The sequence below is a fragment of the Solanum pennellii genome, chromosome 1, assembly GCF_001406875.1.
Source record: "Solanum pennellii chromosome 1, SPENNV200".
NCBI lineage: Eukaryota > Viridiplantae > Streptophyta > Magnoliopsida > Solanales > Solanaceae > Solanum > Solanum pennellii.
Genome location: NC_028637.1, coordinates 9,484,702 through 9,543,487, shown reverse-complemented (window position 1 = coordinate 9,543,487; position 58,786 = coordinate 9,484,702). Strand labels below are relative to the sequence as shown.

The 58,786-nt window shown below is 34.1% G+C and overlaps 1 pseudogene; it reads right to left on the bottom strand.

The window, feature by feature from the left end:
- Positions 1-7,706: 7,706 nt before the first annotated feature.
- Positions 7,707-9,202, bottom strand: LOC107032694 (annotated as a pseudogene).
- Positions 9,203-58,786: the final 49,584 nt, after the last annotated feature.

Sequence of the window (58,786 nt, the reverse complement as noted above, 5' to 3'; positions counted from 1 at the left end):
GACGGGCCGTCACAGGCTGCGTAACCCTGACTGGGTCGGATTTCTGTTAAATGTTTTAAGGGGCGTTTTGGACTATTCCTGCTTATAATTATAAAGTTAGTGGTTTAATGTTAATAATTCAATTACTTGGGGGTTAAAAGAGATAACCTTGAAACAAATAGTGGGGTATTTTATCATCTTTTATACTTAATTATATGCTAATTAGGGTAAAAGAAAGAGGGTTTTGAAATAAGAAAAATAGAAAGAACAGAGAGAGAAGGGAGAAACGAACGAGAGAAAGAGAAGAACGCAGAGGAAAGCAAAGGTTTTGGGAAGATAGCTTGTTTGATCGCGATTCTTCGGTGGAGGTAGGTTATGGTTTATGCTATTTCATAGTAAACTCTTAATAGCGAATGATATGTATTAGGTAGTAATGTAAAGTCTCCTATATTGCTTAATTGTGTGTATGTATGATATGATTACATAATTGTGATGAATTAGCATGATGAGGCTGTTGAACCTTAAACCTTAAAATCTTTCTGTTAATGATGATGCCTTGGTATAAAAGAAGGCTTGATGAACTAAAAGTTTGAGAGTAGTGGATCGGAGTGTCACGTTCCGACACCAGGGTAGTAATGGATCGGAGTGTCACGTTCCGACACAAGGGTAGTAATGGATCGGAGTGTCACGTTCCGACACCATGATAGTAATGGATCGGGTGTCACGTTTCGACACCAGGATAGTATATGGATCGGAGTGTCACGTTCCAACACCAGGATAGTAGATGGATCGGAGTGTCACGTTCCGACACCGGGATTAGTAAAGAGATTGAATCTTGAAATCTGTTAATATACTCAATCTAAAGAACCTGTTTCCCAAAAAGAGTATAATGTGGAGGCTTGAGTCCTCATAGATGTGTCTGGTGATGTTGTAAATGATTCTTATACTTGTTGCTATCACCTGTTAAGAATATTAGTTGATTTTATGTATTATCTGAAATATATTGCTTTCTATTTTGAGTTGGCCGATGATACCTACTCAGTACTTGTGCCTTGTACTGACCCCTACTTGTATTTGTTTTTCTTTGTTAATTGTGGAGTGCAGCAAACGTGCCATCGTCTTCAACTCAACCGCAACTCTAGCCAGTCTTCATCACTTCAGATCTCAGGGTGAGCTAATGCTTCTAGCTTGGACTGGATCTTCTTCTTCATGTCTTGATGCCTTGAAGTTCCGGCATGGACTAGCTTTTTATTTATTTTAGCTTCCTAGATATTCTTAGATTTAGTAAATTGAAGATAGATGTTCTTGTTGTGATGACTTCCAGTTTTTGGGAACAATAAGTATTGAGTTTTAGAAGTTATTTAATTGATTTTCATTAATGTGTTTTAAGTCTTCCGCATTACATTTTGTTATTTATGGTTGAAATGTTGGGGTTTAGATTGGTTGGTTCGCTCACATAGTAGGATAAGTGTGCGTGCCACTCGCGACCCGTTTTGGGTCGTGACATGTACACAACTCTTTAATTGCCCATAAGAAGAGAGGAAGAAGTAGTTCAAAATTTCGTTGTTTTAAAATAAGACGGAAGTCCAATGTTTATACACAACTAAGGGAAGTGCGAACAAATGATTATTGTGTCTTATCAAAAGGATACAACTCTTTGAAAATGTCAGAATCCTTCGGAAAGGTCACAATCTTTAATAAAAGTAACAATTTTTCATAAAAATAACAACTCTTCATAAAAGTCACAACTTTTCTAAAAGGTTACCACTCTTAGGAAAAGTTACAAACCTTCGAAAAGAATACACCCTTTCATAAAAAGGCAAAACTTTTCATAATAGGCACAACTATTCATGAAAGGGGAAGTGTAATTTTTGTAATAAAATGAATCAAAAGGGAATCCTGATTTGTTGGGGTGCCACGTAGGTGGGCTTAGGGTTCTCCTTTATATATATACTAGGAGTATTACTTGTGCTTCTCACGAGATTGATCTATTTTATGAAGACTACATATAATCATTTGTAATATTCATATTTTTGATACACACGCTACATTGTAAATATTATTTTTTTTAAGGCAAAGCGTTCTTTGAAATAATAAAAGTCTATATTTTTTTAATCTTCATTTTTGTCATATAAAAATATGATTCATAGAGAGATTTTTGTATAAGAAAGAAGAAAGAAGTCTTTGAAAATCTCCATGAATATAGTGTGTCAGAAATAATAAAATTTTTAAAACTCCAAGAGATTATAAAGAACAACATCATAGATTAAAGAAGAGACCAAAAAGCCTAAAACAACAACATTCCCGGGTAAAGTGGAACATTACTTTCATACAAAAACATAATTAACTAAATTCAAATGGAGGACCTTCGGCTCCTTTCTTATTAACCTCCATTAATATCTTTTTATTATAGTTTGTCATATCATGTATATGTTAAAAAATGACTCTAAAATAATATGTATCATAAATGGTTTTTCTCATTGTCTCATAATAGTCATTGCTATTGCTTAAGTTTTATGTCACCGACCTGAATTTATTTGGAATTGAACCACAGTTTTTGTCATTGTTATAGTATTGTGACATCTGGCAACTTGAAATATCTAAAAAAGTTAAAATAATCATTTTCGGAAAGAAAAAGGAAAAATCTAGAAAATTTGTGTAAGTTAAGAAAGTTAGATTTGGCCATTTTCAAATGGCATAACTTCTAGCTCATAATGTGTTATAGGTATTTATTGATTTGGTTGGAAATCCCTTGGAAAGTTATTTCTAAGTCCTCCTAGTTTGCGCGATTTTGATATTTTATGACTGAGGTTTGCCCTTCGGGAGTTGGGCTGTTGGATTGGGGAAAGTCCTAATCTGGATTTATGGTAGGGAAAACTAGTCTTTTCACCAATTAATTTCCTATTTCTTTTTAGAGGTTTATAGGGATAAAAATAAGTATTAGATCACTTCGGAAAAATCATATTTACTCTTAGGGCTTGGAGAATAGAGAAAAGAAGAAAGAAAGGGAGATAAGTCAAGAATTCGCCAAGAACGTCTAGCTTTATGAATGGAATTCATCGAGGGTGATCCCTATCAAGGTATATGAGGCTCTCATAACATTGGATCTCCCACGTGACAAATATATTATTTCTTTTTGGATTCATCATAAAAGCATTAAAATATTGATGAGCTTGATGCCTACTTGTTGATTTCATATGCTAATCTTGAACTACCTTAGTGGTGAAATTTTTGTGTTTGTTTCGTCGCATTATGGGGTCGTTTGGGTTAGGTTCTTAGGTACATTATTTGGGTGTCTGTATGTAAAAGTTATTTAGAAAAAAGAACCGAGTTTTGATAAATAAGGGAAGAAAAACGAAGTAGAAACATGGATGAGCGAAATTTGGACATGGGAGCGCATTTGGCGACCTATGCCCTGAATCGAATATTCAGTTGATCGTCGCGGAGATGACACAAAGTGTTCTCTCTCAAAAGACGTTCTCAGAACAAAAATTTAAAAGAACCTCCGCGTCGCGAACCTACCTCCAAATATTGTTTTCCAGATTTTTTCCATGTTTAGCTATCTAGAATCATTCCTAAACATTATGATATCTTTCCAAATAGAAAACTTAATCCTTGATTCCATAATTCAATTCAAGGATCATTTAAGAGTAAAGTTAAGAAAAAATAACAGTTAAATAAGAGGAGTCATTTAAAGTTGTCATAAGTCTTTTACAACCGTTTTAACATTATTTTAAGACTTATGTTTTGTGTTTAATAAAGAGTGAAGTTTAAAATTATTTCTTCAAACAAGTACATGGAGACTATATATTACCAAAGAGGTTTAAAAGAATTGCTTTCACATTTCAACAAGAATGGAAACTGAGATTTCCAAAGAGCATTCGGGCTAGTTTTTATAAAAGAGCAATAGCTTTCTAAACGTTGCAAGTAGGGAAACTGAGATTTCCAAGATAGCCTTGGGTTATGTTTTTTGAGCACTAATATCTAACCACAAAAGTCAGTATGTTTTAGAAACATAAAAGCCAGTAAATTATGGGAGTAGTAGTGACAATCGATATGGCGGAGAGTTCAGACAACTCAGAGCCCCCTAAACAATGTAGCCATCACGTGTAGAAAAGGGTCATACTTTTTAGATGAACCTTTTTCACAATAGACTAGTGGATGCATTTGACAGTTAAGGTCTTATACCTTTGGCCGGGTATAGGATGCACAAGCGACGTGAGGTAGATCGTTGTATCATCACTATAGCTCTTATGTGATGGTTGTCGATTAGAGAAACTCCCATATCAGTTATTGTACTTTAATTTACATCATTTCAATGTATTTTTGTATACATTTCAGAGTTTCTTGTATCTTTGCATACACACAAAGTTAAAGAATGTTTTTAAATAGTTTTTGTTTATATTGCACTTGTTTAAACCTTCATTATAATGAAAGGAGTTTGGTAAGTATTCATGAGTTGACAAGATTCAAGGTAAGTTTTCTTTCAAAATCACTTTCTAGCATATGTTCTATTAGCATTCAAACTCGCATACTCGTATATACAATGAACTGATGTCATTTGGCTGCATTGTATTATGATGCAGACGCAGGTAACGAGGATCAGCATCCAACGCACCATTGATCCAATTGAGAACTCCAGAGTCAGTTGGTGAGCCTCCTTGCACCGTTGATGTTGTGGGGTTTGTCCCAACATCAATCTCAGTCATTTTAGAGTCTTCATAGACATATAATAGTTCGGTAGTTTTTACGTTTTCATTCTTATGTTAAAGACTTCGGTTGCCATTTTGGCCAAGTTGAATGTTTAAATCTCTAAGACATTCCCAGTTAGTTTATTATTCAGTTTACATAAGTTCTTTTATCATTATAAGTTTCATTGTTGTCTTCTGCTGAGTTAAGTAAGTCAGACCAAGGTTTCGCTCGAGGCCAACAATGGTAAAAGAGTGTCAATCCTGCCCAGGGTGTAGGCTCAGGACGTGACAAGTATGCAGTTACAAATAATTAATGCAATTATGATCCAAGTAGTAGGTATTACCCAAATGGAACTGTTCATAATTGGATATTATAAACCATGACACATAACATATTAATATCTTACAACATAATTATGTGAGAACTTGAACTCACAAATATCCACCAATAATAATAAGGATGACCTTTATTTCTTAACAATATGGAAGAAAAAGACATGTTGCGTAACATAATTTTCAAAAATATTGTCGGGCGGGTTGCATTCGAATTTGCAGTTCACAAATTTAATTGAAAAAGTTTTAAAAAGTCACCAAAATAACAAAAAGAAATTGCAATATATACGTTAATCACTATGAATAACAATAAAAGATTAATCTTCATCAAATAGGAGGAAGAAAACTTTGAGGAATGAAACACAGTTCATAAGAAGGTTAATTCATGTATTTCATTTAGACTCCCCTATGGTGAAAAAAAACCTACAAATAATAGTGGTAGAAATAAAAGTTTTGTTTACTAAAGAACCAAATGTAATTAATTCAATCATTTCAACATTGTTATGAGTTATGGACATGAAAGGAACAAGAGCAGTTATGTCGCATTGATGTTAAAATTAATTTTCTTTATTTATATAAAAAATCCTATAAAAATGGCCAAAACAGAAGATCAATTTTCAATCTTCCTTGTTTGAATTTTTAACAAAGTTTAAAAAATGTCACCTATATAGATAAAAGAAATTGCTCTAGTTACATGAATCTGTATGACTTATAGTAAAGTTTAAGCTTCATGAAATGTGAGGAAAGAAAACTTTGAGGAATGAAACAAACTTAATAAGAAACTTAATTAATATATTTGAATTCAACTAGCCCATAGCTTAAAAAAACTACAAATAATAGTGACATTAAACCCCTATATTTTATGGACAACAAACCATAGTGTGAACAAATGCTTATTGTTGCAACTCCTTGAAATATTAAAACGGAAAGGTCAAAACCATTCATAAAAGTCGCGATTTTTCATAATAGTCATAAAGGTCCAAAATTAGGTGTCAACACTTTACTTAATATTTCTTTTTTGAGATCTTAATCTATGGTGATGGTTGAATGATTTTTTCTGGTATGTTGAATATTTAAGTTTTAGCTTAGATTGTACACATAACATTTCTTGTTTGAGATCTGAATATATGGTGATGGTTGAGTGATTTATTTGGTGATGATAAATTTTTCTCATAAAATAATATAAGTGATACATGATGCATATAGTCGAATTAAAAAAATTCAAAATACAATAATCCAAAACGACAAACCCTAAAATCAATGTAACCAACAAGTTGATAAACTGTGGATATATCTTGGTTGAGAAGAATATAGTGTATCCAATTAAATTAAAAGAACTAAATGGCTGACTAACATAGAAGTAAAGCATGAAGTATGAAATGAAATCATTAAAAGCTTTACAAGTAGGTATGCAATGATAGCAAAATAATTTACTTTCTTGTGGAGTTTCTCTAACTAATAACTATCATTAAGAGTTTCGCGATGATACAACGTCTTAACCATGTTGCCAGAACCAGCCTATACCTTCAAGGGATATAGGAGGAAACTTAAATTTTAGATCTGTCTTAAGGCCCTTTTGACGCTGGTGAAGAGTCACCCGAATTACAGTACGATCCTATCTACACTTGTGGCGCAAGTTATAGGGTTTAAGTTTTCCTAACTCTTATCTAAATCAGTGCTCAATACTATTACCAAAACATATGTATTAATGCTCATATAATAATACTCATTAGATTGAGTTATTACTAAAAAGTAAATCTTTAAAGGATTACTAATCTTTAGACTAAAAATTCTTCTGAAAAACTAAATATGATCTTCTTAAAATAGAATTATTTTTCTCCATGAAAAAACAATATATTTGGAACCATAGGTGATCTTCTCAATTGTCGCTTAAAATATACTTGGACATACATTAAATTTTGAAATCGTTGTATGAAAATAATTGCACAAAGGATTTCAAAAGTATCACCAAAAGGGTTTATGTGATAATAAAAGTAACAACACACTACTAGAAATTTGGTCTACTGTCACGGTTCACCTACCGTTGCAATAGACGTTACGACCGTAGCCATAGGTCTAAGGCTACAGTCACGTCAACCGCTACAACAGATCGTGTAGCAATAGTTCTGTTGCTACAGTTTTGTGCGACGGGTCATATAACCGTAGCCATACGTTGACCTATTGCCACGGTTCTCATTTTAATTAATTGTCAACGATTATGGCCGTATTAGTACGGTTTTGAACCGTCGTAATAGAGGTTTATGCATCAGTTTTGTTAAGGCGATGGCTACAGTTTTTCTTTCGATTCAACACACCTTTCACTCTATTGTGACGGTTGTTATAGGGTATTGCAACACTTTTAAACAATTGTAGGACAGTTTCTTAATGCCTATTGCAACGGTTATTACCTGCTATTTTCAACAACTCTAATGCAATATTAGTAAGCTATATATACCTTCTATATACTAAATCATTCACGAGAATAAATTTTATAACATAAAAATACACATAAATCATTAACGAGAATAAATGTTCATTACCAAAATTAGAATTCAAGATCCGTGATTCTAATATCAATAAAAGCAAAATATACAAATCTTTTTATAGCATTCAAAAAAGGTGAAACACATGCCATAGAATTTTCAATCTTCAAATATATATGATTTCTAGAACTTCAATAAAGTTTACATCAATACTTCAGCTCTATGTCAAGTCTTCACTACTGCTTTCATCTCCTTCTTCGATTTCATCACCTACATACAATCAGAAAAAATTATAAATAATTTAGCAAACCTCAAATCTTGGAAATTAACAAGTATACATGTAGTTACAACCATGCATTAGCTTTTACAATTGTTAAACCCCAAAACTTCGAAATCAAGTACATGTCAATAACATTCAACTGCTGCATTCAAACTTCTACAAGCAGCAACAAAAACAAGAGACCAGACTACGTGCAGTAACATGCATTAGCTACTACGTTGGCTCGACTAAACATAATCGTGAAGGTAGGATTCAACACTATCATGCTACAAGAAACCAGAAGCAGAAACAAGAGACCAGACTACAAGCAGTAGAAACAACACTATCATGATTCAACATTATCATTCTACAAGAGACATGTTTAATTAGCATAAAAAAGAAACCACAAGAAACCAAACTACAAGCAGCAAGTATCAAAAAAATCATGAATCTAACAACTGGTCCTCTACTAGGCAACAAGCAGAACCAGAAAACTCATGAATCAGACTACAAGCAGCAACTCAGACATTAAACTACCAGAGAATAAGCAGCAACTGAGGCATTAAACTCATGAATCAGGCATTTACTGATCCTCTGCCTAACTTTTCCCCAACTTCCTTAGATCAATAGCATACTTTTCCATTCTAATCCTATAGCAAGTAGCAACAACAAATAACAATCAAAACATAGAATTAGCGACACCGACCTTGTTCAGACCCTTGAATAGAAGTAGATTCTCTTGGTTAAGGAGTCAACAATGCTGCCAATATGTTAGGATCAATTAATCCGGCATGCTTAAGTTGTGCAATAACATCTGCAATAACTTCTTGTAGCACAATTTTCTTTTGTTCCTCAATTTGTATCTCCATTTTCTTCATCCTTTCTTGCATTCGATGCATTCCATCAGTTGTTGCACTTAAAGTTGATTCTGAATTGCCAACTTTTTTTTCAAACTAGTCTTTGTCACTCCTGCGCCATGTAGTCTTTGACGTCCTGGATGTTCAGGACCCATGATGCTTGAAAATACATCAACATACTCACCATTTATGCTTATTTGATTTTCAATTTCCTCCATTTCAGCCTACCAAAACATATCCAATAAACACAATATGTAATAAATAATTGAACTCAATAAAAAAAAATTGAAAATAGACAGTACACATACAATTTTACTAGTAGTATCTTTATATGAAGACTTGTACAAACGCCCGGGTTTTCTTGTTCTTGTAACCACAAAGAGATCCTTAGAACATACCGTCTCCTTATCTTTCTCCTAGTCACATTGAAATGTATATCAAAAATACACTCACACTGGGATAAAAAGCCCCAAAATTTTATTAAAAAAATAACATATAAGAGAAACACACCAGCTTATTACGAACTAAAGCGAAACTCTTTTTGCCAGCAGTGTGTGGATTCATAAGTTTTTTTCGATTCTTTGCATTTGTTTCAGACATTTTCTGCAAAGAAAAAATTAATCAATAATGTTAATCTAGGTAAGAACTGCATTTTCTGCATTTGTTTCAGACAACATAAAACTGCAATTTGCCACAAATCATCTAGGTAAGAACTGTTTGTTAATGTGTGTTTCTGCGCAGAGAAGAGAACTTGTAATAGTTCCATCATCTTCTTTATTTCAGTTACAAAATGCACATGTAAACGACCATTTTTTCATCTTCTTTATTGTTACACAAGTCATTTTCTTTTGACAACTTATTTGTTGGAGAAGATGAAGGAGAAGATCAGCTATATTAGATGAAATATCCAAACATACTAGCCACAAAGATGCTACTGGAAACAGAGGTACTATTTTATTTAATAGCTTTGAAGTGTCAGGGGTCACTAGGTGGGAAGAAGCTGGAAAGGGAGCAAAAAACAGGAGGTATAATACAAATGCTACTTATTCAGAAAAAATTGAGATTTTGAATTACACTTTTACCTTGAATTTTCCAGATTTCCAATATTTGAGAAGCTCTCTAAATTGACATTCTTGAATATGACAAGGATTTTTTGCCATTCGAACTGCATCAGTGTCATATGGATCATAATAATTCATCTTAAAATCACTTCTATGTCTTCTCCAAGCATATCGAATTGTTACCATAGTCCAATTGTACGCAGCTTCAGGAATAATGTATTTCTCCTATAATATTATGTCATTCACTTAGCCAATAGATGTAATATACTTTTAAAAATAATTAATTATTGTAAACTACATACCTTGGTAATATCCCATAAATCCTTTTTAGTGTCCATGTTCCTCCAATCCATTATATCAATTGGGCAAAGAGTCGCATTTCTAGCCAATGTTCGTAGGAAGCTACTTACCTCTATGACAACATCATCAGTAGGACCAATAGGTTGATATTGACTCTTCAATATGATCAACTTACTCTCTTTTCGGGCATGAACATCATGCATTTGCGTTCTACCTCTTTTATTTGGACTGAAAACATCTTCAGCTATAAGAAAATACAAAAAATATAATTAAAAATTATGGATACATTTTTAATAGGTTTGTAAGCTTATATATTACCGTGTTCTTCAGGTTGATCATTTGTTTGAGGAGTGAAAGAATTCATTTGCACATGCTGCTGAAGAGGCAGCTCCTCGACAAGCTGCTCAAGAGGCAGCTCCGCGACAGGCTGCTGTTCAAAAGGCAATTCCTCAATAGGCTGCTCCTCGACAGATTGTCTTTTTGCTTCAGATTGTGGTGCTACAGATTGTTGTGCTCCAATTAATTTGAGCAGATGTCCTTTCTCACACTCGGTTTATTCAACAATCTCATTTGTTGTCAATAACCGCTGTTTCTTATTTGCCATGAATGATAAGGATCCCGGTTTTGCAAATGTCTTCTTTTTGGCTTTTTTGGTTCTTTTTGAAGAATCTTCTTGAGTCATAGTTATGACTATTCAAACCTGTGTGAAAATAGAACTTGAAAATTTAAAATGTATGGCAGTGTACACCTGCAATACTTAAACAGATCAATCACCAAGGTCATACAAGGAGATGAAGTTATTTTTTAAACTCCATAGATGTGAAGAAAAGTATTAGCGAAGAAATATTACAAGAATCATAAAAACGAGATACGAACCTGGAGATTTGGACCTTAATAAAGAGATAAGAACCTGGTGATTTGCTGGTCCACTACAATGTTGAAATTGCACTTGAGAAACAAACATAAAACATGTAAAAAAAGAATGTATTCGAAAAAGTCCACAAGATCCTTGTCAATCATCAACTTCCATCCAATCCCAATCAGTATCATCAAAGTTATCCTCCTCCTCTTCCGATGTTTCTATAGCTTCATCTTCTGAATGTTGTGCAATGTAAGGAGCATCGATGATATCAACAGGAAGATCTTCTCTCGACCATCTAACATCTACATCAAGTACTCTTTCTTATGGACCAATATCATCATTAGGCTCTCTCCAAAATGTTTCTTCAATATTAGGATAATTCTCTTCCTCCAAATCATACAAATCCACAAGGACTTTATTTCTTGCATAATAAACATTTTTCTCAACCGAGTCTTCCACATAAAAAACTTGATGCACTGAGATGCTAGTTCAAAAGGATCATTTGTACTACATCTTTTGATGAAATATACCCGAGTCAATCCATATTCATCGACATCATTATGAAACCAATCACAATTAAAAAGTACAACACTAAAGCAACCACAATAATCAATCTCAATGATATCTGAATAATTCCATAATAGAGAACCATTCAATCAACATGATTTTGGTCCCTCGCACTAGCAAAACTATCCGTTGTGGCTGACAAAATCACTCCACTATTCTGAGTTTTGCAAGGGGCATCCCGAGTTTTCGTACGAAATCGATATTCATTAATGAAATATCCAGTATATCTTGTTGCAACAAAGTTAGGCCCTTAGCTAGCCATTTTAAATGATTGGACACTTCAATATTTGTAACTTTTTACCTAAACCAATCACCAAATTCTCTACTATGGACATGTGCTTTTACCCATGCATTGCCTCTAGTAAGATTATCAGTTAAGCCTTCTGTTTCCTGTAAGCATGTAATGTAATTTAATCAAAGTGTATTTGTAAATGAAATGAAATTTGAAATGCATTATCATAAATGAATCTTTTATCTTACTTCATAAATGCCTCTGCTCCATATTAATAATCTTGCCTTTCCTTATATTCGCACTTCCAATTGGATGACCTGTCTTAGGAAATAAAGGTGAAATACCACCTTCCTCTGTTTGAATGTTCTCATCATCCTCTGTTTCACACATACTTAATTTTGTCTTCACCGTATTCGGTAGGTATATGGAAATAATGTTCAAATATTCTACAGCTAAAACACCTTCTACTATTGATCCTTCATGATTTTTTCGATTACGAACAAGCCCCTTGAAGTCACGCATAGTTCTTTCTGTAGAATACATCCAAGGCAAATGAGTTGGGCCTCCAAGCTTAATTTCATCTACAAGATGGATAGGCAAATGTGTCATTATATCAAAAAAAGATGGAGGAAAAATCATTTCAAGCTCACATTCAATATCTATGATTTCTACTTTCATATTTTCAAGATTGCTTTTTCTAATAACCTTGCTACATATGGCTCTAAAAAAATTCCCCAACCTAATCAAGACCATAGCTACATTCTTGGATAACACTTTTCTGACTGCAACCTGGATTAAGTAATGCATTATAAAATGAGCATCGTGACTTTTATATCCTGATACTTTCATCTCTCAATTTGAACACGACTTGATATATTAGAAGCACACCCTTTTTGTAATTTGGCATCTTTTAAGACGGTGCAAAATAACTTTTTCTCATCTGGTGTCATAGAGAAACAAGCTTTCGCTAGATGGATATTTCCTGTATCACAATCTTTTAGAGGTTGAAGCTCTTTATGTATCCCCATTTCATACAAGTCATAGCGAGAATTTATATGATCTTTGGACTTTCCAAGTATATCCAATAAAGTCCCAAGCACACTGTCACAAATATTCTTCTCTATGTGCATCACATCAAGATTGTGCCTCAATTTGTTTGTTGCCCAATACGGCAACTCAAAAAAATGGATTTTTTCCATGGACCATTATTATTTCATTTTCTTTTCTTTTTGTTCTTTCCAAATACATTATTGAATTCACGAAGCTCTTCAAGAATTTGTGCACCTGATAATAGAGTAGGTGCAACTTCATGCTCCTCTTTACCATTATATGATTTTTTATCTCTTCTAAATGGATGATCAGGAGGTAAAAATGCCCGATGACCCAAGTAACACATCTTACGACTATGTTTGAGATATTAGGAACAAGTATTATGGATACAAGTGGGGCATGCCAATCTCCCCTTGGTTCTCCATCCAGAAAGCATTACTAGAGCTGGAAAATCACTTATTGTCCACAATAAAGGTGCATGCATTAGAAATGTTTGATTAGTTACAACATCATATGTTTTAACTCCCACTTCCCATAGTTCCTTCAAGTGCGCAATCAGTGGTTGAAAGTATACATCTATATCATTTCCCGGAGACGATGGACCTGGAATAATCATTGACAACATAATATTCTTCGACTTCATGCAAGTCCATGGTGATAGATTATAGTTTATCAACATAACTGGCCATGTGCCATGGGAAATGCTCATAGTTCTGAATGGATTGAAACCATCACTTCAAAAACCCAATCTAACATTACGAGCATCATTAGCAAAGTCAGGATGCAATGAATCAAAATCCTTCCAAGCTTCACCATCTGCAGGATGTCTTAAATTTCCATCTCTAAGTTGTTTAGTATCATGCCATGTCATAGTTATTGATGTTTCAGAACACATGAATATCCTCTGAAGCCTAGGCTTTAGAGGAAAGTACCTTAAAACCTTCACTGGGATTTTCATAAAATTATTATTTCAGTCATTACGAACACTCTTCCATCTTGAAGCTCCAAACGCAGAGCAATTATCTAACTTTGCATTGTCATTCCAAAATAACATGCAATCATTAGTGCAAGCATCTGTTTTCTCATAATAAAGACCCAACTCTTTTATGACCTTTTTTGTCTTGTAAAACGAGTCGGGTATCTGAGCAAATGGAAATGCCTTCTAATCAAGTCCAACAAATCTTAAAAGGCCACATTAGTCAACTTGTGAATGCATTTAAACAAGTATAGCCGGATGGTAAAACTCAACTTAAAAAAATTCTTACACTCCGGATACAACTCTTCTTTCCCTTCCTCCACTAATTTAAAAAATCTGTTTGCATCTTCAGGTGGACCCTCTCTCACTCCTTCATGCCTCTGATCATCTTCTACATTTCTAAAAGTATCATGAAGTAACCTATCAATGTCGTCATGCATGTTAGAACTTTCTTCTTCTTAGGTTGGAAGTGGCGTATTTCTTGAGGAATATCCTTCTCCATGAAAAACCTATTTGGTGTATCCATGAACAAATCCATGACAACTCAAATGATCCTGTACCATATTTCGACAATTCCAATTACGATTAAAGCACTTCTTACAAGGACACAATATTACATTTCCTTGCGAAGCTCGTTCAAATGCTTTATCAAGAAAATCATTAACTCCATGAATATATTCAATGGTGGATCTTCGGAGAATCATCCAACTTTTATCTCCAAAATCCGTTGAATATATATCCTACATGACATGAACAACAAATTAAAGCCAATAATTTCATGAGTACAAGAAATCTCGGCAGAACTTAACCTTTCAACCTTTTAGATTAATCAAATCTCAAACCTTCACACCAATTCAACATCAAAAATTGACAGCATTAATAGTATAACCCAATTGACAAGTTATTAGAAGATTTCACCATTTAAGAAACTTTATACACATAAATGACTAAAGGCATGCTAAAACAGATTTCAAAGCAATAAGGGCAGATTTAAAGAATTAATGAGATGAGCAAGAAAATTAAAAGAACTAGGTGCATAGTCGCAACCTCCCTCTTCTATGCGATTTAAACTCATCGAATTTTGTTAAAGATGAAAGACTAAGCTCTACATATCACAAACGAACATGAGAAAAATAACTACTCAAATTAAGCCGATAAGTAAGAGTAAGCAAGCACACAAGCTTAAATAGAGGAACAGTAAAGCAACTAGACAACTAGAAACTATGCTAACCAAACTTAAAATAAAGTCGATAGATAACTCCTAAACATACTTGACTAAAATCATTCAAAGGAACCAACCAGTGATTGAAGCCATATCACTAGCTAACAAAACAACAATAAACACAAGAGCATTGCTAATACCTCAAACTACTAAGACACACTCAATTTGAAGCTAAACTATCCATCCCTAGGCACCAACAGTAAATCAAAGAAGAAAAGAAACATTCAAACAAAGGAGAAAAAAAGGTGATAGTAAGCTTCACATTATAAAAATCGAATTCCGGCTAAAACAAGTTGAGGTCTAAAGGATTATCTTTTCGGGGCAGCGACACTGAGACGAGAACACAAAAAGATTTTTTATGGATTCTTCTACAGTTCTACAGTTTAACCTTGAATCCTCTGCAAGTTTAACCCAAAATTACTAAACTGTCACTTAAATTTAGAAGTGTATTCTTTTCCTGTTTCAGTATGCATCACAAATTTAATCAAGGGATGTTTATACACTACCTAGATTAGAACAAAAAAACACAGATTTAAGGTAACCCATTGTTTACTCTTTGAGATTTTTTACAAATAATCCTATGGAGACTTACAAATCATGAACCAACATAGAAAACTTAAACATTACTCACCTTTATATGGAAGAATTGTAGTCGACCCTAGCTGTCCAAGAGAACAACCGAGCTTCACCAAAAGCTTCCTGTTCAAGAGCCTGTTCTCCACACAAAAAGCTTCGCTGTCCAAGAGCTTAGAAATCGTTCCCTCTTGTTTTCCACACCAAAAGCTCGCTAAAAACTTCGCTGTCCAAGAGCTTCAGTCATCCCCTTCGTCGTTCCTCGCCATTTCGCTGAGAGTAGATTTAGGGGTTTTTTTTCTTTTAGTTCGCTGAGATCAGTAGACGAGGGAAATATGTTTATATTTGGAGGGAAATATATTGTTTTTAGTTTTTTTAATGAGAGATAATATTTTTTCCTAAAACAACTGTTGCCATAGATTTCGCTAACCATCTTCATAGAGTTCGCTATTGCAACAGTTATGAATTTGTAGCCATAGAATCTCTATAGGAACGGTTATAGGGATGATGCCACAATTCACTTAAATAATTGTTCTATTAGATTCAAGAATATGTGGCCACGGTTATAATTGTTGTAATAGGTGAGCTATTGCTACGATTAAATAATTGTGGCAACATAAGTGTTGCTATAAGTCAAATTTCTAGTAGTGACACAAGAATCAATATGTATAAAGTATTATAGTATATGTAATTAAGAAATCATAATCAGAATAAGAAACACAAGCCAAATTCAGAATTCATGGAACTTTGGGTAGAACCCTAGATTTTTCTCTTTACTAACTAAATTTAGTTGTAGGTGTGAGGACCTACTTAATCCAAGCACTATGAATAGACCTACATACCTGGAAGAACAAAGTTTTTGAAAAAACTTTAAGAAGATGCTTGAAACCCCTTCACCAAAGGCTAGGATCCTTAGGCTTACAAACCACGTTGGCCAAGTATGGTCCATACATTCTTTGATGGGCCGTACTACAAGTCGTAATCAAATAATTGGAGATTCAACTTTCTAAAGATCAACTACTAATAGAAATCTAAGATCTGCAGTTTCTTGTATGACCCGTACAAGCCATAAGTAGAATTTAAAATGCCAAAATTTTATCATGTGTGATATCTATTAACCGAGCCTTATGCATGACCCATAGACCCATCCATGAGCCATACTCCTGGATCATGGAATCTAATCTAAGACATAACAATTTCCTAAACTCCAGTCAAAACGACTTGCTCATACGGCCCGTAAAATCTTATTAGGTCCGTACAAGGGCTTGTAGAATGAGTGCACCAAAAAATTTCTACAACTTTTCAACTTCCAGTTGTTGTTTACATTCCCAAAGTGTTACATTTATGTAGCAGAAGCCGAAGGTTTTATAGTTCAAAGAAGTGAAGGCAAGAGCAAAATTTGACTCACATGAAGAACGAATAGTAGCTATTTAGTCAAATATAATCACATGTTTACTTATGTTAGTGCACAAAGAGTAGTTCATCTAATATATGCTAAAAAATATCTACAAAGGAACAAGAAGAACTGAGCTCTAAAAAGAAAAAGTTTCCAAAGTCTATTTAAGGCAGATGGTGGTAAACACACCGGTACTTCCAAAATACACAAATACCAAAGGTTCGGGATGGATTGAGACCAGTTGAAGCCTGGAGTTGAATAAAAACAATAAAAGGACATCTAAATGTGTTTTGTTCATTGTGTTATAATTGTAACATCTCAAAAAAGCAGACCTATAAAAAAATGCAGAAAACTACCTAAAGTAGTGAAACAAGACAGGGTTCACATCTCGTGAGAGGGTCTACCATCCGTTGACCTACCCGTGTCCTCATTTGGACTCCACCAGTTCCAGAGGTCAGACCAAGGGCACCTTCACAGGCCGTGGTCCTGACAACGAACCGTAGAGGCATCCGTGAAGAGTGAGGCACTAGCCTCTCCAAACCTAGACCTCAAACACCCAATCCTAAGTGACGACCACGAGGACCTTCACGAGTTGTAGTTGCGTCCGTGATGATTGGACTAGTGAGCCCCATAGACAGCCCCCAACCATACCCACAGCCCAAGTGAAGACCACATAAACTATCATTGTAAGTGGTCCTTCATACGGATTGTGGGAGTGCCCGTGATCTTAGACTCTCAGAATTTCAGTTCAATGAAGATCACGTCCGACTGCGTGATTTACGGTTGCCTTTCACTGTCCATAAAGGTGTCTTGGTCAGCTGGTCATGTTTTTATGTAAGGGTATTTCATACTTTTCCATCTTAGTTAGAATTTTAAACCTCATTGTTTTAACCCTAAATTTCAAAACTTTGAAAACAAAAATCATGAAAGGAGAAAGAGTTGACCAACCTTAGCTCTAAGAACACAACAAGTTTTCATTTGTTTCAGCCCGAAATAGAAAGATTTCTCCATGGAATTCATTACTATGTATATGCGATTTCACTAGTAGACCCCTTTTACAAATTGAGTCCTTAGTTTTTCAGTCATATTCTTGTTTCCCTTAATACCGTCTGAGCCTACGGTTGCTAAATGTTAGGATTGTTGGGGTTTTAGTTGTTCGAATTATGCAAATAATATTTTATGTTATTGTTCAGTGTATTGCATGAATTTCACAACCCTATATATATACTCTTTTAGTTCTCGAATTACACATCGTAGGTCAGACATTTTAGTTAATTAAGTTATTTAAAATATACATGCCTCAGTAGAATAGTCATGGTCAGTTAATCACTGAACGATATCAGGAGTAGTATAATACTTGAGTTAGACTAGGGATCGGCGTACCCAAAATGGTCCCAAAACTACTAGCCACATAGGTTGTAAGTCCCATTGTAGGCAACATTTTAATTATCATTCCATCATGCCTCTATACCTTTAGCCGGGTATATAGAGTCCTCTCGATGTAGTGTATACATCGGACTACACATTTAGATCATGTTGTTTTATTATCGGTTATTAGTAGCTCCCACATTTCACTCAGACTCTATAGCATTGGCAATTTAGGTATAGTAGGTTATATGTTTATTTCAGCTTTACTTTATCCCTCATGCTCAATACCCTTCAAGTACTAAAGAATATATTGTGCTAGATTTTCTAGTTATGTAGGTTCAGGTCCTCAACATTCAGCTCACACATAGATCGATTCCCGATCTTCTTTCAAAACACATTAGGGGTGAGCCCTCATTCTTTCAGGACTACACACATGTTTATCTTTATTGCTCTTAGTATATTAGTTTCTTTTTTGCTAGATCTAGTTGGTGCATGCCCCAACATTTCTAGTATATTGGTAGTTAGATTCATCTTAGTATTTGAGTTTAATATTCTCTTGTACTAAACTCTCACTTTCTCATATATTCAGTTTAGTATATGCATATTCTCCATTATTATAACTTCTATGATATTTAGCTTCCGCAAAGTCTATTTAAGTTTCCACATTGGTGTTGTTATCATAGTACGCTAATGACATGCCATCACGGTTAACCAGGTATCACTTATGGTCCTAGGTCCCTTGTCCGCATTCTCACATCTGGGGAGCACCCCCTAGACGTAACCGGCGTTGTTTTCCTCAATGAGGACTGAGACTAGCCTCTTATCTTATATCATTACATTCATAGGACAAAATGCGGAAATTTTAAACTTTTCTATATCTATCCTGAGGTTCACATAGACCTCTCGCATACACATAATATATTTATATCGAGTATACATAGACTCTTTGTGTAAGAAGATTACATAGTCTTCTTCTTTTATTGAACATAGATATATAAGATACATAACATAGTCTTAAACTGATATCTCAGCTTATAACCATCTAAAACAAGAGCATATCAATTGGTCATATCCACATCAATGTAATAAAGACACATATAGGCTATACAATGTTTAGTACTCAAATGAAAAGGAAAGAACTAGAAGTCTTGTAACTAGAAAAACATCAAAAGCTTGATTGTGGCATTGCCATCGGAAAGTGTGGAGCTACCCAACTTGGATGAGTGAGAATTCCAAGTCTTCCTTCAAATTCTTCTCAAAATCCCTTAAACGGCTGGAACCTAAGATGCTAGGGAAAAGGGATAAAATAGGGTTAGTACACCACTTTTACTAAGTATGATACCATATGCATAAACATCATAAAATCATTCTGGAAAAGGACATTTCATTAAAGCATGCACTTTACTTTGAAAAGTCTTATGCTGATTCAAGAAAACCAAACCAATCAATAAGACATGTACGTTAAGTCAAGACCATGCACATCACAAGACCAACCATACTAAGTATAGTTAAGCCAACATGCATATCAACACATTTGAGCACATAATCAAGACAAATCTATCATGAAGTTATGACATCAACAAGCATGAATAAGAGTTTATTACAACATAAAAAAAATTAGACCATTATTCATGAACCCGCATAAAGTAAACTAGTACAATGACTTAACAAGGCCCCATAACCTTTAACATTTAAGTAAACCCAACAAGAACCATAACAAATGTACAACTTCTCATTGCATATCATTTATAGTACATATTTCATACTTCAGCAATAGAGACCAAACACACACTCATAAGTGAAAACAATCCTCATATAATATCACCAATATGCAAGATAATCATATACATATCATATACCATTATAAGCGTAAACATATATAAGAACATCCTCATAAGACTTCCCTCAAGGATAACTAGTGCAATATTTAGGTAGAGTCTCATAACCCTACCTAGACTAAGTTGAACCCCTTAGGTCAGCCTAGTTAGAGTTCATTCCTTTATTAATTTTACCTTTTTTGGAACATTTTTCCTTAATAGACATAGACCACATGAGAAATGTAAAATCCGATGTCATGGAACCTACACCAAAGGAAGGCGGACTACTTGCCAAGGTAGTACCAAAACATGAACATAGCATCTAAGTGGATTCACTAGCTAGTATTCCTATGGGGGCAACATAGTTCAAGAACTAGGAGATATAGTTGGAACCTTCTTTATGATACATGCATTACAGTCTCCAATCTCATGAGTACATTAGCGATCCTACCTTCCCTATGTCGGAAGAGACACTCCTCACTCTAGTTCACTCGGTGCTAAGCCAGAGTCCCTTTTGAAATGTCTTTAATGGCTTTATTAATCATCATAGCTTAATGTATGTCATAGGGTCTAGACCTTTTATATTAATCATCATCATAGCTCAATCAGAATTGCATGAGTAATGTCCTTTCATCACAATTCATACAAGTGAAGTTAGCACATATACATAGTCATATCATAATAAGGCACATTGGTAAGTTATCACCATCCTTATAACATTTACATCTTATCCAACAACTCAAAATCTATAGTTCAAGACATTTCAATTCAACATCATACCAAACCTATCAATATTAATATAAGGTATATTTCAATACAACATCATCACTTAATCACAAGTAATCACAATTGAAGTAAAGAACAGAGATCATAACTCACTCAATCTCCTTCACAGTGGCATCATCAAGATCTTAACATCAACCTCAAAATTAATCCAACAATGGTATAATAGAACCACATAATAGTTACCAACATAAAACAAGGCTAATTGAATCATTATACAACAATCCATCACTAGTTCATAGCCTAGAATTAGAGACTTAGATCAAATTCATAACCTACTTCACAACCTAGGTCAATTACTCAAGAAATAGCATATTTCGATTAAAATATATCAGAATCTACTCATAATTAGCATAATAACAACATAGGATAGTAATTCACATAGTAACCAAACCAATTAAGTCAATACTATACAATTCAATTCAAAATCACCACTTAGGGTTAAGGGGAATACGTCATCTTCTACAATTGACACCAATACATCAAGAAATGACATATTTGAGTTATAATATATTGAAATATACTCATAATATCCAAATAAATTATAAACAAAGAAATTCACAGGATCAATTTTGTATTGGAAGAAAATCCACTTGAATTTTATCTTTCTGAAATCATCTTGAAGAAACCCTTTGGGGAAAGAAATCCCAAACGTGAAAGAAACACCATACCTTGTTGATTGATGATTTCTTATGGATAAAACTTACCTTTAGTAGCCGTATAAACCTCTTGACCTTGACTTCTATGGTGTTCTTCTACTTTGGATAGAGAAAAAACATAAGGAGGAGCAATATGGGTTTGGGAAATTACGAGCATTAGGTTAGTTTAATTAGGTTAGGTTCTTTGTATATGTCATTAAAAAACTTAATTAAACCTCACTTAACCCATAAATAATTAATTTAACCACCTTATTAATTAATTTGACTTACCTTAAAACGTGCAGCAAAACATTGGAGTCCATAGACGAGACCACGTCTATGGTCCATTTATCAAACGACGTGCAAGGGACAAACCGTCCTGTTTGTCCGTTGTTTTGTTTAGAGACTTTTCAAAACTTGAATCCCATGGATTTGTCTAAGTGACCCAGCGATTCCCCATCGATTGGTTTTCACTTGTTTGTGGACATTGCTTTTTGCAGCTTTTTGCCAAATTGCAAGGGTCCTCCTCAACGGTCCTTTGTTGGTCCTTGGGGAGTCGTAACCAGAAGTTTCGACTATAAACTAACTCTAATAAGTGTTAGACACCCTTCACCCATAATTCTTCATTTTCCGACTCCTAAAATTTAGTCAAATAGGCTAAGTCACGCTAGCACCTCATTGAACTAGTTTCCAGATGTCATGAATGTTCCTTGATGTTTTGATTCATAAACATCCTAAATGATTTATATACACCATTTTTTACCTTAAAACAGTGACACAACCTTTAGACACTCATGTTAGGCTCTAGATTAGGCTTTACACATCATTTGTATCTTGGAATTCCATAAGACTATCAATAACACATCTTAAAGTGTTTGTTCATTGTGTTATACTCATGTACCAACTTTCAAATAGAGAATGTTTTTGTTGTTACGGGTTTCAGGATCAGCTTTGATTGTCTCATTGATTCAGTTGATTAATAGGAGATTAGTTTTCACTTAATCATTATAATATTAACTAGTTATAATTGTTCCTATTCAATAGGAATATTAGCAGTCTTTTAGTAGTCCATGTTTTGTGTTAGTTATATTGCCCCTCTACTTATTTAATTAACTTAAAGTTCACTACAAGTTATTCTTCATATTTCAATTCATCTTATTGTTCGAGTGATTAATATCATTGGAAATAATCATAAGAATTATTTTGATAAGCTGCTTGGTATTTCCAATAAGGTAAGGATAGTTGGAAATGAACTTACTTATAATAGAATAGTTTAGAATATACTTGTAACTTTACCAGAGAGATATGAGGCAATTATTCCTTCATTGGAAAATAATAAAGATATGTCAAAACTTAGCTTGGAACAGTAATTGAGTGCACTGCAGGCACAAGAAAAACAAAGAATGATTAGGCATGAGGGATCCATTGAGGGAGCCTTACAAGACAAGTTTTATCTCGGTTCAAGTGCCAATGGAAACAAAGGAAAGGAAAGAAAGAAAATCGTGGAAATTACGAAGACAAAACAGCGACAAATGTGTTTCTGCAACTAAGAACAACAGAGAAGGAAAATATCCTCCATACCAACATTGTGGGAGGAGAAATCATCCACACTTCAAGTATTGGAGGAAATCTGATATGAAATGTAGAAAGTTGCACAAGCTCGGTCATGTTGATTATCTGCAAAGAGAAGGTGTTACAACAACCAAATGATGCACATACTATAGAACAACAAGAAGAAGCTCAACTATTTGTGGCCATCTCTTTCGTAGGCAAATATTCTGAAACTTGACTTGTTGAAAATGGTTTTACGAACCATATTACCTGTGATGAAAAACTTTTAAGAGAACTTGATAGATCAACTAAATCAAGTAAGGATTAGAAATGTAGAATACCTTCCATAGCAAAGAAAAGGGACCGTAGCAATGGAAAGTTACAAAGGTACAAAACATATATATGAAGTTTTATTTGTTTCTGAAATTGATCAGAGTTTATTTCATGTTGGGAAACTCCTAGAAAATGGATTTAAATTATTGTTTGAAGATAAAACATGCCAGATCCATGATTCTAATGGGCAGGAAATATTTGAATTAAAATTAAGGAAAAAGGTTTTCCTTGAATCCATCGAACGAGGAACACATAGATTTTCAAAGCCAGCTAAATGTAGCAGAAATATTGCACAAAAAGTTGGGGCACTTCACTCATAAAGCTTGATTGTTTATGCAAAGGAGAAAAATAGTAAATGGTTTACCAAAATTGGAGGAGAACTCCTCACATTGTAAGGCTTCCGTACTTGGCAAACATACTTGACTTCCACTTAAAAGTTTAACTTGGTCAGCTATAAAAAGTTGCAACTCATTCACAACGATCTTTGCGGTACACATAGAACTCCATCACTCGATGGCAGCAAGTATTATGTTATCTTAATTGATGATTTGACAAGAATGTATTGGATTTATTTTATGAAGTTTTAGTCTGAAGCTGCTGGAATCATTATGAAGTTGAAAGCTTGGATAGAAAATCAGGACTGCAAGATTTAGGGCATCAGGTCCGTTAATGTAACTGAATATACCTCAGATATGTTCAATTCTTTTTGTGAAGCAGCTTGAATTGAGCACCAACTTACTGTCTGTTATTCTCCACAGCAAAATGGAATGAGTGACGGAAAAAGTAAAACAATCATGGAGATTTTGAGATGCTTATTGGAGGAGAACTATCTACCAAAGAAGTTTTGGGCTGAAGCAACAAAAACTGATCTCGTCTTGTTGATAAGACGGCCTACGCGGGCAGTGGAAAAAAAGACTCCATTTGAGGCATGGTATGGTGTCAGACCTGTTTTGAAATAACTCATGATATTTGAATTTCTATGTTTTTATAAACTACAAAAAAGGATCATTTTGTTGAGGGTTTTTTATCGATTTTTGGGAGTTTTTGACCCACATAAAAATAATTGAGGCTATTTTTGAAACTGCCACAATTACATATGCCACAAACATATTTATGCTGGTTTAATAAAGCCTCCATTACGTCCACCACAAAATGAATTTGCAATTTGTGTTGGTTTTTAAAATCAAATTGTGGTAATTCGTAACCCCGTAAATATAATTTTAGAACTTGAATAACTACACTCTAAAAGGGTATATAACTCACACAATATAGTCTCAATATCTTATTTATTATTTTTGAAATAGTTTTTACCTTTTTTTTTTGTTATTTTTACCCTCCCTAGGGGCTCCCATCCATTTTCTCCCTTGGTGACTCGAACTCGCAACCCATCCTACCACTTTTTCTCCCTTGGTGACTCGAACTCGAAACCTTTGGGATGGAATTAAGGGATGCTTACATCAAACCAACTAACTCTCATCATTAGGAAACTTGAGTTTTGCCATTATTAACATAGACTACACTTAAAATACTCAAGTTACAAAACAACATAAATCTTAATTCATGACAAATTGACATAATTAGTTAACATATTTGATAACTTAATGATAAAACTTTAACAAGTGATTTCACATCAAACAAATGTAAAAAATGTAATATAGTAATTTAATTAAAGTGATTTGAGTTTATTATTTTTATTTCATATTTTCTTTCATCACAACAAAACCATATATTCTTATCACATATAATATTTTGTTGATATAGAATGAGATGAATTTCAAATTTTAATAAATTTATATTTCATTTTTAGATAAAGATATATTTTACATTCACATATAGAAATAATCTTAACCATATAGTAATTAGGTCTTAATAAAACATCCTAATATTCAAAACATGTTTTTAAAGTCAAATAATAAAATTTAAATGCACAACTTAATGTTTTTCATGTTTTTTTTATTTAATTCTTATTTTTTTCAAGTGTAACAAATGGCTATGAATTTTGGCATTTTAAAAGCTTCACAATTTGATGTAATTTTATGAGGTTATCACAAACCTCCACAATAAAAACGCTAAAAATTAAAATAAATTGGGGTGTTCACAAAACCTCACAAATTGGTGAAATTTGCGGAGGTTATCACAAGCCCGCGCAATAAAACTGTGACAAAATAACTTATATCCCATAGGTTAAAATAAATACTACAAAATGATTTTATACTGGATTTCTTAAAAATTTCCTTGAATAAACATTTGCAAATTAGTCTATTTTTTGTAGTACAGATTAAGAGAGACAAGCTAGATAAAAACGAAGATTTGGGAATCTTCATTAGCGATAGCTTATTTTCTAAAGCTTATAGGATATTTCAACCACAATCAGACAAGATTAGGGGAAGTAGCGACGTTCAATTCCATGAGGATGATCAATGGGAATGGAATGAGGAGTCTCAAGTTAAAATAATAATACATAACTTGATTATAATGACTTGGTGGATGATCAACTAATTAGGGAAACCAACTCACTCTACGATATTTATGAGAGATGCAATGTTGCTTTTTTTTGAAGCGGCAGGATATGAGGAAGCAAAAATGGATCAAAATTTGAAATATGCAATGAAGGAGGAGCTGACGATGATTGAAAAGACCCAAACTTGGACGCTCCTAGAAATACCCCAAGATAGAAAAGTCATTGGAGTTTAATGGATTTTTTGAAAAAAAGTTTAATCGAGATAGTTAGGTAAACATGCACAAAGTTAGATTAGTGGTGAGAAGTTATGCACAAGTTTGGGGAGTAGATTTTCATAAAACTTATGCCCCCGTAGCCCAATTGGATACATTTCATATGCTTTTGGCTATTCTGGCAAAGAAAAATTAATTTTTCAAATGGACATCAAGTTTTCTTTGTTCAATGGTCTACTACGGGAGGAAATATATGTTGATCAGCCATACGAAGATATTGTTTATCTGTTAAAGAAACCTCAATACGGACTAAAGCGAGCTCCTATAGCTTGGTACAACTAAATGGATAATTATTTGCTAGACTTAGACTTTGAAAAAAGCTTGAGTGAATCGACTTTTTATGTCAAGAAAGTTGCCTCTAACATTATTATTATTTCTCTTTATGTCGATGATTTACTAGTGACAGGATATAATATAGGGCTGAATGAAGAATTCAAGGAGGAAATGATGAGTGTCTTGGAGATGAATGATCTTTAATTCTTTAATTAGCCCTGTATTATTTCCTTTCACTAGAGATGTGAATGTGGATGAAAGATGCATATTGGGATTGCAATATCTCTAAGTCAAAAGGATGTGTGTTGAACCGACTTAAGAAGATTCAATAATGTCTTGGAAGTAGAACGATGATGATTTTTGTGTTCGGGGTACTAGACCTTGCCAGTATTTTATAGAATATGTGATCTTGTTATCCTGGAATGTTCAAACTTTGAAGTTCCTAGTTCTATTGAAGAATTCAAGCGAGTGAAACAACGATGATTGGGAAGAACGAGACATGAAAACTTTTTGACAAACCTGAAACTAATCAAGTATTTGAGTTAAATGGGTCAACAGAGTAAAGTTGAATGGGGAGAAACTACCCTTTGTATTCTATAAAATTAGGAATTTCCTCTCATTTTAGAAATTAATAATTTTTCTGGACTTCTTCTACTACTACAAAATCTGGTATTCAAAGTGTATTTTACTGTTGTTGAGTGGTTCGCTGACACTGTGATTTTAGGTACCCATACACCGGTGAGTAATATTGTTCTATCCTAGAAAGATATATTCTATTAACCTTGGGTACTTGAGAGAAATAATTTTCTTAAGGGACACTATAAATTTTGTGGGCTCGATTTTCTTTGTTTGAGAAAAATATGTTTGTGTTGTTTCTAATCAATTTCTGATTCTATTTTCTCTGCTAGTTTAATTTTATAGTTTTGCAAATATTCTTTAAACTTTGTTGTTTCTTATGAAGTTCTTCAAACTTTTGTTCTAAGTAACTTAGCAATACAAGATGAACAATAATTTTTGTCTCCTTTTTAATCTCCTGTGGAGTTGAATTTCTGCCAAAATGAATCTAACGTCTCTCTTTTTATTTAGATTCATCATTTTCAAAAAGGTTTGTAATTAAATAAACCAAAATCATTATAGAAGGTGTAATCCTTTAGAAGAATTTCACCAATTTTATAACCATTATATATAATTTCAAAAAATCAAGTTTAAGAATGCATGTACCTCAACTATATGTGATTTTCAATCTCAGACATAATGATTTTTAATAAATGAAGAATACACTCTATTTAAAATGGAATATGAATTAAATATAAGAAAGGGAATAAAATATGAGAGACAAATAAAATTTAGGACATAATTTGAAATTTTTTCTTATATTAACTTTAGCTTTAGGATACTCCATGTCCTCGAATGACTTTACAGTCCTGGATTACTCTTTATTTTTTGTCATTGAATTATTCTCTTTTTTTTATCTGCCCCAAATTCGTATACTCTTAACCTGCATATATCAAAAATACATATCTTTTCTCCATTAGATACATATATTTGCAACAAAACTCTAACAGAAACTTTAATTTGAAAAATTGTTTTTTTGAATGTTTAATTAGGATCAATAATAGTGTGTGTTACATGGTTTTCATATGTACCCCATATAAGTACCATATTAATTTGTGTAGCTTAAAATAATACTAATACCACAAAATTGCAGACAAATATTTGGATTTTATGTTTCTCATTAAAAGACATCAAATATAGGTAGAGTTGAGTTAAAAAATATTACCTGAACCCTATCCCAATAACGAGTTGGGTTGGGCCAATGTCATTTTTGTGGCACTAAACCTTTTTGTGACGCTTCTTTTTGAAGTTCGACCTAAAATTTTTTATTTCCCTTAACTTTTTACTATTCAATGCTTTAGTTCCGCACTGATTCCTTCTTCCTCTTCGCCGATGAACTTTATGAAGTTATAAGTCATCTAGCTACGCCAATGTTCGTCTTTCATCTAGACGATTATGATCTTAATTGTATGCTGCTGAAGTATATTGCTAATCTATATGAGGGAAAAACCGAACTGCTCTTAATGATAGATTAGAGGATGAAACAACTTTATCGTTAACATATCATCAAGATCGTTTACAAAAAACATAGGTAATGTATTCTTTCATCTTCTTAAATCCAAATTCGATGGATTTCAACCCATAAATGGTACTAAGGCCACCATCTACATCTGGATCTATGAAAAAGGAATCTGATCAATCATCTAGATCTTGATCTATAAAAAACGAATTCTAATCAATCATCTACATCTGGATCTATGAAAAAGAAATTCTAATCAATTGTTTTTTAGGTTCTTTTGTCTCATTGCGCTGCTTCGCTATTAAAGTCAACCAAGTATCACTCTACACAGGTCTGCATATCTAGCAATAAGGTATCAATATCTACTTTTAAGACCTTTTTGATATGTAAACAAAATCTAAGATGACAAAGAAAATTAGTTTTGTCACTTATAATTTTTATCATATGAGATATCTTAAAACGTAGATCAATTTAAGGTAATAAGATGACCTTTTTATTGCGTGCACTATGACTGCTTTCCCAGGTGCAGGTGCATGATACTTAACAAACTGAATCTAATTATGGCAAATGAAAAGAAAATCTAGCTAACACCATAGATAATTATTAACATCAATAATCTATAAACTAGTAGAGACTGATTTGAAATTTTGAAATGGAGAAAATCAAACACAAATCGCGAGTAACCTAAATACGAGATTTGCTTCAACATGGTACTAAATTTAAAACATTGCTAGAAAAGGGAAGAAGAAAAAATCATCTTGTATCCAAATTTTGAATCAATGGTTATTCAAGTCAATTTCATTCACACTTTTATCGCTAATTATCTTAAATGGATGGCGAATAGGCGCACGTGTTTTTCTATAGAATGCTGAAAATTTATATTAAGTCATCCGCTTACTAATTCGACTTGGAATCAATTTCTCTAGTGTACAAATGATTTCTTGTTTTCACCAACTGTGCATACCTCAGTTTATCTTTGATCAACTCACCTATGCTCATCCAGAGTAACAAATCTAAACTCATTCACCCATTTTTTATTATTAATTCCATTTATCTTAGTGAGTTTAGCGATGATTTTGATTTGTTTTCTTGTTGATCTTTCCAAGTACGTTTCATATGCATCCAATCTTGAACAACATGATATCTTGAATCACAAAACATTACCCTTTAAGTGGTTGGAGATGGGGTGGAAATTAAAGGGATTTAGGTTAGGCCAGTATGGATCTCATTCTTTTGCGTGACTCTAATTAGCTGAGTGACTTTGTTCCTAACGTTATCGAGCTTGGGAAAGCTTCCCTTTTAAATTATAGAAATGGAATTTTTATGTTATAACAAAGTTGTTTTGATTTTGGAAAAAACTATGTATTTGGTATCCAGGTATCGATTATGTTTTATATTCTGTATGTATTATATCAGAGGTTAGCAATTTGGTCGTGACTGATTATTGGGTAGAGATTTTGTCAATGAATTTGAGTAGCTTGCGTATGATCAATGTGGTCGAGGTTTTGGGAATCAACAACATACTGATAGGAAGTCCTAAACTTCATTGATCTTAAATATATGTCGGAGGAAGTAATTGAAGATCCTTTTAAGTAAGTATATATCAAGGCTTTCTTGTACAACTTCTTTATAATATTTTTTTTGTTGAAATGTCTGTTCGGCCATTGCTTTGAGCTGTAAATTTTCCGTATGATTGGTGATTTAATTGTCCTAACTATAATTGGAAGCATTTAGGAGATGTCTTGGTCTTAATTCCTTCATATAAGAATGTCTTTGTTAGTAATATACTCGTAAAAAAATTACTAACAGTCTCTCTACCTTTGTTAGGCATTGAGAGGGATCCTCTATATCTACGTAGAGTGTTGCTTTGAGTTAAATTTTAGTGTATAAGAATCACATTGCTAAATGGAGCTTCAGTTTTAAATGTTTGCGTACTTCTTGATAAACATTACTGCTACTTGAGGTTTACAACTTGATTATCTCGGATGAATGAATCCTTGTTTATGGTGGTCACAGTTTTTCTCACAATGTACGCACTTTCACATATTTGGCGTACATATTTCACATTAAAGTTCTTATCTTTTGTTCAAGTAGATTTCATTTTCCCTTGAGTGTATACCAATTACTAAAGTTCTTATCTTTGGTTCAAGTGGGTTTTTTGACATGGGATTTTATCCCAATATCAATATGTCTTGTTACTAGTGGTTTTAGAGGTTGTATGAGATTGACCATTTTGACGTTCTTCACACATGCTAGATATTTTCCTTTAATAGAGGAGGTTCATGATTAAAATTCTTGTTGTAGGATGAATGATTGTTTTCATAATGGTGAACGAGGAATTAATTAATACAAGTGGGAATTAGATATTGGTATCATTGTAACGTTGATGGTATAAGGGTAGCATAGCACATTTAAAAAGTAAATGAGGATGGACTATTCTTTAGCGGTCTTGCAAGTTGTTCGGACATGTGGGCCTTAATTAGGTATGCAGGGACTACATTCACTTACCAAGTTTATAAAAGTTTTCACCTGAGTTTCTTCACAAGGTCTTATAACTCGAATATCATTCTATTTTTTCAATTTGATTATAGGTTTGTTCGATCATTCCTAATATATNTTGCTCAAAACGACTAAACAGGTCGTTACATTTTGTCTCATTCCGCTGCTTCACTATTGAAGTCAACCGAGTATCACTCTCTACAGGTCTGCATATCTAGCAATCAGTTATCAATATCTACTTTTAAGACGTTTTTGATATGTAAACAAAATCTAAGATGACAAAGAAAAATAATTTTGTCACTAATTTTTTTTATCATATGAAAAATATTAAGCAGTCGGTCAATTTATGAAAAATGAGAAATTGATTGGACCGGAAGCTTCTCTTGCCTTTTTTCACTGCGTGCTCTATGACTGCTTTCTCAAGTGCAAGTGCATGATACTTAACCAACTGAATCTAATTATGGCAAATGAAAAGCAAATATAGATAACACCATAGATAATTATTAACATCTACAAGTCTATAAACTAATGGAGACTGATTTGAAATTTTGAAATGGAGAAAATCAAACACAAATCGCGAGTACAAGAGTTGCTTCAACATGGTACTAAATATAAAACTTTGCTAGAAAAGGGAAGAAGATAAAATATCTATATCCAAATTCTAAATCAATGGTTATTCAAGTCAATTTCATTCACACTTTTATCGCTAATTATCTCAAATGGATGGCGAATAGGCGCACGTGTTTTTCTATAGAATGCTGAAAATTTATATTAAGTCATCCGCATTACTAATTCGACTTGGAATCAATTTCTATAGTTTGCAAACGATTTCTTGTTTTCACCAACTGTGCATACCTCAGTTTATCTTTGATCAACTCACCTATGCTCATCCAGAGTACAAAATCTGAACTCATTCACCCATTTTTTATTATTAATTCCATTTATCTTAGTGAGTTTAGCGATGATTTTGATTTGTTTTCTTGTTGATCTTGCCAAGTACGTTTCATATGCATCCAATCTTGAATAACTTGATATCTTGAATCACAATACCTTACCCTTTAAGTGGTAGAGTTGGGGTGGAAATTAAAGGCATTTAGGTTAGGCTAGTATGAATCTCATTCTTTTGCGTGATTCTAATTAGTTGAGTGACTTTGTTCCTAACGTTATCGAGCTTGGGAAATCTTCCCTTTTAAATTCTAGAAATGGAATTTTTATGTTATAACAAAGTTGTTTTGTTTTGGAAAGAACGATGTATTTTCTATCCAGGTATCGATTATGTTTTAGATTATGTATGTATATCATTAGAGGTTAGCCATTTGGTCGTGACTGATTATGGGGTAGAGGTTTTGTAAGTGAATTTGAGTATCTTGCGTATGATCAATGTGGTCAAGGTTTTGGGAATCAACAACATACTGATAGGAAGTCCTAAACCTCATTGATCTTAAATATATGTAGGAGGAAGTCATTGAAGATCCTTTTAAGTATGTATATATCTAGGCTTTCGTGTACAACTTCTCTATAATATTTTTTTGGTTTAAATTTTTGTTCGGGCATTGCTTTGAGTTGTAAATTTTCCATATGATTGGTGATTTAATGGTCCTAACTTTAATTCGAAGCATTTAGGAGGTGTCTTGTACTTAATTCCTTCATATAAGAATGTCTTTGTTAGTAATAGACTCGTAAAAAAATTACTAACAATCTCTCTACCTTTGTTAGGCATTAAGATGGAGGATTTCCCTTTTATTACCCTAAAAGAGGTCCTCTATATCTACGTACAGTGTTGCTTTGAGTTGAATTTAAGTGTCTAAGAATCACATAGCTAAATGGAGCTTCGATTTTAAATGTTTGTGTACTTCTTGATAAACATTACAGCTACTTGAGGTTACAACTTTATTATCTAGCATTAATGAATCCTCTTTGTTTATGGTGGTCAAGGTTTTTCTCACAATGTACGCACTTTCACATATCTGGCGTACATATTTCACATTAAAGTTCTTATCTTTGGTTAAGGTAGATTTTTTTTCTGTTGAGTGAATACCAATTACTAAAGGTATTATCTTTGGTTCAAGTGGGTTTTTTGACATGGGAATTTATCCCAATATCAATATGTCTTGTTACTACTGTTTTTAGAGGTTGTATGAGATTGACCATTTTGATGTTCTTCACACATTCTAGATATTTTCCTTTAATAGAGGAGGTTCATGTTTAAAATTCTTGTTGTAGGATGAATGATTGTTTTCATAATGGTGAACGAGGAATCAATTAATACAAGTGGGAGTTAGATATAGGTATCATTGTAATGTTGACGGTATAAGGGTAGCATAGCACATTCAAAAGTAAATGAGGATGGACTATTCTTTAGCAGTCTGGCATGTTGTTCGGACATGTAGGCCTTAATTAGGTATGCAGGGATTGCATTCACTTACCATGTTTATAAAAGTTGTCACCTAAGTTTCTTCACAAGGTCTCATAACTCAAATATCATTCTGTTTTTTCAATTTGATTATAGGTTTGTTCGATCATTCCTAATACGTGTATATATATATATATATATATATATATAGGAGTGATTATGGAGGAATGGAAAAGGATTACTATATTAGCGCAATAGCATGAGCTAATAATGAGAGCTCTCGTTAATAAAGGTTCTTTGACATCACTACTACCGAGCTCTCATTATTACCTCCTGCTATTTCTCTAATATAGCACTTTTTTTCCCATTTCTCCATAATCTATCCTACATATATATGTATATATGTATATTCACACATAATAAATACATATATTAGGAATGCTTGCACAAATACATATATTCGAGTTATAAGAGACCTTGTGAAGAAAAACAGGTTGACAACTTATAAACTTGGAAAGTGAACCCAGTCCCTGCATCAAAAATTAGGGCCCATAAGTCCGAACAACATGCCACACTACAAATGAATAGGCCATCCTCATTTTCTTTCTCAATGTGTTGAGCTACCCTCATATCAGCAACATTACAATGATACCTATATATAATTCCCACTTGTTTTTATCAATTCTCTAAATAGTTTGGTGTTTCCTATTTATCCCAAGTAGATTTTTTCTCAGCCATGTTTCTTTTCTTTCGCCAATAGCTTAAGGGGATATTAGTAGCACCACTAATACCCATATTTCTCTGTGGTAAATTTTGATGAAAATTGAAATGGAAGTGCAATTGTTTGACATAATGTGCAGTACCTGTTCACAATTGTTTTACAGCTGCATGCTACAATCAAACCACCTCAGCTCATAAGAAAAAGGAAAACACACCAATGACACAGGCAGGGTTTTTTGTTTTTGTAAACCCGCACATTCCAATGCTTTCTAAGCTCCATTTCTCTTGCTTTTTGTTAACCATTAGAAAGTAAACATGGATGATATTACAGTCAAACATTGATCAATTAGATTTTGAACTCTTTCTTGAATATGTAGAACTAGATTTCGACATGCAATCCAATTCTTCTATACTTCATTTTACAGTAAGTTAAATTACAAAATACACAACGTTATCCACTGAGACAACTTTTTCGATTTTACAGCAAGTTTCCTCAAGTTAGTATCAATTCTCCGAATAGTTTCGTGTTGTCGTATTCATTACAAAGAAGAGTTATAGTCCGCCATGTTGCTATTCTCTACAACCGATATCTTGAGGAGATTTTACTTAGACCACAGATGTCAAGTGTCCTAAGGCTAGTCTTTTCTTGGTACGTTATCTATTGTGTCCCTTTGATTTATCATAATATATGTTTGATGATGTAATTGTCTTGTTAAAATTGAAAGATGTTCTAATGTAGCAATTAAACATCACTTTTTATATTTTTGTACATAATTTATGTAACACCTCGTAGCCAAAACATACCAAAAATTAGTTTTTCAAAAAAATCTGCAGGTGCTACCAACGGTGGCATCGACGGACCGTAGCCTGAACCACAAACTCCCAAAAATTTCATCCTAGAAAAATTGGTTAAGTCTTGGACGACGGACGAACTTACGATCCGTAGGTCAAACGACGATCTGTAGTCCGTGACAGTAGATCAAGACTTCATTCAACCACTCTCTTACAAGAGCTATGGATGACCATCATGGTTCGTAGGTGGACCTACGGTACGTAGGTCTGACCGTAGGTGGACCTACGGTACGTAGGTCTGACCGTAGGTGGAAAATTTGCATCCAGTTAAGGGGAAATGTAGTTGGGTAAACTTAAAATTATCATAAATCTTACCACAAAATGAATTAGGTTTTCCATGACCTACCCATAGATATATAATTGAATTATCTTTCCATAGCCACTGACCTTGCTAATATCAGACCTCCGAATAAAGAGTTATGCCCATTTTAGTAAAGGCATGTCGAACAGGCCCTCACTACGGACCCAACGACGGGACGTCGGGTGCACGACAGACCGTCAGTCCTGGCCGGCGTGAGGCCCAACAACGACCTTCCCAGGGGTCTTTTTGACCTTTCCCACTCCTTTTAAACCCTTAGTTACGTTGTTTTGACCCTAAATCATCAGATTTTAGTAAGTTTAAGCCTAGAAACATGATTAAAACATATCCAAGTCAAATCATTAAATCAAAACTTTGAAAATTAGTAGCAAGAGAGGAGAAGAAAGCTCAAGAATCCTAGTTCAAGAACTCCACAAGCTCCAGAAGTTCCAGTAGTGAAACATATGTATTTTTTCGTGGATTTAATCACCAGGTATGTAGGATTTCACTAGTGGGTTCCTTTCACCCATTGGGTCCTTAGTTTTCAGTCAGTTCTTGATTCTCTTATCATGATTAAACCTAGGGTTTCTAGAACTTTGATATAACTTCATGAATTTATTAAATATATGTTCCAAATCATATTATCATGTTATTGCTCAGATTATTGCATGAATTTCAATACCCTAGCTTTGTATTTCTCTAGTTCTTGAATTACACATCCTAGGTCATATATTTCAGACACTTCAAATATACATGCCTCAGTTATAAATGCATAATTACCAGATTAATTGGCGCATTCTCAGTTTGCATGTTCAATTTTGATCTATTCAGTATGTACAGAAATTCAGATATAATCAGTTAATTTACAGAATTTATTGGGAGTAGCATAATACCGAGTTGGACTAGGGTTTAGCGTACTCAATACTCCAAGAACTACTAGCCAAGTAGGTTATAAGTACCCTCTGTAGGCAATCAGTTTAGTGATCATGCCAGCATTCCTTTATTCCTTTGGCAGGGTATACTGGGTCCTCTCGATGGGGCGTATACATCGGACTCAATATTTAGCTCATGTGGTTTTATTATCGGCTATTACTAGCTCCCACAGTTCAGTCATACTCTCTGCATTGACCATTTATCAGTATATTCAGTATTCAGTTTCAGCATGTTATAAATTGGTCATTGCATCCAGTTAGCTCAAAAATTAGCACATCACGTTCAGATTATTATACTTGTTTTTGTGTTTGTTCAATTATGTTTTATTTCAGCTTTACTCTATCCTACATGCTCAGTACCTTTTAAGTACTGACGCATATGTGTGCTACATCTTCTCGTGATGTAGGTTCATGTTCTCAGCATCCAGATCATGCATAGGTCGATTTCTCGATCTCCAGTTCAGCAGATTCAGTGGTGAGTCTGCATTCTCCGAGGACAACAGTCATGAGTTCCATTTCAGTCTTTAGTCATTTAGATTCAGTTTTTGCTAGATTTAGCTGGGGCTTGTCCCAGTATTTCTAGTCTAGTTTAGAGGCTATTTTCAGACATAGTTAGATTCAGCTTAGTATTCAGTTAATATTTCTTTTGTATTAAACTCATTGTTTTCAAATATCTCAGTTATAGAATATGGGTATTCTCCATCTTTTCATTTTAAGTATGATTTAGCTTCCGCAACAGTTTATTATCTTTAGTATGCTCATGATCATGCTAGCAGGGTTAGCTTGGGATCACTTGTGGTTTTAGGTTCTGTGCCCGCGTCTCAGGGGTAGCCCGGGGCGTGACAAAACTTGGTATCTGAGCACTAGGTTCAAGAGTCCTAGGATGTGTGAAAAAACCGCACTTAGTAGAGTCCTTTTCATGGGTGTGAAGTGCACCACATCTAATGAGAGGAAGGATATGAAGTGTTTTAGGAAAAACATCACCTTCTTGTTACTCTTATCGTGCGTAGGTATGATCTAATTCCATTCTAACTTGACGTTGAGCGCTTAAGATCATGCCTTCTCGTAGAGCTTAGGCATGGAATACTAATGCACGTAATGCTAACACAGTTCCTCTAGTACCATATAAGGAAGTTCAAATGCAGAATTTCAGAAAGCCATTACAGCTTTTGGTAAAGAGTATGACCAAACAAAACAATCAGCAGGTTCTAGTTCCTACTGATAGAATTGATCGATCAATGGCAGCCAGAGTTAGTGATTTTGTTAGGATGAATCCGTCTATGTTTTTAGGGTCGCATGTTTGTAAGGACCCACAGAAGTTCATTGATGAAGTTAAGAAAATATTTTGTGTGATGTTAGTGATAGGTGAGATTGGCATCCTACAAACTCAAGGATGTGACTCACATATGGTTCACTCAGTGGAAAGACAACAAATATGACTTTGCCTTTTCTAACTCAGTAGAGCAGTCCAATTCAATGTCATTCCAAAAACTCTCTCAGAACTTTTCTAAGTCTCTACTCCAGTCGGTGACCCAGCTATAGCTAGACGGGTATACAAAAATTGCCCTGTCACAATCTCTCACAAAGTCACCTCAGCAGATCTAGTAGAGATAGAAATGCTAGACTTTGATGTCATTCTAGGCATGGATTGGTTACACTCATGTTATGCCTCAAATGATTGTAGAACTAGGATTGTTCATTTTCAATTTCCCGATGAACCAATCTTAGAATGGAAAGGTAGTAGCTTAGCGCTTATAGGTCAATTTATTTCTTACCTTAGGCCAGAAAAATGATATCTAAGGGTTATCTCTATCATCTGGTTTGGGTTAAATATTCTAGCCTTGAAACTGCAACTGTTGAGTCAGTTCCTATTTTCTGTGAATTTCCAAAAGTATTTCCAAAAGATCATCCTGGGGTTCCTCCCGAAAGGGAAATCGACTTTGGAATTGATCTCCTTCCAAATACCCAGCCTATTTATATTCCTCCTTACAGAATGGGTACAACAGAGCTTAAGGAATTAAAAGAGCAGTTCAAAGAACTTCTAGATAAGGGTTTCATCAAACCTAGTATTTCACCATGGGGTGCACCAGTATTGTTCGTAAAGAAGAAAGATGGTTCTCTCAGAATGTGCATTGACTACAGACAGTTGAACAAGGTCACCATCAAGAATAAGTATCCCATCCCCAGGATTGATGACTTGTTTGACCAACTCCAGGTTGCCAGTCATTTATCAAAGATAGACCTCAGATCGGGTTATCATCAGCTCAGATTTAGAGATAGTGACATTCCGAAAACAGCCTTCAGAACTCGGTATGGTCATTATGAATTTTTAGTTATGTTGTATGGACTAACCAATGCTCCTGCAGCTTTCATGGATTTGATGAACGGAGTGTTCAAAATGTACTTAGACTTGTTCGTTATCGTCTTCATTGATGATTCCTCATTTACTCTAGGAGTGAGGAAGAACATGCAAGTCATTTGAGAGTTGTTCTGCAGACTCTCAAAGATTGCCAGTTTTTCTCTAAGTTTAGTAAATGTGAGTTTTGGTTACAATCCGTTGCTTTCCTTGGTCACATTGTATCGAGCGAAGGGATCCGCGTAGATTCTCAAAATATAAAAGCACTGAAACAATGGACCAGACCTACCTCTGTTACAGATATCAAAAGTTTCTTAGGTCTAGCAGGTTATTACAGAAGGTTCGTGGAAGGATTTTAATGCATAGCCTTACCATTGATTAGGTTGACTAAAAAGATGGTCAAGTTCCAATGGTCAGATGATGTGAGAAAAGCTTCGCAGAATTTAAAACTAGATTGACTACAGCTCCTGTCTTGACTCTACCAGAGGGTTCAGATGGTTATGTGATCTATTGCGATGCATCCAAAGTTATCCTTTGTTGTGTGTTGATTCAAAGTGATAAGGTTATATCTTATTCCTCTAGAAAGCTTAAGGTGCATGAGAAGAACTATCCAACTCATGACCTCGAGCTTACAGCAGTGGTGTTTGCACTCAAGATATGGAGGCACTACTTATATGGTGTTCATGTAGATGTGTTCACCGACAATAAGAGCCTTCAGTATGTGTTCACCCAGAAAGAGTTGAATCTTCGCTAGAGGAGATGGCTTGAGTTTCTTAAGGATTATGATATGAGTGTGCATTATCATCCTGGAAAGGAGAATGTAGTGGCCGATGCTCGTAGTAGATTATCTATGGGTAGTGTAGCCCATGTTGAGGAAAAAAGAAAGGAGATAGTGAAGGATGTTCACAGGCTTGCTCGCTTGGGAGTTCGCCTTATGAGCATATCAGACAGCGGTGTAACAGTTCAAAATGGGGCAGAATCATCTTTGGTAGTGAAGGTTAAGGAAAATCAAGAGAGTAATCCGATTTGCTTGAACTAAAGGGTGCAGTCAACAATCAGAGAGTGGAGGTTTTCTCCCGATGGGGAGATGGTGTACTTCGCTGCCAAGGTAAATTGTGTGTTCCTGATGTGGGAGAGTTGAGGCAGCATATTCTTGCAGAAGCTCATGACTCCAGATATTCTATTCATCCAGGTTCCACTAAGATGTACCGCGATCTGGGGGAAGTCTATTGGTGGAATGGCATGAAGAGGGATATAGCAGACTTTGTGAGTAAGTGCCGCAATTGCCAGCAAGTCAAGGTAGAACATCAGAAACAATAAGGTATGAGTCAAGAGATCGATATTCCTACTTTGAAGTGGGATGTGATCAATATGGATTTCATCACAGGGTTACCTCGTACTCGCAGACAGCATGACTCAATTTGGGTGATAGTTGATAGGATAACTAAGTCTTCTCGCTTTTTGGCGGTCAAGACTATATATTCGGCAGAGGACTATGTCAAGCTTTACCTTACTGAAATTATGAGGTTGCATGGGGTTCCTTTTTCAATCATCTCAGAGTGAGGTCCTTAGTTTACCTCTCATTTCTGGAAGTCATTTCAAAAAGGTCTTGGTACTCAAATTAACCTTAGTACAACATTTCATCCACAGACGGATGGGCAGGCAGAGCATACCATTCAGACCTTAGAGGATATGTTAAGAGCTTGTGTGATCGATTTCAAAGATAGTTGGGATATCAACTTCCTATTATTGAGTTTTCCTACAATAATAGCTATCATTCCAGCATTCAGATGTCCCCTTATGAGGCTTTATATGGGCCTAGATGTAGATCTCCTATTGGTTGGTTATAAGTAGGTGAAGCAGCTTTGATAGGGTCAGATTCAGTCCTTTATGCTATCGAGAATGTGCAACTCATTAGAGAGAGACTTAAGACAGCCCAAAGTCGTCAGAAATCTTATGCAGATGTAAGGAGAAGGGAACTAGACTTCCAAATTGATGATTGGGTTTTTCTGAAAGTCTCACCTGTGAAAGGGGTGATGAGATTTGGAAAGAAAGGGAAGCTCAGCCCTAGATATGTAGGCGCTTACAAGATCTTGAAAAGGGTTGGAAAGGTGGAATATGAGGTAGAGTTGACAGCAGAATTAGCAGCAGCGCATCCGGTCTTCCACATCTCACTCTTGAAGAAGTGTGTGGTGATCCAGCCTCTATAGTGTCATTGGAGAGTGTGGAGGTAAAAGATAGTCTTTCTTATGAGGACGTACTAGTTTAGATTCTTCACTGTCAGGTTAGAAGGTTGAGAAACAAAGAAGTCGCTTCAGTCAAGGTTTTGTGGAGGAGTCACTCCGTAGAGGGAGCTACTTAGGAAGCAGAAGCAGCCATTAAAGCCAAGTATCCTTACCTTTTTCCTTCTGATTCCACTCCAGGTTGTGGTAATAGTTCCTCTTCAGGTTCACAGTCATTCATGCTTAAGTTTAGTTTTAGAATCATGCTCCCTCGGTTGGTACTTTCATTTTTAGTGTAATTGCATGTACTCAGAACTCAATTCTCAGTGTTTACTAGTGGAGTTTGCATCTCTCTCCCTCTATTTCAGCTAGTTTAGTCTTCATTCGAGGACGAATGTTCCCAAGTGGGAGATAATGTAACACCCCGTAGCCAAAGCAGACCAAAAATTAGTTTTTCAGTTAAATCAGCAGGTGCTACCAATGATGGCATCAACGGACCGTAGCCTGAACCACGGTCCGTCCTGCACAACCGTCGATGGGATTAGAAACTCCCAAAAATTTCAGCCTAGAAAAATTTGTTAAGTCTTGGACGACGGACATACTTACGATCCATAGGTCAAACAACGGTCCGTAGTCCGTGACCGTCGATCAAGACTCCCTTAAACCACTCTCTTATAAGAGCTATGGATGACCAACATGGTTCGTAGGTGGAAAATTTGCAGCCAGTTAAGGGAAAATGAAGTTGGGTAAATTTAAATTTATCATCACTCTTAGCATAGAATGAATTAGGTCTCCCATGACCTACCCACAGATAGCTAATTGAATTATCTTTCCATAGCCACCAATCTTGCTAAAATCAGACCTCTGAGTAAACAGTCTGTCGAACAGACCTTCATGACGGACCCAACAACGGGCATCGGGTGCACGACGGACCGTCAGTCCTGGCCGTCGTGAGGCCCGAAAAGAACCTTCCCAGGGGTCTTTTTGACCTTTCCCACTCCATTTAAACCCTAAGTTACGTCGTTTTGACCCTAAATCATAAGATTTTAGTCAATTTAAGCCTAGAAACATGACTAAAACATATCCAAGTTAAATCATTAAATCAAAACTTAGAAAATTAGAAGCAAGAGAGGAGAAGAAAGCTCAAGAACCCTAGTTCAAGAACGCCACAAGCTCCAGCAGTTCCATCCCCGAAACATAAGTATTTTTCTGTGGATTTCATCACCAGGTATGTGGGATTTCACTAGTGGGTTCCTTTCACCCACTAGGTCCTTAGTTTCAGTCGGTTCTTCATTCTCTTATCATAATTAAACCTAGGGTTTCTAGAACTTCGATATAACTTCATGAATTTATTAAATATATGTTCTAAATCAGATTATCATGTTACTACTCAGATTATCGCATGAATTTCAAAACCCTAGCTTTGTATTTCTTTAGTTCTTGAATTACACATGCTAGGTCATATATTTCAGACACTTCAGATATACATTCCTTACTTATAAATGCATAATTACCAGATTATTTATTGCATTCTCTGTTTGCATGTTCATTTTTTAGCTATTCAGTATTTACAAAAATTCAGAGATAATCAGTTAATTTACATTATTCATTGGGAGTAGCATAATACCGAGTTGGACTAGGGTTTAGCGTACACAATAGTCCCAGAACTACTATCCAAGTAGGTTGTAAGTCCCCTCTGTGGGCAATTAGATTAGTGATCACGCCAGCATGCCTTTATACCTTTGGCAGGGTATATTGGGTCCTCTCTATGGGGTGTATACATCGGACTCCACATTTAGCTCATGTGGTTTTATTATCGGTTATTAGTAGCTCCCACAGTTCAGTCAGACTCTCTGCATTGACCATTTATCAGTATATTCAGTATGAAGTTCAGCATGTTATAAAGTTGTCATTGCATCCAGTTAGCTCAGAAATCAACACATCACGTTTAGATTACTATACTTGTTTTTGTGCTTGTTCAGTTATGTTTTATTTCAGCTTTACTCTATCCTACATGCTCAGTTTCTTTCAAGTACTGACGCATACGTGCGCTACATCTTCTCGTGATGTAGGTTCAGGTTCTCAGCATCCAGATCACGCATAGATCGATTTCTCAATCTCCAATTCAACAGATTCAGTGGTGAGTCTGCATTCTCCGAGGACAACAGTCATGAGTTTCATTTCAGTCTTTAGTCATTTAGTTTCAGTTTTTGCTAGATATAGCTTGTGGGGCTTGTCCTAGTATTTCTAGTCTAGTTTAGAGGCTATTTTCAGACATAGTTAGATTCAACTTAGTATTGAGTTTATATTAGTTTTGTTTTAAACTCATTGTTTTCAAATATCTCAGTTATAGAATATGGGTATTCCCCATCTTTTCATTTTAAGTATGATTTAGATTCAGCAAAAAGTTTATTATCTTTAGTACGCTCATGATCATGCCAGCAGGGTTATCTTGGGATCACTGGTGGTCCTAGGTTCCGTGTCCGCATCTCGGGGGTAGCTCGGGGCGTGACAATTTAATTGTCTCCCTTAAAGTTTTCTATAATCATTATTATTTATAAATAAATTTATACCGTTAATAAATGTACATCACAACAACATAAATAATTTTTTTAGAGAAAGTCTACTTCTGTGAGGTGAAACATTCACTTGTTTTCGTTATTATTACTTTGTTGCTCTAACAAAGTTGTTAGAAGAGAAAAATAAATTTTAAATAACCAAAAAATAGTATTGATTCCCTTTTAGAAATTTATTCTTCAATAAACTGATGCTCTGAAAGCCCTTTTAGATGCTTCATCAATGGAACTTTATGACTTGTTCAGAAATATGTATGTTATAATTGTTTGATTATGAAAGTACAAGTAGATAAAAATGGTGGATTCTACACTTAGCTAAAAGAAATATTCCTGAACATTAAAATATTAAAAATGAGTCTAACTCAGATAACTCAAACGCTCAGCAACGACTTGGAACAAGAAGGACAACAAATCTATCATAATGAACATATCTTTTGTAGTTTAAGATATTACATTTATTTAGAGTAGGTTTTGTTTAATAATCTTCAAGTTATGTTTGCCGAATATATTTATAACTCATACGTAAAAAATATTTTGAAAATCCGTATGAGTAGGAAAAAAGAAAAACATTATAAGAACGGAAAGTTGTGCGCAAGTGAGATAATATACATATCAAACGAAAAATACTCAATACAATTTTAAGAAAACAACAAAATAACAAGAAAAAACATACATGAAAGGGAGTAAACTATTGAAGTATCCAATGATGATGACAAATCATTCTAACCAGAAAAGTTCCAATAACAATAAAAATTAACTAACACTTCAATCAACTTTCAATCATAATGTACTCATAATATCCACTGACAAAATTTAGTAAAATAGATAACAACAACATAAAAACCAAAAGATATGGATATGTAAAGTTATTACCTGTCAGATGATTTTTTAAAGAACACTAAATCCATCCTTCTATGTGAAGGAATGACGTTGTTGATGAAGAAATTATAGATTTGTAACGGGTTTTTATTGTTCCTTCAACAATTTATGTAGAGAAAACTTGTGTGAATACCCAATTGACGTTTGTTATTTAATCTGTACTAACAAATACTTAAAACAATAACTTTTCATAAACGTAAACAACAAAGTTCAAAGCATGTACTAAAAAATAACAATTAATAATATAAGCATAAGTAATGATTGTAAAAAAATATATTAGGATCTTCAAAAATAGAATGAAACGGAATGGAGAAAATAAAGCCATTGAATGCACAATATCCCCTTGAGGAAATTATTCTCCTCTAGTAACATGTTTAAACGAGTAAATCATTTAAAGAAATAAAGGTTCTATTCACAACTATATTGATACAAAAATAATGGTGTCAGTGAGCCATTCAACCAGAGCAACTACACAACTCTTTATTTACCCATAAGAAGAGAGGAAGAAGTAGTTCTAAATTTTCGTTGTTTTAGAATAAGAGTGAATTCCTCTGTTTATACACAACTAATGGAAGTGCGAACAAATGATTATTGTGTCTTATCGAAACGTTACAACTCTTTGAAAATGTTACAGTCCTTGGAAAGGTCAAACCGTTTGACAAAAATAACAATTTTTCATAAAAGAGACAAACTCTTCATAAAAGTTACAACTTTTCGAAAAGGTTTCTACTCTTAGGAAAAGTTACAACCCTTTAAAAAGGTTATAATATTTCATAAAATGGCACAACTTTTCATAATAGGCACATCTTTTCCTGAAAGGGAATAGTAATTTTTGGAATAAAATAAAATAAAAAGGAATCCTGATTTGTGGCGGCGCCAAGTAGGTGGGCTTAGGGTTCTCCTTTATATATATACTAGGTAAATTACTCGTGCTTCACACGAGATTGAACAAATTTATGAAGATTACATATGATCATTCGATAATATTCATGTTTTCGATACACACGCTGCATTGTAAAAAATATTTTTTCTTAAGGCAAAGCGTTCTTTGAAATAATAAAGGGCTATTTTTTTTAATTTTCGTTTTTGTTATATAAAAATATGAGTTGTAGGGAGATTTTAGTGTAAGAAAGAAGAAAAAAGTCTCTAAAAATCTCCATGAAAAGAGTGTGTCAGAAATAATAAAATTTTCAAATTTCCAAGAAGTTATAAAGAACAACATCATACATTAAAGAAGAGATCAAAAATCCTAGGACAACAACATTCCCAGGTAAAATGGAAAATTACGTCCATACAAAAACATAATTAACTAAATTCAAATGGAGGACCTTTGGCTCCTTTCTTATTAACCTCGATTAATCTCATTTTTATTTAAGTATGTCATATCATGTATATATTAAAAATGACCGTAAAAACCGTATCATAAATGGTTTTTCTCATTGTCTCATAATAGTCATTACTATTGCATAATTTTTGTATCACCGACCCCAATTAATTTGGAATTGAACCATAGTTTTTCTTATGTTTATAATATTGTGACATCTCGCAACTCAAAATATCTAAGAAACTAAAAATAATCATTTTTGAAAAGAAAAAGGAATAATCAGGAAAATTTGTCTAAGTTAAGAAAGTGAGATTTGACAATTTTCAAATGGCATAACTTCTTGCTCATGATGCGTTATAGGTATTTATTGATATGGTTGGAAAGTCATTGGAAATATCATTTAACGCCAACAAGTTTGCACGATTTCCATATTGTATGACTGAGTTTTGCCCTTCGGAAGTGGGGCTGTTGGATTTGGGAAAGTCCCAATCCAAATTTAGAAAAGTCCCAATCCAGATTTAGGGAAGGAAAAACTATTCTTTTCAGCAATTAATTTCTTATTGAATTTTAAAGGTTTATAGGGGTAAAAGCAAGACTTAGATCACTTTGGAAAAGTCATAGTTACTCTTAGGGCTTGGAGAAGAGAGAAAAGAAGAAAGAAAGGGAGATAAGGCAAGAATTTATCAAGAACCTCTAGCTTTATGAGTGAAATTCGTCGAGGATGATAAGGTATTTGAGGCTCTCATAATATTGGGATCTCCCACGTGCCAATTATATCATTTCTGTTTGAATTCATCATAAAAACATTAAAATATTGATGATCTTGATGCCTACTTCTTGATATCATATGCTAATATTTAATTGCCTAAGTTATGAAGTTTTTGTGTTCATCACGTCGCATTATATGGTCTTTTTGGATTAGGTTCTTAGGTACATTTTTTGGGTGTTTGTATGTAAAAGTGACTTAGGGAAAAAGAACCGAGTTTGGGTGAATAGGGGAAGAAAACCGAAGTAGAAACATGGATTAGCGAAATTTAGATATGGGAGCGCGTCTGGCGACCTGTTCCCATAATCGAAAATTGTCACGACCCAAAATGATTCGTGAGTGGCACCCACACTTACCTCCTTAGGTTGGCGAACCAAACATCTAAACCCAAACATATAGCAATAGTTCAACTATAAATAATATAAATAATGCGGAAGCTCCAAAAGATACTAAGCAACCAATTTAAATAAGTTTATAAAGTTTAATACATATTATCCCAAAATCTGATAGTCATCACCTCAAGGACATCTAATCTCCAATATTAAGTCTAAGAATATCGAATACACTAAAATAAAGAATAAAATGGTATGTGTCCGCAAGTATAGGACATCATGTCATGACCGAGAGAATCCAACACGAGCTTGAATGGATAGCTCACCCTGTAACTTGATATGCGGGAGGCTGGCTAGAGCTGAGGGAAATCAGAAGTCATAAGTACACTCGCTGCATTTCATAAAAGGAAAACAAAGAAGAAAACAAGTAGGGCTCAGTACGAGGCAACATGTATTGAGTAAGTATCATCGGTCAACCCAAAATAGTAACTAATATACAAAGAATAATAGTATGAACTCAGCTATAGCACTTAACATGTGATAAGCAACAAACAACATGAACAAGTGTCAATAACAATAAAGTAAGCATTTATTAAGTCAACGGTATCAAGATCACACATGAGGACTCATGCCTCCAAACCAAACCATTTTGGGAGTTGACCTTTGAGATTGAGTATCTTCCATTAATTCAACATATTTTTCCTTTAATATTATTGTGTCGGAACGTGACACTCCGATCCAAGAATAACATGTCGGAACGTGACACTCCGATCCAACTGAGTCTATCTCTCTGATTTTCTAGCTATCCACAATCACCAATTTAGTCCTATCGAAGTCCACATCCATTGAAGGCAACACTCTTAGCACTAACGAACATCATAACTACAACATTCATCTACCTTACTCGCAATCACCATTAGTATAAAAGTTCAGTGGAAGAATAGGCCAGTTGAGAGTCCACTTGGGAGAGTGAGGCTGATATGCATGAAAGATATCCACATCTTTTTACTGATTCAGGTACTCTTTCTCGCCCTCGCCTTTCTTTTGATCGTTCGAGGACGAACGATGGGTAAATTGGTATCTGTTGTAACAACCCATTTAGTCGGTTTGAGCACTAGAACTTTTTTTTCTTGATAAATACTTTTCGGTAGATTTAAAGGGGTGTTTTGGACTATTCGTAATTATAATTATGAATTTAGGGGGGTAGTTTTAATAATATACTTGGTTGATGGTTAAATTAGAAAATAGCATTAAAATAAATAGTGGGTACATATACCATATTTATAATTAATATATAATAAATAGGGTTAACATTAGTTGATTATACGAAAACCGCATACGCCTCTTCTTCTTGATTCTTAGCACCACCGACAAGGTTGAAGGAAAAACTTCAGGTAAACTTCAAAAAGCTTAAGGCTTATCCTTTAATATTATTGGGTGAGTTAGGAGTTAGATTATTAAATTATTATGTTTACGAATAAAATGAATTTGTGACATCATGGGTTTATAAGCAATTGAATCATTCAATTGAAATTGCTTCTTACGTGTAGGTTTATAATTAAGGGAACATTACATGTTGACATCCGTAAAACATGGGTGATTAAATTTGATGGATTTAATTGCATTTAATGATGGGAATTGTTAAAATTGTAAAGAAATTAGTGCTAAATTTATGTGTACATATGGTGTTACAAGAGATTGAAGGTGAGTGTATACTGTAACGTTTTGGAGGTGGGGGATGAATCTTTATTGTTATTGATTAACGAAGAGTTGAATAATGTTTAGAGAATGTAGTATTGTTGTAAGGTTAAATAGAATTGATAATATGTATAACTGATTGTTTTAATAGGATAAGAGGTACATAGTAAATATACTTATATACTTAATAGAAAATTAAATATGGGGACCCTGTTAAATTGATAACTAATTGAGGATTGTCTAATGATTACTATAAAATCTTGTGTTAATTGTAGTGGGAAATCAAAATACAATAATGTAGTTAGTTTCTGCACACCTCATGTATGCAGATTATGGTTCACGCCTAGTTTGAGAAATTTAGGATTCTTTTCTTAAAGTTATACTACTATAAGTCAAGTGATGATATATTAGTATACCAAGCTAAGTATTAGGTGTATCAAATTATTTAAATTCCATTAAAGTTATGCTAAATGGGGGAAGTTAAATTTACCCTTAGGTTTGAACTTTATGAAATTATTTATAGAATTAGGTGAACTTTTGGGTCTAGACTAGATAAAGAATAATATGAGTATTCCTAGACTCGTTAACTTATAAATTATGCACACATAATTGATAGATTGGAAGGGTCTTTGTTTGACTTCGATTCTTCGGTGGAGGTAGGTTATGGTTTATTTCTATTTNCTAAACTCTTAATAGTGATTGATATGCATTGAATGATATTGTGAAGTTTTCAATATACTTGATTGTGTGATTGTGTGACTTGGTCGTGTGTTTTGTGATTGGTCTGAAATCCCGAGACCGTGGAATGTATAATCTTTAACCATCTCTATCGAAATAATGCCTTGAATAAAGAAGGCTAGATGAAATATTATTAACGAATGGAAAAGTGGTGATACTAAATGATAAACTAATGATATCATAGGATCGAAGTGTCACGTTCCGACACAATATTCTTGGATCGGAGTGTCACGTTCTGACACGGTATTCTTGGATCGGAGTGTCACGTTCTGACACGGTATTCTTGGATCGGAGTGTCACGTTCCGACACAGTATTCTTGGATCAGAGTGTCACGTTCTGACACGGTATTCTTGGATCAGAGTGTCACATTCCGATACGGTATTCTTTGATCGGAGTGTCACGTTCCGACACGGTATTCTTGGATCAGAGTGTCACATTCCGATACGGTATTCTTTGATCGGAGTGTCACGTTCCGACACGGTATTCTTGGATCGGAGTGTCACGTTCCAACACAGTAATATTAAAGGAAAAATATGTTGAATTAATGGAAGATACTCAATCTCAAAGGTCAACTCCCAAAATGGTTTGGTTTGGAGGCATGAGTCCTCATGTGTGATCTTGATATCGTTGACTTAATACGTGCTTACTTTATTGTTATTGGCACTTGTTCATGTTGTTTGTTGCTTATCACATGTTAAGTGCTATAGTTGAGTTCATACTATTATTCTTTGTATATTAGTTACTATTTTGGGTTGACCGATGATACTTACTCAGTACATGTTGCCTCGTACTGAGCCCTGCTTGTTTTCTTCTTTGTTTTCCTTTTATGAAATGCAGCGAGTGTACCTATGACTTCTGATTTCCCTCAGCTCTAGCCTGCCTCCCGCATATCAAGTTACAGGGTGAGCTCTCCATTCAAGCTCGTGTTGGATTCTCTCGGTCATGACATGATGTCCTATACTTTCGGACACATACCATATTATTCTTTATCTAGTCTAGACCCAAAAGTTCACCTAATTCTATAAATAATTTCATAAAGTTCAAACCTAAGGGTAAATTTAACTTCCCCCATTTAGCATAACTTTAATGGAATTTAAATAATTTGATACACCTAATACTTAGCTTGGTATACGAATATATCATCACTTGACTTATAGTAGTATAACTTTAAGAAAAGGATCCTAAATTTCTCAAACTAGGCATGAACCATAATCTGCATACATGAGGTATGCAGAAACTTACTACATTATTGTATTTTGATTTCCCACTACAATTAACACAAGATTTTATAGTAATCATTAGACAATCCTCAATTAGTTATCAATTTAATAGGGTCCCCATATTTAATTTTCTATTAAGTATATAAGTATATTTATTATGTAGCTCTTGTCCTCTTATAACAATCAATTATACATATTATCAATTCTATTTAACGTTACAACAATACTACATTCTCTAAACATTATTCAACTCTTCGTTAATCAATAACAATAAAGATTAATCCCCCACCTCCAAAACGTTACAGTATACACTCACCTTCAATCTCTTGTAACACCATATGTACACATAAATTTAGCACTAATTTCTTTACAATTTTAACAATTCCCATCATTAAATGCAATTAAATCCATCAAATTTAATCACCCATGTTTTACAGATGTCAACATGTAATGTTCCCTTAATTATAAACCTACACGTAAGAAGCAATTTCAATTGAATGATTCAATTGCTTATAAACCCATGACGTCACCAATTCATTTTATTCGTTAACATAATAATTTAATAATCTAACTCCTAACTCACCCAATAATATGAAAGGATAAGCCTTAAGCTTTTTGAAGTTTACCTGAAGTTTTTCCTTCAACCTTGTCGCTGGTGCTAAGAATCAAGAAGAAGAGGCGTATGCGGTTTTCGTATAATCAAATAATGTTAACCCTATTTATTATATACTAATTATAAATATGGTAATATGTACCCACTATTTATTTTAATGTTATTTTCTAATTTAACCATCAACTAAGTATATTATTAAAACTACCCCCCTAAATTCATAATTCTAATTACGAATAGTCCAAAACACCCCTTTAAATCTATCGAAAAGTATTTATCAAGAAAAAAAAGTTCTAGTGCTCAAACCGACTAAATGGGTTGTTACAAAAATTCAGCTGAGCGTCGCGGAGCTGACACAAAGTGTTCTGCCTCGAAAGATATTTTCAAAATCAGAATTTAAAAAATACCTCCGTGTGGCGAACCTACCTCCAAATATTGGTTTCCATATTTTTTTTATTTTTAGCTATCTAGAATCATTCCTAAACATCATGAGATCTTTGTAAACAGAATTCCTAATCCTTGAATCCATAATACAATTCAAAGATCATTTTTTATTAAGGTCAAGAACAGCTAAGAATTAAAGTTAAGAGAAAACAGGAGTTAAAAAAGAGGATTCATTTCAAGTTTTCATAAGGCTTTTTACAACCGTTTTAACTTTATTTTAAGACGTAAGTTTTGAGTTAAATAAAGAGTGAAGTTTGAAGTGATTTCTTCAAACAAGTACATGGGGACTAAATATAACCAAAGAGGTTTAAAAGAATTGTTTTCACATTTCAACAAGAATGGAAACGGAGATTTCAAAAGAGTATTCGGGCTAGTTTTTTTAAAAGAGTAATAGCTTTTCTAAATGATGAAAGTAGGGAAACTAAGATTTCCAAGATAACCTTGAGCTATGTTTTTTTAGCAGTAATTTCAAACCACAAAAGTAAGAATGCTTTATAAACATAGAATCCAATATATTTTGGGAATAGTAGTGGAAATCAATATATGTCGGAGAGTTCAGTCAACTCACATCCCCCCTAAACCATGTAGCCATGATGGGTATAAAAAGGGTCATACTTTTTAAATAAACCGTTTTCACAGTAGACTAGTAGATCTATTAGGCAGTTAAGGTCTTATGCCTTTGGCCGAGTCTAGGATGCGCTGGCAACGTGAGGTAGATCGTTGTATCATCACTATAGCTCTTATGTGATGGTTGTCGGTTATACAAACTCCCATATCAGTTATTGTATTTTAATATAAATCATTTCATTGTATTTTTATATACATCTCAGAGTTTCTTGTATCTTTGCATACACATAAAGTTTACAACAAGTTTTTAAAAAGTGTTTATTTATGTGACACTTGTTTAAACCTTCATTATAACGAAATGATTTTAGTAAGTATTCATGAGTTGAGAAGATTCAAGGTAAGTGTTCTTTTAGAATCTCTTTCTAGCCTATGGTTTATTAGCATTCAACCTAGCATACTCGTATATTCAATGTACTGATGTCAGCTGACCTGCATTGTATTATGATGCAGATGCAGGCATTGAGGATTGGCATCCAGAGCACCGTTTATCCAATTAAACACTCCAGAGTCGGTTGGTGAGCCTCCTTGCACTCCATAGGACATCTTCTAAGGCTTTCTAGTTAGCTCAATAGGATGTTGTGAGGTTTGTCCCAACATAAACCTCAGTCAGTTTAGAGGCTTCATAGACAAATAATCGTTCAGTAGTTTTTACATTTTCATTCTTATGTTAAAGACTTAGGTTGACATTTTGGCCAAGTTGAATGTGTAAATCTTTAAGACATTCTAGTTATTTTATTATTCAGCTCAGATAAGTTCTTTTATCATTATAAGTGTGATTGTTGTCTTCTGCTGAGTTAAATAAGTCAGGTCAAGGGTCCGCTCGAGGTCATTAATGGTCAACGAGTGTCAATCCCACCCAAGGTGTAGGCTCAGGGCGTGACAAGTATGCAGTTACAAATAATTAATGCTATTATGAACTAAGTAGTAGGTGTTACCCAAATGGAACTGTTCATAACTTGATATTCTAAACCATGACACATAACATATTAAAATCTCACAATATTATTTTGTGACAACTTGAACTCACAAATATCCACGAATAATAATAAAGTTTAGCTTTCTTTCCTAACAATATGGAAGAAAAAGACTTGTTTCTTAACATAATTTTCAAAAAGATAGTCGGGGGGGATGCATCCAAGTTTGCAGTTCACAAATTTAATTGCAAAAGTTTAAAAAAGTCACCAAAATAACAAAAAGAAATTGCAATATATACGTAAATCACTATGAATAACAATAGAAGATTAAACTTTATGAAATAGGTGGAAGAAAACTTTAAGGAATGAATCACACTTCATAAGAAGGTTAATTCATGTATTTGAATTAGACACCCCTATAGTTAAAAAAATCTACGAATAATAGGGGCAGAAATAAAAGTTTTATTTACTAAAGAACCAAATGTAATTAATTCAATCATTTCAACAATGTTATGAGTTATGGACATGACAGGAGCAAGAGCAGTTATGTCTCATTGATGTTAAATTAATTTTCTTTGTTTATATGAAAAAGCCTGTAAAAATGGCCAAAATAGAAGATCAAATTTCAATCTTCCTTGTTGGAATTTTAAAAAAGTTTTAAAAATGTCACCTAAATAGCTAAAAGAAATTTATATAGTTACATGAATCAGTATGACTTATAGTAAAGTTTAAGCTTCATGAAATATGAGGAAAGAAAACATTGAGGAATGAAACAAACTTCATAACAAACTTAATTAATATATTTGAATTCGAGTAGCCCATAGCTGAAAAAACTACAAATAATAGTGACATTAAACCCCTATAATTTATGGACAATACACCATAATGTGAACAAATGCTTATTGTGGCAACTCCTTGAAATATTACAACCATTCGGAAAGGTCAAAAACCATTCATAAAAATCGCGATTTTTCATAAAAGTCATAAAGGTCCGAAATTGGGTGTGAACACCTTTAGATAATGTTTCTTGTTTGAGATCTTAATATATAGTCCTGGTTGAGAGTTTTTTTCTTGTATACTGAATATTTTAGTTTTAGCTTAGATTGTACACATAACATTTCTTGTTTGAGATGTGTATATATGGTGATGGTTGAGTTATTTATTTGGTGATGATAAATGTTTCTCATAAAATAATATAAGTGATATATACATGATGCATATAGTCGAATTAAAAAAAATTGAAAATATAATAATAAAAAACGACAAACCCTAAAATCAATGTAACCTACAACTTGATAAAGTGTGGATATATCTTGGTTGAGAAGAAGATAGAGTATCCAATTAAATTAAAAGAAATAAATGACTAACTAACATAGAAGTAAATCATGAATTATGAAATGAAATCATTAAAGGCATAACATATAGGTATACAATGATAGCAAAATAATTTACTTTTTTGGGGAGTTTCTCTAACTAACAACTATCACTAAGAGTTTCGTGTTGATACAACATCTTAACCATGTTCCCGGAATGAGCCTATACCTTCAAGGTATATAGGAGGAAACTTAAATTTTGGATCTGTCTTAAGGCCCTCTTGAGGCTGGCGAAAGTCACCCGAATTACAGTACGATCCTATCTACACTGGTGGCACAAGTTATAGGGTTTAAGTTTACTTAACTCTTATCCAAATCAGTGCTCAACACTATTACCAAAATGTATGTATTAATGCTCATATAATAATACTTATTAGATTGAGTTATTACTAAAAGTCAATCTTTAAAGGATTACTAATCTTTAGACTGAAAATTCTTCTGAAAAACTAAATATGCTCTTCTTCAAATAGAATTAATTTTCTCCATGAAAAAACAATACATTTAGAACAATAAGTAATCTTTTCAATTGACGCTTAAAGTATACATGGACATACATTAAATTTTGAAGTCACTGTATGAAAATAATTGCACAAAGGCTTTCAAAAGTTTCATCAAAAGGGCTTATGTGATAATAAAAGTAACAATACAAAAATCAAAATGTATAAAGTATTATAGTATCTGTAATTATGAAATCATAACTCAGAATAAGAAACACAAGCCAAATTCAAAATACATGGAACTTTGTGTAGAACCCTAGATTTATCTCTTTACTAACTAAATTTAGATGTAGGTGTGAGGGCCTACTTAATACAAGCACTATGAATAGCGCTACATATGTGGAAGAACAAAGTTTTTAAAGAAACTTTAAGAAGATGCTTGAAACCCCTTTGTCAAAGGCTAGGATCCTTAGGCCTACAAACCACGTTGGCCAAGTATGGTCCATACATACTTTTATGGGCCATACTACCAAGCCGTAATCAAATAATTGGAGACTCAACTCTCTAAATATTAACTACTAATAGAAATCTAAAATCTGCAGTTCCTTGTTTGACCCGTACAAGCCATGAGTAGAATTTAAAATGCCAAAATTTCATCATGTCTGATATCTATTAACCGAGCCTCATCCATGACCCATAGACCAATCCATGAGCAATACTCCTTGCTCATGGAATCTAATCTAAGACATAACATTTTCCTAAACTCCAGAAAAGTAAAAACGACTTGCTCATACGGCCTGTAAAATCTTCTTAGGTCCGTACAAGGTCTTGTGGAATTAGTGCACCAAAACTTTTCTACAATTTTTCAACTTCCAGTTGTCGTTTATAGTCCCGAAGTGTTACATTTATGTAGCATAACCCGAAGGTTTTATAGTTCAAAGAATTGAAGGCAAGAGCAAAATTTGACTTGCATGTAATGAATAGTAGCTATTTAGTCAAATATAAATACAGGTTTACTTTTGTTAGTGCACAAAGAGTAGTTCATCGAAGATATGCTAAAGAATTACTCCTAAGGAACAAGAACAACTGAGCTCTTAAAAAAAAGTTTCCAAAGTCTATTTTAGGCCGTGGCGGTAAACACATCGCAGTACTTCCAAAATAGACAAATAACAAAGGTTAGGGGGATTAAATGAGACCAGTTGAAGCCTGGAATTGAATAAAAACAATAACAGGACATTTAAATTTGTTTGGTTCATTATGTTATAATTGTAACATCTCGAAAAAGAAGATCTAGAAAAAAATGTAGAAAACTACCTTAAGCAGTGAACCACGGCAGGGTTCACAGCTCGTGAGAGGGTCAACCTTCCGTTGACCTACCAGTGTCCTCACTTGGACTCCACAGGTCCAGACGTCAGACCAAGGGCAGTCATGTAGATTAAGCAGTACCCAAGGACTTAGTGCGGGTACTTTGGCAAGAAATGTGCAGCAACACATTTGCAAGATCATGTGCAAGAGACCAAGCGACCAAGCCCCAACCGAATTCCGTTAGGGTGGTTAAGAGGGTAGGCGCGTGTACGGGAAAAGCCATGTGGGGCCTAGCTTCCTAAAAATTTCTAGAATCTAAATAACTTACCTAACTAACTAACTAACCTAGGATTAACTAAAATAAACTAACTAGTGTACCCGAAATCCTAAAATCTAACTGGGTGACAGTAGCCGGGTAACTAACTAAACGAACATCCTAGTACCTTACCTAGGATGGTACAAAGAGGTTGGTTATGGTCCTAGTTACTTAGGGGTACCTTAGTAATTACCCTACATCACTTAATTAATTAAATTAGTAACTTAATTAATTAAGTAAAAATTCATGGTCAAGCCGAGACACCTTAGCAAATTTTCAGATTTGGCTAAGTCAAATACTCTCCTATTTTTAGTCAATTTAGGAGGGGGAGTTTTGGTAATTATCTAATTCATTATTAAGTTAATTAGCCTAAGTTGAATTAGTAAATATTCAGTTCCTAAGACTTAGACTCGCTTTTAATGAGGTAAGAAACCTCACAACTCAAAAACAGTAACAAACGTAAGAAAAATAGTGAACAATTCTCCTTAGGCGATTTCACGGAAGTTCTTCAAGATTTTTTGTGCAAAGTACGGGATGATCTTCGTAGATTTTATTCTACAGTAAGGTATGGGTTTTCTATCTTGTATTCCTTTCCCCAAGATGCTTTTCAAATGTTTTTGAATTCAAGAAATTGAAACTGGCCTTGTTCCCAATGAATCAAATGTTCATCTCCCCAGTTCTCCCTACTTCCAATTCTAGTAGTATGTATAATGCAAATCTCGAGCATGTTGTTGGTCTGTGGTGCTAACTAACCATTATGTGTAGGTTTCTATTATTTAATAATGTCGAATAAGACCCATAGGTTAGATCCGTATCATTATAGTACCATTTGCATGAGATAAGAAATGTTTTAATGCCAGTTGTGTTTGAGAAGATGAAATTGTGAAGAATTTGCTTGCTTAAAATGATGAAACTACTATAGTATATACATGAAGTTAATTTAATTGGCTAATGATATTATCATGACCAATGTGTAGTGAAAGTTTGGTTTATGCCAATAAATTGGCTAGTAATATTATTACCAATATATGATATAGAGTTGGCCAATGACCAAGTCATACTAATCTTATATGGCCAATGTAAATTATAATGTTTCTTGTAAGCCAAATACATGTAAGTCAATGAACTTATAACCAAGGGTATGCCAATGATTGGGTCAAGTCCCAACATACCCTATCTAAATGAACTTGTGAACATAGTAGTACTTTGAATGGGTCTCCATAACTTTCATAAACAATGGTACAAGACTACCATATCACATTGAACAAGATAAGGTGAGTAATGAAATAACTAAAAGCTTATAAGTTAAGAAATTGGCATAGAATGGGGTGTTAAAGGAAGTGAGACAAGTCTCACTTGCACCTAAGCAATTATGTTAATGATACTCACATGAGAGGGTATTAGAAATCGTGAGACAAGTCTCATTCACACCATAATGATAATGTAAGATTAAGTTCACATTCATCAAGTAAAGAAAGGGATGACAAGTCATCCATTGAGCTAAGCGTACCTCATACTAGAAGCAAGCTTCCATAATACCTGAGTCAACTCTAAAAGATGTAAAGTATAAGAAATTGAGCAAAGCACCGATAGACTAGCAATAAGCTTGTGCAAGAACATGTAGCCTCATGAGATGAGACTACTACCAAGGTGGATAAGAGTCCCCGAAATCTCCTAGTCTTTGAACTATGTTTCCAGCATAGGTGCTAGACAGTGGATTCCACCTAAGAGTGCTAGGTAGTATTCAGTTTCACTTTGGCCGGTGAACCACCTCTTTTCATTGTGGGCAAGACAGTGATTTCATGTTTAGCTCACATGATCTATGTCGGTTAAATGTTCAAGATTCTGTTTCACTTTAGCCGGTGAACCACCTCTTTTCAGTGTGGGGAAGACATTGGATTTCATTTTAATTCACATGATCTAGGTTCACTTTAGCCATTGAACCACCTCTTTTCAGTGTGGGTAAGAGATTGAATTTCATGTTATCTCACATGATCTAAGTCAGTTAAATGCTAAAGATTTCTTTAAGGAAGTAAGAATGAAAGAAAGAAACTATGTTCAAAGTGAACATGAGATCAAAGAAGAATAAAAGTAAGTTCAAAGTGAACTAAGTAAGCATAATCATCAAATAATGAGCATAGCCAATAAAGATTGGCTTATAAGAGCAAAAACTTAATAACTCATCAATTGGAGTATGGATATATGCCCCAGCATCTTTATATTATGCAAATGATCAAATAATGGGCATAGCTAATAAATATTGGCTTATAAAGACTTCATGCCCAATTTAACAAGAGTGGAAAGAATAACTTGTGTTAAGGGTAGGGGTGGCAAACGATCGGATTGGATTGGTTTTGCATGGGTTGAATATGGTTCGAGAAAAAATGGGTTGGATCATAATCCTTCCAAATATAATATGGTCAAATATGATTTGGTCAAAATGGTTCTAACCCATTTAACCAAATTTGCTTTTCAAAAACATAATTGTACCCCTCTCCACATACCCCCTCCCCTCCACCTTTCACCAACCTACCCCTTAAAAAGTTAGTTTTCAAAAATAAAAAAAAAGTCTGTTTTTCAAAA